The 65929-nt window shown below is 42.8% G+C and overlaps 4 protein-coding genes, 1 long non-coding RNA gene and 1 pseudogene across 5 annotated transcripts; 3 read left to right on the top strand and 3 right to left on the bottom strand.

Moving 5' to 3' along the window:
• Nucleotides 1-20210: 20210 nt before the first annotated feature.
• On the bottom strand, nucleotides 20211-21542 carry LOC102717528 (serine/threonine-protein kinase STY13-like). Its single transcript, XM_006655075.2, has one exon. The coding sequence runs from the start codon at nucleotides 21492-21494 to the stop codon at nucleotides 20385-20387; it is 1110 nt and encodes a 369-aa protein (XP_006655138.2). The 5' UTR covers nucleotides 21495-21542; the 3' UTR covers nucleotides 20211-20384.
• A 5707-nt stretch (nucleotides 21543-27249) lies between these two features.
• Nucleotides 27250-28331, bottom strand: LOC102717253 (serine/threonine-protein kinase STY13-like). Its single transcript, XM_006655074.2, has one exon. The coding sequence runs from the start codon at nucleotides 28310-28312 to the stop codon at nucleotides 27377-27379; it is 936 nt and encodes a 311-aa protein (XP_006655137.1). The 5' UTR covers nucleotides 28313-28331; the 3' UTR covers nucleotides 27250-27376.
• Nucleotides 28332-29996: 1665 nt separating this feature from the next.
• On the bottom strand, nucleotides 29997-31232 carry LOC102716973 (serine/threonine-protein kinase STY13-like). Its single transcript, XM_006655073.2, has one exon. It carries the CDS (start codon nucleotides 31183-31185, stop codon nucleotides 30196-30198), a length of 990 nt encoding a protein of 329 aa, XP_006655136.2. The 5' UTR covers nucleotides 31186-31232; the 3' UTR covers nucleotides 29997-30195.
• A 2881-nt stretch (nucleotides 31233-34113) lies between these two features.
• Nucleotides 34114-34805, top strand: LOC107304261. Its single transcript, XR_001550289.1, has 2 exons — nucleotides 34114-34267; nucleotides 34436-34805. It is a non-coding gene; the product is annotated as an uncharacterized LOC107304261 (long non-coding RNA).
• A 14534-nt stretch (nucleotides 34806-49339) lies between these two features.
• Nucleotides 49340-56557, top strand: LOC102712724 (nuclear poly(A) polymerase 1-like). The gene is made up of 13 exons (XM_006654129.3): nucleotides 49340-49805; nucleotides 49942-50328; nucleotides 50416-50493; nucleotides 50578-50685; nucleotides 51033-51095; nucleotides 51174-51335; nucleotides 51539-51652; nucleotides 51741-51803; nucleotides 51981-52310; nucleotides 53415-53579; nucleotides 53661-54593; nucleotides 56038-56108; nucleotides 56254-56557. Exons 2-13 carry the CDS (start codon nucleotides 50224-50226, stop codon nucleotides 56303-56305), a joined length of 2244 nt encoding a protein of 747 aa, XP_006654192.1. The 5' UTR covers nucleotides 49340-49805; nucleotides 49942-50223; the 3' UTR covers nucleotides 56306-56557.
• Nucleotides 56558-62510: 5953 nt separating this feature from the next.
• Nucleotides 62511-65929, top strand: part of LOC102716693 — a 4726-nt pseudogene continuing 1307 nt past the window's right edge.

Here is a 65929-nt window from a genome sequence, read left to right as displayed (position 1 = left end):
TGTAGTACTTACCGCTCCGCCGGAGTTTGAAGCAATGTAGCCCTGCGTCAGGTGTCAAGTTCCGTCGGTGATGAAACCTCAGTGAGGAGGATGGCGATGTACTGAAATTTATATGTGATCTGTGTATGTAGATGTAGATGATTACAATGACCCTGGGTGTACATATTTAAACCCATGGGTGAATCCTAGTACGTATTGGACACAACACACATTTTATAATATATAAAACGAAATAACAAATCTCAATCGGACTCTAACTCTAATCTCTATAGATATGATATATGTTTCCTAATAGATAAAAGAAAATAACAAGTCCTGATCGGACTCTAACTTTAATCCCTTTTAAATACGATACGTGTTTCCTAATAGATAAAAGAAAATAACAAATCATATTTAGACTCTATCTCTAATCCTAAACCCAAATGGAAACAAAGTCCTAATTGGACATGAGACTTTCCTAGAGATAAAATAAAATTGCTAAACTTAGGCCTAATTAATATATAAAATTAAACTGCCATGTCGTGGTCTTCACGATTCCTTCTTGAATTCGGACTCTTCCAGATAAGATTTCCATCGGCTGATTGCACATTTTCTTAACCAAATCCACTATGAAATTTTACCAAATTTTGGTGTTAACACTATGTCTTATGATGGAATAGGTGTCTAGGTCTCCAATACAATGTTGTTTGTCCCACGGGAAACCACTATGGTTGCTCCTCTAGCGTTAGGCAAGCCCGCAACCTAACAACGTCAAGGCAAGTCCTCGATGTGGAGTCATGTATAATGTGTTGGTGCAAGGCTAGATGTTGAGTAATATGAAGGCTATGTCCTGTCCTCTTACTATACTCACTATGTAGAGTGTAGAGTACTGGTGAGTATTGTACTAACTAGAGCGTGTGGTTATTTTAGCTCTTATCGTATCATCTGGGTAACGGTATACATGCTCTGTAAAGTTAGAACCAGTCGATGTTTATGGTGATGAGCTTCATGGTTGTGTTTATTGAGTATAGTTTATGGTTTGAAATGATTTGAGAAATGAGATTGGGCGATTAAGTATTTATAATGATTTGTGTTTATAATAGATTAGATGGAAATGGAGTGGTGATGAGATATTTGAGTTGTATTATTGATTTGCAAAATTACTTGATAATACCATCTTATGATCTCTATGTTGTCATCTTACCATGTTTTTTATTTAAACATGAAAATAATGTGAAATAAATCTAGCTTTGTGCAAAATTAATCCACTCATATTACCAACCCTTGAAGATAGCTATTAGTAAGAATTACTTAAGATTGCTCAGTGTAATTGCTAGTAAATTAGATACCAAGTCTTGTTTATTTTTTGTGTATGTTTCTTTGTACATACACCCAGGTGATGGTAATGTATATTGGAGATGGCTAAGACTTCCAGGAAGGTCTTATATGATGTTCTTGTGGAAGTGGGTAGCCAAAGCTTCCGAAGGACCAAATACCTCTAATTCTGTGTAAGCATCTATATTTGTACTTTATAGTGTTTAGTTCATTCCACGACTTTGGTTCAATATTACTCACTAAGATGAAAGCGCAAATTATTCTCTTTCCGAGGGACTAACAAATCACAAGTATGAGTGATGTATAATCGAGATGATTAAAGTTGGCCAATTGGGTCAAGTTAACGTATACACACCTTAGTCACCACAATTAAGTGGTTGACAAACGTATGTCAGATGACTGTCAAGTGTCAAGTCTTCTTGGAATTGTCTCCTTTATACTCCTCTCAGCGTCCCAGATATTATATTGAACAATGTTAATCGAGATGAATTGAATGTGGGTGACAAATAACTATTATACATATATGGGTCCCTTGTCTCAACTTATGTGGTGTTCATAAGGGGCATCTGACAGTATACTTCTGGGTGTCCACAGCTACCGTATGTCCGTATATGTTTTGTAAACCTTAAACAAAGGAAAACAAGTATTTTTCAATTTTGGAATTTTTACGTTTTAATTTCATCAGGGTATAAAGCAATAATTAAAATTTTGCCAAGCGGTGATAATAAATTTGCCACTGAACCCACATGTCATAGAAACATAAGGGCTCACAACAGGCTCACAACAGATTTATTATCATCCAATTTTAAGAGTGACAAAAAGTTAAATGCCCTATCTATAAAGTCCCCTCGGGGCAAAAACTAGTGGCGGAAGAGATGACTCTGTTTCATCAATTGGAAAAGGAAAAAATGTACTCGATCCCTTTTTTTTGGTTTTGTATATAATTTGATTGTATTTCTGTCCACTAAAACAATGTAATTCGTGTCGGGCTGCCATTAAAACAGTCTTCCACCCAAAAGCATGCATCCTGGTCATTGTCAAACAGGGGGAGCAGTGGAGGAAATTTAAGTGAGAAGAAACATTGATGCGACGAGGTCCATGCAAAATTGGCGATATAGGGTGGGGAGTTCAAATTTGCTGAAGTGGAAAAACAGTACAGGTCGAAATTTACTTTTCTTTCGTCCTGCCTTGGTTTTTCATTTCAGATTTTCTAGAGAAATACGATAATATATGACGCATTAAAAAACCGTAGCTTCACACCAGTTTCATGTGTACATTTGCAGATGAGAACTAGTTACACAACTAGTATGTTGAATACAAGTATTTCTAGATTATATGCAGATTAAATTCAAGAAGAAAAAACTATACATAGTGTCTTTATAAATGAGCAATAGTTGGTGAGACAGTAATTTGAGATAAAATACGAGTAATTTTGAATAAGAAGTGTTGATAAGAGTAGTAGTATATATAAATAATTAGAAATTAACATGTTTAACTGGTGATAGACAACTCAAACTCTACGACAGTTTATTTTAGAAATTGATGGAGTAGATATTTTCTTACGGTTGGCTATCTATCCAAGGAAGAAAATACACACACGTTATAAAATTGGTTGAGCTAGTAGTATCAGCGGGAATACAAAGTATTCCCGCCGTATTTAATTATATATTTTAATATGTGTTAGGAAAATTGGCCAGATAACCGAGAAAACAGATTTAACGTGGAAACCCTTGCGGGAAAAAACCACGGGCGCCAACCGGTAATAACCACTATGAGGTAATGATTACAATAACAGGGGAATACACCGGGTCGTCGCACCCTTCCCGTGCAGCTCACAAGAGATATATATAAGGGGAAATCTGGGAGTCCTAATAGGAAAAGGTTGACAGAATCCTATTAGGAAACTAATCCTACTCCTACTCCAAGTAGGAAACGGTTACAAGAAACCTAGCAGGAAACTAGTAATATAATCCAAATACATTACAGATAATAATTCGGATCATATCTCTAACAATCTCCACCTTGAGATGAATTCCCTTGTAGCATAAAAATTGAAATCACCAGAAACCTCATATAGCTAAAATCACCTTGCGGTAAAAATAGTCTTTTGGACTATAATAAGCACGAACCAAACTCGAGGACAACGAGAATCTCGCTTGTTTTGAACAGGAGCAGTGATCTATACTTCAAACTCGCAATGGGAATAAAACCCTAAACCTATTCGTATAAATTGGTGGAACCCAACAGAGATGCGAACAAAAACGAAGTACTTGAATCTCCTGATAAACCTCATGAAAAATTGGTCATGTGCTCATAACAGTTTCTCTGAAATCACGCGATCAAAACAAGAGCATTGAGTAATACTTCAAAACTTGTCATAGGATCAAATCCTAAAGTTGTTGGTATAAATTGGGGAACCCAACAGAATAGCGAAACGAAGTATTGAAATCTTCCGGGAAATTTGATCAAAGTGATAAACAGGAACCAAATCTCCTCGGTGAATTGTTTTTCCCTTCCAAACACTGGCTTGTAAAAGAAAAGTCAGTAGATCAAAGGGTGCCAATGTTGACGTCAGAAATCGATCTGGTTTGACGAACCAGCCGGCGATGGCGGATTGCAAATCGGAACTCGGTTGTTTTTGGTCTCGTGAACACCAGCTTGTACAAGAAAACTCTCATAAGAACCTGCCATATGCTGAAACTGATCTTGCCATCAAACTTCTCAATGTCTAATTTGGTGAAAGACTTTGAGAAAAATTGCAGATAAAAAATATATGGTAGATCTGAAGAAAGAGAGAAAAAAAATTCCTTGATAGACTTGGTGTGTGCAAGCCGCAAATTCACCAATTTTTCTTTCTGATGAATGATGCGATGATGGATGCCCCTAGGCCCTAGCTGTGCTTGGTAGAGATAGATGCCTTGATTTCCGCTTTGCTGTTTACGCGAAGGAAAACCAACAAAGGACACATCCACCAGAATCACCTTGCTTCTCTGCTGCTGTACTACTACACGTGCACGGGGAGAGGCGATGGTGGCTGTTGCTGCTGCGGCGTGCGTGAGGAAACGCGGATGCGGACGACGCCGCGCCGTGACAGGAGATGCACGTCGATGATGCAGCCAGTCGAAACGCACGACGACCAACACGACCGAGTAGATTGGATCTTTGCTCTGATACCACTTGTTAGGGAAATTGGCCAGATAACCGAGAAAACAGATTTAACGTGGAAACCCTTGCGGGAAAAAACCACGGCCGTCAACCGGCAATAACCACTATGTAATGATTACAATAACAGGGGAATACACCGGGCCGTCGCACCCTTCCCGTGCAGCTCACAAGAGATATATATATAAGGGGAAATCAAGAAGTCCTAATAGGAAAAGGTTGACAGAATCCTATTAGGAAACAAATCCTACTCCTACTCCAAGTAGGAAACGGTTACAAGAAATCTAGTAGGAAACTGGTAATATAATCCAAATACATTACAGATAATAATTCGGATCATATCTCTAACAATATGTAATGTCTGTTTGGTATGTATTTAATTATTTTTAAAATTTTAGTAAATATGAAAACTGCAAGTTATAATCAATATATAATATATATTGAGTAATAAACCTAATCAAACCTAAATAAATAATAATTACGTAATTTTTTAACATAAAACCGATGATTGAACTTAACGTGGGGTAAAATGTATATGAAGGACGTTATCTCTATCGGCGGAGGTTAATTAATTAATTAATGCGGAACGAAAGTTTAGATGCCGAAATAACAGGATCTTACCACGTGCGGAGAGATCCGAGAAATAAGGTCAGTTGGTCCGGTCGACCAAATAGCGCTTTGTCTTATCCGAGACAAACCATTTGCTTTGCTGCCTGCCTACTAGCTAGATCGTTGTATACATATATACTCCGTATATATGATATATATCTAGACAAATATTCGGACACAATCAATCAATAATTAAGCCAGGGAACAATGGAAGCTCGTAAGAAGCAGCATATACACTGTATATATATACTATATATATAAAGATTTGATACGAACACGTAGCTAGCTTGCATTGCATGAGACATGATTAATTCTTCGCTAGCGACACGACACATGTTTGGTTGATCAGTTGCAGCTAGCAGGAGAGATGCATATATGCATACATTGTCATTAAAAACCTGAATTAATTATAGATCAGATACATACATACATGCATGCATGTATATACATCATTCATGCGTGCATGTAAACAGACAAACTGATCATCGGAATAAACAAATGGATTAAATAAATTAATAAAGTAACGTGGAACGGCGGACAGGTGTGCGTGGCGCCGAAGGCCGCAAGTCGACACACACCCACGTTGCAGATTCCTTCGGTTTCGTTGCTATCGTAGGCCTGCAATCTATCGGTACGTAAACTATACGCGCGCGAGTGTACGTGTTTCTGCCGTTTTGTATACTTCTGTGCGCATGTACCATGGATGTAGCCACGGTAGCTACAGCTATGTTACGTTGGGCTCAATTAATTTAAACATAAGCAAAATAAACATATTAATAATTAGAAAATATGGTAAAACTTTTATACATCTATTTTAGTATTAAAATAAAAAATAAACTACGATGAAAATACTAAAATAAATTCAAAATCCTGAGTTTTAAAATTTAAATTTAGCTTACTACACTCACGAGCACACAACTGTTACAAGCGTGAAAAATGGGATAACGCGCGGCGCGGGTGACTTATCATTGGCGCGGCGCGCACATGCGTGTGGATATGTGGAGGTCGAAGGATCTGCGAGCTAGCTAGGTATGCAGTGTAGTATTATACGGTATTTAATCAGTGAGGGATCCGATCAGCGCCGCTCGCTGCGTCTAAATTAAGTATTTCCTCCATAAAAAAATGTTTTTAGTTTCTTCACCATCCGTTTTATTATAAATTTTGTAGAAAAAATATTAAAACTAGTCATACTTATGTTTCATCATCTAATATAATCCTAAGAAAATATTCATTATATTTATAAATAAAATAAAAAGTTAAACACCGTACATAAAAACTAAAAAATAAATTTATTTTAAAATGTACAGAGTACGTGTCGATGGCTGCTTGTTCTTGTTTGTATATGTACTACGTGTCGGCCTTAACGTGCGTGCGCATGCGTGCATCTGTGTAGCGCCGGTGATCGATCAGTTAGGTCGGCGCCGCGCGTCCAGGTCCACGCGCAGCTAACGTGCGCGCGACCGGGGCATAATCGAATCGGGGCGTGGTATTGAAAATTTTCTTGTGAATGCAATGCAATGGATAGGGTTGAAGCACGATGAGTTTTATTTTTCCAGAGCGCGCGGAGTCTATTTCACGTTTCTTTTATAACTGCGTATACGTTGTCCTGCGATGCCGGAGGTCTTTTAACTCTAAACTCTCACTTCAGTAAGAGCTATGCTGAGGAGCAACTTAAAATTATTTGGCTAATTGGAAGTCATGAAATTGATTTTTTTAATAATTCAATACTGATTATTTTTCTTTAAAATTAGAACATAATTATATGGTTATTTTGTTCGTCGTAAAAAAGATCGTATAGAGAGAGAAAAAGAATAGATTATGGGCAGGTTGGTAACAATTTCACGTAATTATATCTGAAAATTTGATGTTACTGGGTCTTTTGGTATGGAGTGAATCAGCAAAACAAAACTCCACCCTAAGTTAAGTCCTAAAAAAACATGTCATGTTGGGAAAATTTATCTTGCCATGTTTGATTAGAAGATTAATCCCATTTGACACGGCTCTAGCTCCCAACTCTCTCTGGAGTAGGAGTGTAGAGTTTGGAGCTAGAGTTCGAAGCCTTGCTAAATGTGCTTAAATCTTCCATTGAGTTTGGTATTTTTTTTTTCTGAAACACAGTCCAAATATATACGCTTATAAACATACACGTATAGTCGTCCATAAACAACACACATATTCTATATATCCCTTAAGCACCTGTAAACGCCTATATTGCTATGTTTTAAGATTAGCGCAGTCACCGTGTCGTCGACTATAGTGTGCATATATATATATATATATATATATATATATATATATATATATATATATATATATATATATATATATATATATATGAACGAATAATTCATCGAAAATGCTAGCACATGTATCGCTCTACGACTTAAATCCAGACGGGTAGGAGTTAAACTCCACAGACTGCAACCAGTTATTTTGATGCAAACAAACCATCCATAGAAAACAATTTTATCTAATACTGACCACATATTTTAACCTTTTTTAAAGTATCTAAAACCCACCAATGCTTTCTATATGCAAAAAATATCATTAAAATTCTTGTGTAAGGATAAAAATGTAAAGATGCTAAGGCCTGCCTAATGTAATACTAATTATATGTCCCACAAAGACTTCATTGTTACCCTCTTCATTTGTCTCACAAATACTTTAATCATCTTTTCAAACTAATCAAGTTTGAGAAAGTAAGGGATAAATATTTTAGAGTTTGAGAAAGTAGGAGACAATTATAATAGAGCTTGGGAGAGCGATGCAATTAACCTTCAGAAAGCGAGGAACATTATAATTTTTTTATGACTTTATATCTATATGTACAAGATGTGCTAAAAATAAAGTTGTTTTTTAAGATATAGCATTATGCCCGAGATGTAACCAACCACTATTGTGGTCACATAGGTTAATTTACGTCACAAACATTATGGTCAATCCCACCAGCTATAATCAAATTGTGAAAATTTTACACAAGGCACCAAAGGTCAAGACACCAGGTAAAAATTGGCAATTGGTTAAACAACATATTTAAAAACGAAAAATAGTTTATTAATAAAACTTTTACATACGTGTTTTTACTAAAACAGTAAAAAAATCTAAAATTGAAAATTTTAACATTTACTTATAAGGATAAGTAGGGAGAGATGCGGTGTAGATCAATAAGTAGTGCAGCTTGTCTTGGAAAATGGTAATGTTTACTGTTGAAATAAAATGTAAATGGGCCTGCACACAGCTGCAGTGTCAGCAGTTGAGAGTCATAGCCAAGGTCTCATCTTCGATTGGAATAATTTCACTTTTGGTCTCAAATGTTGTCACGAACAATCAAAATCGTCCTTGACCACAATACGAGAAATATTGGTCCTCGAAGTTACGAAAATCATTCAAATCAGGTCCCTTGGTAGTATTGGATGGTGGTTTTGCTGGCGTGACATCACAGTCAGCAAAAAATATATTAAAAAATTCATGGAACCTACATATCAGTTACCAAATCAGAAAAAAAATACTCAATAAAATATGAAGCCTACTTGTTAGCCTAATAAGAAAATAAAAAAAATCCCCCTCTCTCCCCTCCCATTGTGGCCGGTGGCTGGAGCGCAGGTGGCGGCAGCATGCGAGGGCGCGGGCGGCAATGACAAGCGCGGGCATGGGCGGCTTGGGTGCGGGACGGTGGCGGCGGCGGGCGCAGGCTCGAACAACGAGCGAAGCAGTATGCCGAGCACCCAACACTGGTCCTTACCGGCGCCTTTTTCCGCGCCCAACAAGTCGCTGAGGACATCGAGCACGAGGCGGGGCGGGTCGACCTCCACGGCGACGGCTGGGCCGACCTCCTTCCGAACGGTGGCGAGCTCCCGCCTGTGCGCCGCCATGAAGCGCCAGAGCGTGGCGGCGTCCATGTGGCCGTACATCCACATGTTTACACCAAAAATTGGTAAATTTTCTTAGTGAATTCGGTTGAGAAAAGACGTAACTAGCAGATGAAAATCTTATATAGAAGAGACCAAATTCGAGAAGGAATCATGAAGACCAAGGCTTGGCGGCGTAAATTTATCTATTAATTAGAGTTAGTTAGGATTTTTATTTTATCACTGAGATGGTTAGAGTTCGATCGGGACTTGTGTGTTAGGGATAGAGTCTAAATAATAGTTTGTTATTTCTTTTTATCTATTAGGAGTTATATGTCGTGTCCAACACGGATTAGCCTCTACCCAAGGGTATAAATATGTATGCTCGGGGTCATTGTAAATCATCTACACATCAATTAGATCAACTTTTTTCGGCGCATCGCCACGTACCCTCTTCCGAGGTTTTAACAACGGCGGAACTTGGCACCTGACGCGGGGTTGCATCGCTTCGATCTTCAGTGGAGGGGTAAGTCCTACGTTCCGCCGGACCACGGTAATCGCATCGGCTAAATTAGGACTGTCTCGGTTTGGTCGGATCTTCTAATCTAGTTGTGCGATTGCTAGTTATTGTATCAGTTTCAACTTAGATCACTTTCGTGTTTTGAGTTGATCGGGTCGAACACTTTGAGCGATCTACGTTGGTTTGTGTCGACGATTGGTGTCGGCAATAAACATAGAGTAGGTGTAGGCCCCAACTCTATGCTTAAATGCGCAACGATTAATCATAGAGTCATCTATGGACTGTTACCAAAAAGGCTTTCTCACTCGAGCTGCACTGTTAGTAGTGCCTCCGAACCCGAGTGGTTTGGAAATGATTTTGTGCCGTGTTTCTCCAGACATACAGCCTTCGGCTATGTTCTGCCCATGGGATAGGTTACGCTGACTAGCTCAACCGTTACAGCCGAGTAGTTAATACCAAGTATATTCAGGTTTACTCAAAGTTTAGGCATAGGCTAAAAAGCACAATTAAGTGCCATGGGCGATATCGCCGACGCCTGCCCGAGTGCGGCCATGGGCGCATAACATAGGCGTACAGTCGATTCCCGATTTGAAGGAAATTACGGATTTCATATCACCGTCTGGCACACCCATAAAACTCGTAATGTTCCTTAAAAATAGCATGGTATCCGTTATGCTAGCGCCGAAAATTTTGGCCCGGTCTGCCCGCGTGGGAACATAACGATACTTAGCCTAGTAACGTAATTTTTCTAGCTGTTAGGCCCATTAGCAGCCCATTTAAGCCTCCCGTTACTCTGCCCATTCATCTTCTTCCTCGCCACGCTAGTCACTGTAGCCCCAATTTGCTCCGGCGATCCCACGCTCACCGAACCCTAGCCTCCACGCCTAAAGCCCTAGCCTCTCCTCCGCTCACCGCACCCACGCTTCCCCTCCAGCCTACCGAAGAAAGCCCCCGATGGCTTCCCCGGCGGATTCAGGGAAAACGTTGCCGCTGCACGCATGGCAGTCCTCCATCATCTCCGACCAGAACCTCTCCGACCTGTCTAGAGCCGGCTTGATCCAGAGCAAGGAAGCAGGCGGGTACCGCGGCACTTACGGTGAGGAATTCCCTACCCCCCGACTCGCGGGAAGTAGTAGTATTCGAGCCATTCTTTGAGCGAGGTTTCGGGCTGCCGGTGTCTTCTTTTTTCTGGGGTTTATTGGACTTTTATGGAATCGAACTTCATCACTTGAATCCCAATTTCATTCTTCAGATCGCGGTGTTTGTATACACTTGCGAGACCTTCCTTGGAATCCCCCTCACTTCAACCTCTTCCGCCATCTCTTCACCGTTAAGCCCCAACTCAACCGGAATCACCCATCGGTGGTGGGCGGCGCTTGCGTTCAGCTTTGTGAGGGGAGTAAAAAAGCCTGGCTTTCCCTGCCAATGAAGACCTCCCTTAAGGGCTGGCATGCGGCGTGGTTTTATTGCTCCAACCTAGCCAACTCCCTTCCTCCCTTCGTTGGCCATGCTCCTGTAGCTCGGGAGGCTTGGTCGTCACTCCCGACGATCGAAGAAATGCCGCAGGTGAACTCGTTGCTCAACTTTATTGAGAACTTGAAGACCGCCGGCTTAACCGGCGTCTAGGTGACACGACACTTCATCCGGCGCCGAATCCAGCCTCTAAAGGACCGGGTCCAATTCGCCTTTGATTACACCGGGAGCGATGACCTGACTCAGGAGTCGGCGGAGGTGCTGCGGTGGGAGGCCATCCAGGCTAGAGCTCGGCGACTGTTCGCCCCAAACACCACTATTCCGGCTATCCCTTCCGACTTCCCATCGCCATTCCACACTGGGAATGCTCCCCCTCCGGTGAGTCCTTTGTCCCTTCTGGAAGGTTTACTTCCTGCTTCTCGAGTGTTTACCCTGATTCGTCATAATTCGACTTATGTAATCTTTGCAGGACCGCCACCAATTCTTGTCCTACCCCCCAAGCCGGGCCTCACCTGTGCTCAAAAGGGGGGCGGAAGCTTCGGCTAACGAGCCGGCTGCCAAGAAAATGGCGTTCGATCCCGATGCCGAGCTCGCCGGGGCGCCAGAGGATAACGACGCTCTGACCCCAACTCACTCTCCAAGCCCACCTCTAAGCCAGGACCAAGCTAACATGACTCAGTTTTTATGCCGTGATCCGATCAGGATTCTTATGTTTGCCAAAATCATATCACCTGGCTTCTTCAGGAGATCGAGCAACATTGATCCTGCCGCATCGGCCGGCTCTGGGAACATTTAGGCCCCGGGTCCACCAACGGGCATTGTTCCAGCCGCCCCGATCTCGGCCTGCGCTTCACCAGCTAACCCTGTTACAAGGCCAACCACCGAAGCGACCCTGGCGATCGTCCCGACCACAGCCCCATCGCCGATTGTGGAGCCGGACATCGTCGTAGTGCTCCGAACCACAGGCGCCACAGAGCCGAGTGCTGGGGTGTCCGTTTCACCGGTCGTGACAACGACCTAGGTGGCACTCCCAACGAGGGCTCGAGAGAGCCGCACCGAGCAGGTCAAGATTGACCTGTCAAACGACTCCAAGGACATCGCCAAGATCGAGAAGTCGGTCAAGCTCATGAAGGTATGCTCTTCAATCGTTACCCTAAGTGTGCGATCCCACTAGCTCACATCGCGCTGTATAGGGAATCGAGGCACGCTCTAAGGTGAAGTCGAAGGCCCTACGCTCGATATTCCCGCAGCTGGGGAATATAGACGCGATGTGACAAGACCGTGACGAGATCCTGGAACGCGCGAAGGCTTTCGAAAGCCACATGCAAGCTGAGATAGCTGACCTCCGCATGGAGCAAGTATCGAGTCATGCCCGGATCAAAGGTGCGACAATTTTACTTTGGTTGTTATCTTCACTATGTAACTGAAGGTTATCCTCTTTTGCCAGATCAAGACGCAGACTTGGGGGAGCTGAAGAAAGCGAACACTGGGCTGCAAGCCGAGTGCGCCAAGCTGCTGGCGGTGAAGACCGAGCTTGAAGCCGAGCGCTCCCAGCAGTCGGCCTCAAAGACTGTGCTGGAAGCTGAATGCACTCAGCTCAAGAAGGCTAAGGATACCGTCGTCGCCGAGCTCGTGGGTAAGTTCTTTTTACCCGTCCTTCATTCCTCCTCACCGTACGTTTACTGACTTGTACGCTACTAGCAGAGGCATAGTCCCGGGCGAAATCCGTGGTGGAGGCTGTCGAGGCCAGGGCTCAGGAAGCTGAGCTGGCTCGGGGCCGGCTTATCATGGTTGCCCTCAACGTACTCGGGGAGACGCCGCTGTTAGCGTAGGGCTCTTCATCGATCAGCATAGATGGTGTGGTCCAACAGCTTGAGAAGACGCCTACGGCTCACGGCGTCGAGTTACAGGAGACGGTAAAGTCGGCGTCTGGCCATGCCCTTGCCATCTGTGACGGGTTTGCCGTCAACTGCGACGAGGAGACGGCGATGAAGTACGTCAACGAAGTGCAGAAAGCCGTGGAGTCGGTCGCAGATGACCTTGGCAAGGAGTAGGAGAACTTGTAGTAGTTAACCGTGTTCAAGCCGAACAACTGTAATACGTTTTAGTTAATCTATTTGCTTTAGAGTCTTTCGCTGTGGTGTGTCTCGTTGTCATGTGAAGAGTAATTCTCTCAGCGTGTGCCTGTCCCAGCAGCCCCCGGACGGACTTAGCCAGCGTGGGGCTTAGCGTAGTATTACTCGGTTCGGTGGAGAGCGAGGTGTAGCCGAGCGAATCTACAACCGCATCCAGACTTTGATTTAACCGACAATTAAAGAGCTTGTTGGCAGCAGATTTTATTAAAAAGAACCTGGAGGTAGAGTACATTGTAGCCCTCGACTGGTCTTCCGAGTGGGGACCATTTGGCAAGGGCAGTCGAAGCTAAACGAGAAAAAATTACAAAAAATTGACTACGTGTGGAAGGGACGTAGCTGTTCGATGTTCCATGAGTTCTCTAGCTAGCAGCCTTCCATCTTCTATCCTTAGTCGGTATGAGCCGGGCCGAGTGATCTCGGCTATGATATAGGGCCCTTTCCAGATTGGAGAGAGCTTGTGTCGATCCCTTGTGGTCTATACTTTGCGTAAGACCAGGTCACCGACTAGGAACACCCGTCCCCGGACATTCCTGTTGTGGTATCGTCGCAGTCCTTGTAGGTAGCGTGCCGACTGGATAGTCGCGATATCCCTTGCTTCTTCCAGCCTATCGGGGTTGACTTCTTTGACGAAGCCAACCGCGAGCAGTTTGGTCAACTCCTCCTTAATCGCGTTTTTCCTGTCTTGTGCGAAGCGGCGAAGGTGCTACTTAACTAGCCTAGCATCGTCTTTTACATTCAAGGAGTGCTCAATCACTTCCCTAGGGACTCCCGACATAGCAGACGGTTTCCAAGCAAAAATATCATTATTATTCTGAAGGAAAGTGACAAGCGTGAGTTCCTATTTAGGTTCTAATTGAGTTCCTATGAATGTAAATTTAAACGAGTCGGCGAAGAGGATATTGAGGGCGCTTCCTCCATCATGAGCACGCGCTTCAACTTGACACTCTTGATGACTGGAGCTAGTACTAGTGTGTACCGCCCCGGGTGAGCCACTCGGTCAGGGTGATCCGAGCGGTCGAACTTGATCGGAACTTCCGACCATCGTAGGTACTGGGAGACGTCCACCGTTGTGGTGTTTATCTCCCTTAATGCGAGCTTTTGCTTCTGCCTGGACTCGTATGCGAGTGGACCACCAAAGATGTGGTTTAGCTTAGCTTGCGGGTCTTGGAAGTCGTCCTCTTTCTTGTCGACCGGCCTTTGGCTACTTGCTCTGCGTAGTGACGCATGACAAAGCAATCTTTAGCCAAGTGGGAGGACTTCAGGTGGTAGGGGCACTTGCTTTTCATGACTTTGTCATAATCAGACATCTTGGGACGCTAGATCGGTTGTCGATATGCGACGGTGACCAGCTCCTCGGGCTTGCATTTCTGTGAGTACGAGTCCTTGTGCTCCTTTTCCTTTCCTTTGCCAGACGACTATCCTTTCTCGTCATGCTTGTCTCCTCGTGAGGCGGACACCGCATCGGTGGCCGCTGCGTAGGAGTTAGCCATGTCGAAGAGATCTTTGACAGTAGTCAGCTCCTTCCTAGTAAATTTGGTGATGAATGGCTCATCGCGTACTCCTTTCCAAAACGCGGCGATGACCATGTCATCTTTTATGTCCGAGATGGAATTGTGGATCTCTGAGAACCATTTGATGTAGGCCCGCAAGGATTCGCTTTTCCTTTGTTGGACTTGGTACAGATCGTACTTCGTCCTTGGCCTTTCATATATGCCCTGGAAATTGGCGATGAACCGGTCACGAAGCTCTGCCCATGAGTCAATTGACCGTTTGGGGACCTAGACAACCAATGTCCAGCCGAATCGTCCAAGGCAACCAGCAGAATGCTGGCCATGGCTTTGGTGTCACCTCCTGCAGCTCGGATGGCCTTGGAGTATACTGTGAGCCATGCTTTTGGGTCAGTGGAGCCGTCATACTTCTTAATGCCAGTGGGCTTGAAACCAGTCAGCCAAGTCAACTGACTTAAGTTCTTGGTGAAGGCCGAGTCACCGTCTGTCATCTTAGTGTTAGAGCTCTCGGGTGACTGATGCCTAGACGCCTGGCTATGACTTTGGTGGTCCCGGTTACGGCGACGGTCCTCCCGGCGGGTGTGGCGCTGGTGTTCGAGCTTGCGGCGGAGGTCGGTGGAGTCCTCTTGATTGAGGCGCCGTTTCTTAGCACTGAGCTCTTGGTGTTGCCGATCCAGTCGGCGAATCTCGTCGTCGATGTGGTGTTGCCCTTCGACGGAGTCTCTCTTCCTTGCCGAGTCAAGGGAGTGCCGGCGTGATCTGCGTTCGCTATGCGGTCGAGACCTAGTCGGTTGCCGAGAGACGTTCGCCCGAGACCTAAGCGATCTAGACGACTGAGCCTCCGAATGAGAGGCTGGGGTACCTGTCGTGCGTTGGAGGGAGCGCTGGATCGCGTAGTAGTCACCATGGCCTTGACCTTGTTTATGGTTTCTACCGTAGGAAGATCTGGCTGTGGAAGCTGCTTGATGATGTCGTCGAGTAGATCGGCGGTCGCCGGACGTTCTTCTGGGGCGTCTTGAAGACATCATGCCCGTCGACTTGGGTTTGGAGCAGATCACGCTGCATCTTCTAAGATTGGAGTCGCAGCGCGGCGTGAAATTGCGTCGCATGTCGTTCCCTTTTCTTCCGCTCCTGGCGTTCTTTTTCCTCTTTGAGTCGGCACTCTTCTGCTAGTCAGGCCGCCTCCTCCTCTGTTTGTCGGCGGCGAAGACCTCTCGGGGCGGCACGAAGCTTCCGGTGCTGCTACGCGTCTTGGAAACATCGGCTAGAGGAGTCGGCGCCGCCTCAAGATTGATTTCAACCTTCATTGGAGTCGCGCTTTGACTTGCCTGTCGGTTCGACCCGGGGAAGAGCATCTCAGTGTTGTGTGACCCAAACTGGATCTGGGTTTGACCTTATGCCTTCTTGTCGGGCTCGAACCAACAAATCTCTCTGTCGGAGTCAGAGGAGCTCAAGTCGGTGTACGACAACGCACCGAACTGGTTGGTCTGAAGCCTGATACCACCGAACTTGAAAGTCGAGCCCGGCGGGAAATTCCTCTTCATGATGTCTGAGTTGAAGTCCATCGAACTTCGCTGAAAAGAGCTTTAGATCGAAAAAGAAAAGATAGCGCACCCCTGCCTGGTGCTCCTACTGTCGACGATTGGTGTCGGCAATAAACTTACATGGTGGCTATCAGGCTCGGAATTCGATGGTTAAGATGAAGAGGGAGACGATTTACCCAGGTTCAGGCTCTCGGCGTGGCGAGACAATACCTTTCTCCTGCTTGATGATTGTATTGCGTAGATGAATCTTTGTTGCCCTCAAGGGAGCACCCCGTACCACTTATATAGTGGGGGAAGGGTTATGGATATGATAGAGTCCTAATATAGTAAGACTAAGATCTATCCCAATTCGGTTATGGCTTGAGTCCAAAGTATACGACATGCAATGCGGTACGTACCAGACTCCTATCCGTCACCATACAGATATATTCTCCTTCCTATTCGGTACCCCATTGACCATACGTATTCGTGCAGTCTCCAGATACCCCTGGTATAGGTATCCCATAGTTTGATATTCGCTGTTTGATATATTCAATCTAGTATTGTCTTAGTTCGGTCTGATCTAGTAGATTATGTTTATCAGATAGTTTATATTAGATCAATGTATTTTGTTCATTGTTCTATCGGAGTACCAGCTGATAAGTTATCGGTCATCGGCTCGTTGGCTTGATAGCAATCTAGATATGTTTAATATCTAGCCTGACATTGCTAGGCGTAATCTTAAACTGTCTCGGTTAGGTCCAATCTTCTATAATTATTCTTAGCAATCTGGGCCAGATATTTTATAAAACTTGGTCGTTTATCAGTCGTTTATATCCGATGATCTTTGTCGATCTACATATTCACTATATCTATATCAATAGAACAACCGATTACCTTATCGCATTATTTTTATACCAATCAGCTTGATTTAGTTAGATCGGTATTTATTTATTTTGCATCGGCTTATGAGGATTACAGTTAATTGGTTTTGGCCGAACGCAACACATTATTCATTGTTTATTCCAAGTAATTCGTCGGTTTATTTATTAGCCTTATCGATCTTCATGTTAACTATAATTATATCTTGCTCAACTACATACTGTCTCGGTTAAGTCCAATCTATATACATTTGGTTCGATCTGGTCATAGGGGCATGTCCGATCGACTAGAATTAATAAGTAACTTGGCGGATTACGTTGGTCTAATATTTAATTCAAGTCTGTTTCTATCAAGTTTCTAGCCAATCCAAGTTTTTATAGCTGATCCTTCATCCTATCGGCTAACCATTGCAGCATCAACATCTGATCGGCTAGATTAATAGTTACCTATCGGCTCGATAGCCGATTGGCTTGTTTTAGCGTTCATCTTGTCAGGTGCAGGATCAAACTGACTGGCACGCCCGCGCACCTTCTAAGACTTTAGGTCCTGCACTAGAGCTGTCTAAGATTGAACGACTCCCAGGCCTTCATGTGTGACACGTCAAATCGCATTTTTCACGTCAACACCGCTGGAGCGCACCTTGGACGTTGGCGGGCCGCGGCTCCATAGACTTAGCCTCAGCCACGGCTACGGCCAGCGCCCCAGCCCTCCTACGCCGGCCGCCACCTGCCAACGCTCACGCTGCCCGCCCGGCTGCCACCGCCCCCGCCCTCCCGCGTCGGCCGACGCCCGTCACCGCCGCACGACCGACATGCGCGTCGGCTGCCGCCTTCCTGCGCCGCAGCCCGACCGCTCCTGCCCCCACCCTCCAGCGCCAGCCGCTACCCGGCGCCACTGCCAGCCTGACCGGCCCCACCCCTGCCGACGCGCTTTGGAGGAGGAAGTTAGGAAGAAGAGAGGAGAGGAAGGGAGAGGGAGCAGAGGAAGGGAGAGAAGGTGAGAGTAAAAATAAAAAAATCTAACATGTGGGACCCACCGGCCACCACGTCAGCAAAACCGGTCAAAAAATTGGTCAATACTGCTGAGGGACGTTTTTTAAACGTATTCTGTAAGTTTAGGGGTACATATTTCTGGTATTACGATTAAGGGACGAAAAATAAACTTAAATTTAGAGACCTCTGGTGGACTTATTCCTCAACGATTTCCTCCCTGCGTCGCTGACTCGCAACAGGGCCCGCTCAGGCCTAAGCCGTCGACGGGCCGTTTGCCCTGCTGTGCGGTCTGCGTGCAGCTATGCAGCTTCTGGAGGAGTCACTACTACCACGGCGGCAAAAAGCCTTTTTGCAGCGGCTGGGATGGGTTTATGCAGGCGAGGATCGCACCCGCGTGCGAATGCGAAAATCCATGGTTTTCTTAGACTATGATCTAATCATATGCAAATATGTATTTTTAATGACAACCCATGCCATCCACCATCGAAAAAGTAAATTTTATATATGGTAGATAAAGAGCACCACCTATAATAATGATTTTCTGTGTATACAACCACCTAATTTCCCTATCTCGACGTCTGCTCTTGGTTCGGGTCGCTATCGATGCTGTCATCATGTCTTCTCTGCCTCTGCTAGATCCAGCCTCATAGCGATTGCCACAGTTAGATCCGGTTGTTGTCGTCGTCGTCAACGCCTCCGCTGGATACTCAGTGCCATCATCGTCGGCTGGATCCAGCCTCCCCACGGTTAGAGTCAACCACCATTGCCGTAGTTACCTCCGCAGGACCTCACACCCGTTGTCCTCATCGTCACCACAGCCAGATCTAGCCTCACTAGGGTCGCTATCGATGGATCCAACCCCCCGCCAGATCTCGCCATCGTTGTCCTAGCCACCTCCATGGATGCACTGAGCTACCATGTGTTGCTCGTCGCCATTGTTGTTGCTGGCTCTATTTGATCCCTACACCACTGTCTGTTAGAGATATAGATGTATATGGTTAGAGATAACAGAGTCTAATATAAAATGTAGAGATAAAGATAAAATCCTAGAAAGATACGATAGAATATTTATCTTGTACTCTAAATTTCTATCTCCTATATACGCTATAAATACACACGAGGATCAGTAGAATACAACACATCATAGTATTTCTCCCTATTCAATATTTTCCACACTATCATCTTCCTCACTCGATCCCGGCGTCACCAATCCTAGACATCGCACGCTGCTGTTGAGAGAGAGGGTGTGTGGAGGAGGGGTGAGAGAAGTATATCGAGAGTGGACAAGAGGATGGAGATCGATTTGATCTTATCTAACAGTCACTTAGATCATTTATTGTAGGCAGCCAACGAGTCGCCCGACCGTAATTTTCACATCCAGCCGGCTGCAAATATTATTTTTGTGTACTGTTATACTATCCGGTTTTGTAATGCATTTTGTTTTGGACCAAGGTTCATAATTTTGTCTTGAAATTTTAGAAATTTCAATAATTTCAAAACAGCTCGATATTAAATATGTTTCTTGATATTTTCAATGTTTGTATAAAATTTGCAAATTCCATTGAAATTTAACAAAAAATTGTTCAAATTTCATATAATTTTGGAACAATATATCCTTCTAAAATAATGACCGAGACCAATATATTGAACCCTATTTTGGGCAAGTGAACGGTCCACAAGAAATAACTTTGACCACTAATTTACAAATATCATCAAATATATGTTTTTATTGGAGTAACTTTAAAGATTAATATGTATATAGCCTCCATTCTTTTAAATAAATATTTTCAATATTATTTATAGTGAAACTATAAAAGTTTGATCTCATCATTGCTCAAGATGACATAGTATTATGGAAAAGAGGGAAGTATAACCTTTGCCTCCTATGTGTTATGGATCAGAACCTCACACAATGACACAAATCGTACGCAAGCATAAAAACGCAGTTGCTAGATTTCTGGTCTCACTCAATTGGGCAATGCCTGACCTCTACTGAATTTAAAGTCCCAATCATCGAAGTACTATTTCCTCCTGCATGATGTCTGCAGCGGCAATGGCGGTCGTTTGAATCGCAACCCATCAGCAGAGAATTTCCACGAGCGGCAGCAAGAGGCAGGGCAGGATCGACCGGATGGATTGGTGGCGGTGCTACTTGCTAGTAGCAGCGGTAGAACTTGCAACGCGTAGACGTCAATTTGTAGTAGAAATTCTCGTAGAGGCACATGCATATGGTGCACACCCAGATATATACATATATATGTTTAGAATATAGACTCATCTCTCGTAACACAATACCACCTTTGGTTGGTACAAGGAAAAGAACATGATCAAAACTAGCTAAGACTGACAATGACCAAGACACCTATATAATTACATGTACATGACAATTTAGCTATGACCACATGCATGTCAATTTAGCTATGAGCGATGGCGCCTAATAGAGAAACAGAAGCAACCGGAAGGTTGTCTCGCTGGCACCATGCCACGGCCTTTCCTGATGTTGAGCTTCTCTAGCATCTCCACAACCTCATGCATCTCCGGCCGCGACGTTGGCTCAGCGTCCCAGCACCTCCTCATGATACGTGCCATGTCCCGCGGGCAACACTTTGGGATCTCAGGCCGCAAGTGCTTGTGGAGGACCGCTGACGTGACGTCGGCGAAACTGATGTCCATGTACGGCATCTCACAGCAGTAGATTTCCCAGAGACAGATGCCAAAGCTGTATACGTCGCACTTGTGGTCGTAAGGTTTCCCGTCAAGCACCTCTGGCGCCATGTAGCGTGGCGTGCCCGTCAGCCCCGTCATGTCCTTTGGGTCAGACTCGATGCGGGCTACACCGAAGTCGGCGATCTTGAGGTTCTGCTTATCATCGAGAAGCATGTTGTCCGTCTTCACGTCGCGGTGCACAATTTTTCTCGAGTGCAGGCAGCTCAGCCCTCTGGCCATTGCCAGCGCCAAGTCGACGACATTCTTGTAGGACAGTTTGGATTCCATATGATTGATCAGGTAATTCTTCAGTGTTCCTCCGGTGAGGTACTCGACCACGACAAAGCACGCTGTGTCCGGCGGAGGCGAGGTACCAACGTGTGCGCCGACGAACTTGGCGATGTTCGGATGGTCGATCGGGTGCCAGGCGGCGGCCACGTCCCGCAGCGACGCTCGGAGGCGGTCAATCTGTTCGGGCGTCGAGTACCCGTCCCCTCCCCACTCGAGCAGCTTCACGGCGACGTCGCGGCCATCGTACTCTCCGCGGAACAGCGTGCCGTGGTACCCTTGCTTCACGAAATCGCCGATCTTGAGCCTGGAGAGATCGAGCACCCACGGCGCCATGGGCACCTCTCCACCGCCGCAGCTGACGCTGCTGCTGCGGTTGCCCAGTGCGGTGGCGACCATTTTCTCCTCGAGATGGATGTCCATGCTAGAGAGGTCGAGCAAATCGCCGCGCACGTATCCCTCCTGCTCGTCCTCCTCCAAGTTCTCGCATGGAGGCTCAACCTTCACGTCCGCTCCCGACGCCATGGCCGCCATCTCTCTCTGCCGCAAGTGCAACGTAAGACGGCGCCCTGGATCGATGAATTGAAGAGCTCGAGACGTTTGATTTGATGGGATTGGGGCGGCTTTCGTTCGTTGATATAGCGGAAAGTTTGTTGTCCGAATCGGAATGCAATCCGGTAACCGAAGCGGACGGGAGGAGGTTAACTCCGATTTGATCTCTCACCGAGCTTTGTGTTCGTAATTCGGTAGGGCACAGGTTGTTAAAATTGTATTAATTAGATTTAAAGCCGCAGAAGTAATTAGAGGCTATTTCAGGTGATTCAAATCATTGTAGTTTTCAGTCAAACTTATTGACCGTCTGATCTGTCTTGCGATCCGTGAGCTGCTTCGGATTGATTTACTTTTGTGATCAGTTTCGTCATTTTAGCCACCGGAAGTTTGCGTTCAATTTTCATCCTCATGTTTTCACTAGTGTTTATACTTATAAACTAAAATTTATTTTTTTAACCTTAAATTTAGATTTAATTTTAGAATTTATTTTATCATTGTTTATTTAGATAGCTAAGAATACATACACAAAAGTTCTATTCACATTTTTTTACAAATATACCAGTCAAACAATGACCCCTTTAAATTTTCTTTTTCTAGTTCCCGGCTTCTATTGTACTAGCTGTAGCTGGTGATTGCCGAATTTTTTAGAGATATATTATTTTTTATGGAAAATCATAAATTTAGAGGTCACATGCAAAAATTCGTAAAACTAGGGTCCTGTCGAACAGGTGTTCTTCGATAGGAGCCTGTCGAACAGGTGTTATTTGGCAGTTGGGCCTGTCGAACGGGGAAGGACAACGGGCCCACATCTTGCCACCGCTAGGCTTGTCGAATGGAGGAAGCGCAACAGCCCGCCAACCTACGCCACCGCCCCACTATCGATTTTCCATAAAAAAATAATATTACTCCAAAAAAATCAGCGATTGCCTGCATAGTGGATGTCACCGCGCGGTTGTGTACTATGTGCATATATTTGTACTGAGCAATTTTACAGTTCTTGACAAGGTAATAGGAGATACCAAAATTTTTGGTAACTAGGTACTGGAAGATACCAAATTTTACACTAAAATTTTGGAGTACCTACTAAAGGATTGTAAAATTGCTCATTTGTGCTGGACTGTTTCTTCTCTGGGACTATTTGTTGCATGAATATTTGTTCTCTGAAATAGAGTGGCAGGCGACATTAGTGTGTAGAGTGTCGTTTTAATTAGTTCTAGTGGTCTAGTGAAGATATATGAAATTGGTGCGTTTCCAGGCTCTAATTAAATGGGGCCCGCAATTTTTGCTCCCACACTCAGATTTCATTTTCATACTTAACATTTAGCTAGCGTGTCTGATGGAATAACACTTGCTGCCATGTATCGCTTATGTCTTTGTGTTTCTCCATTGAGGAGTCGCTGTGGCTCGGCATGTGGGACTTGTGTGATGGCACATGAGATGGACCGGCGTAATGCGTGAAGTGGCAAAGCATGTTTCTGTAATTTTCAACTAGTTAACATTCAATCAAAGCTAGAAAGGTATCCAAAATTTTAATGGGGAATTTTGGTATCTCAAAGTACATTTTATCTCAATATATTAAATTTTTACACTAAAAAAATATGGTATCTCGAGATATTTTTTCAAACATGATAAAAAGAGATTTACTCCAGTCCAACAACAAGTAACAAAAAAAATATCCAATGGTAAAAAATAATTTGGTACCTCGAGATACAGGTACGTTGAGGTATGACTTTTGTTGGACCGAAGAAAATTCCTAGTAAAAATAGCAATTTTACGGTCAAACGAAAAATGTGCAACAGCCTTTTACATTGAAAAAATGTGCTTGCTGATAGCTGCGCGATGCGGCCGGACGGAACGTGCCGATATCTACTGAGGGCGTGCAAAGGCTGTTGCATTAGCATGTAAAACTAGTGATTAGTAGTTGCATGCATGCATTTGATCGTGCAAAGGTGCCTGTACAGCAGTCATTCTAGTCAGAAGGCCACCAAGTGATTTCTTGGCTGAAGAATAGGTACTAGTTAGTGGATTAGTTGCATGGCATCTGCACGTTGCAGTATGACACAAGTCTTGGCCAGCTAAGTTGATTAGTAGTTAGTTATGCATGTACTTTGAGTCTATAAATGAAGCAGAAAACGATGTGAGCAGTGAGTTGCTGCATCACCAAAATTATTGCTTCTCGTGTACTTGTTATTTGTGTGCCTATTAAAACAAACAAGTGTTGTGTTAGTGATTAGCATTTGACAAAGAGAGGGAGTGATTCCTATCAGCGTGACTCCGGCTCATGTGGCAACTGAAACCACTTGCTCGATGCACGATACCTCTTCGTCAATGCATCGAGGCAGGTCGGCGGCAACGAGGAAGCAATCCAGGCAGGATGCATGATACCTCTTCCTTGATGCATAATGTGGGCCGCGGCTTAAGTGCAAAAACAAAAGTAAGTTGGGCCACTAGGCACGAGAGTGCAGGTCAAAACCAAAGAAGGCTTAGGCCTATTTGGCCCAAGAGGAGGAGGACGAGGCCACCCCTATCCAAGGTGACAATTTCGGGTGAAATCGTCATCAAATCGTTCCCCACCAGCCGTGGTGGCTTAACCCCATCGCGGGCTTACGGCCGCCACTGCAAGAACTTCCGCAGAAATTCTAGAGGGAGTTCTGTCAATAGAATTTTCTCGTGTTCGATACGGGCGCCACCAAACCTATGAGAGGGTCTTCCGAAGGCTCAATTTGGGCATCCGTGGCACGGTGCGATTTGCGGACGACTCTAGCATTTATCGAGGCCTCTATCACCATGCATCATCTTCATTGCTAAGAATGGCAACAAGGGCCCTTTCGACGGCGTCTACTTACATCCTCCATCTCACCACCAAGATACTCCCTACTAACTTTTTTATAAGACGTTGGCTAGTTAGTCAACATCTTATATTTATGCATAGAGAGAGTAGTAAGCATCGGACAATTGCATGGGCGGGCCCAGACTTCAGTCCAGTGAGACGCGGGCTGATGCGGAGCTGGGGTCCCGGCCGACGGCTATATGCAAAGATTTGCTTCAGATGGGACTATATGTTGGATCGTGATCTCCTTTTTTTCTATACCCATCTGAAGAAACAGAGGGGCAGCGGATATTAGTGGGTAGAGTATTGATTTAGTTCTAGTGGTCCAGTGAAGATATATGAAATTGATGTGTCGTTGTCAGGTCCTGAATTCCTGATTAAGCTGGTAAATGGGACAAGCAGTTGTTGCACCCACAGTCAGATTTACATGTTTGAGGCATCGTATCACAAATTAATGATTTATAGCACTTTTAGGACCTCGAGGTAAGAGGGTACATTACATTACATCTGAGCCGTTGATTATTCATATAATTTTCTTAATAAAATATATTTGCTTACTGCAATTAGTATCCGGCAGAAAAAATGGAAACGTGATCGAAGGTCATAAGTAGCTTTCCAACTTAATTTAATGTATGCATGCTAGAATTAGGGCTAATATGGCTGCCAGTTTAAATTTGCACGTAAATTTAAATTTGTGATATATGAAACAACTCAAAATATCTTCATCTTCAAACATAGTAACACAACAAATTTCTTTTGAGTCTTCAAATTAAAAACAAACGGTGTATATATAATGATGTTTTTTTAATTTATTTTAAATTTTTCGTTCATACTTTGGTATTAGATTTTAAAAACATTTTAAACTTGATCTAAAATTTTGCATTTTCTGTATAAAATATAATTGGTATCTCATATTTGAAATTCAACATAATTTTTTCCACTAGTCACTCCACATTTCTTATTAACGTCGTTACTTCTAATGCAAACCGCAAGAAAATCATTGCTTTTCTTACTATGAGGTCTTACCTGTAGCAAGGTAATATATTATACTGACCATCGGATGAAGGTCCAATGGACGGTTCAAATAATTTTGGAGCAGTTTAACAAACTCCAATGATTTAACATCTAGTAATTTATCACAACATATAGCTTTTGTAACTTTAAAAGATATAATGGCATGTATCTAAACTCTAAAATCTATATTTTCGGATAACCTCACTAGCAAATATGTAGTTTATCACAAAATTATACTTTTGCCATAATTTCATGTTAAAATTACACGTTGTGGAAATCGCACTCTAGGACTGAGATTGAAGTTCTGGTCCAGTAATGAATTTGCACACGTATATAAAATATATTGATTAATCTATCAACGAAATTATATAGAACCGCAATATCTTATGTTATAATATGGAACAAAGGCAATACATAATTAACATATTAATTATATTTGCTCCCATGGCAGCCGACTTGGTACCGGCCGGCCAATTCTACCACATCAATCAAAACAATAGTGACTCTCCCTCATACGTAATGATACCAGTGTATGCAAAACCGTTTTACTGGTTGAAAACGACGTGCCATAGTGATTTGGTGAAAATGACAGAGATTATCGTGACGGATTTGGGGTGTCAATGACAAAGACCTCATAAAGCAACAATGAGGGTGACCAAAAAGGCAAAAAGCTCATCGATCTGACACAAAGCTCGCGGTTCGGGCGGCCAGAGTCTGAGAGGCGGAGATGAAAGAAAAATAGAGAGATGAGTAAATGCTGACCCTCACGCAGTCACGCCGCCAGCGGGAGGCCGTTGTCGAGGGGTCGAGCAACGACGGTGACGAGGACAGATAGAACCAACGACAGCGTCGAGGGTTGGAACCTGGAGGCAGCCCGCTGATTGGCGGCGCCGGCAGCGGATTGACAGTCGACGACTGATGGATCAGACCAGAGATAGACGACGGCGTCGAAGGCTAGAGCAAGTAGGCGGCTGGCGGCGTGGTAACCGGTGGATGGGCGGCGGCTGGCGAATAACAGCCGACGCCCAACGGATGGGACGAGAGATGGAGACAGCGTGAGAGACGGATGATGGCGTTGAGGGCTGGAGCCTGGAGGCGGCCGACGGCGTGGCAGCCGGGGCCGGCAGAACGAGAGCCAACGCTCGACGGATCGGACAAGAGACAGAGAGAGCATGAGAGATGGAGAGGCGGCTAGGGTTATAGTTAGGGTTGTAGCAGTGGGAAGGAAAATGGGGAGAGCGGCTAGCGATCTGGCATATGTATGCCGACGAGGCGACAGGGGATTTGGGTTGTGCCTGCCAATGGGCTGTGCCGGACTATTTCGGGCCATGCGGTGTCGGCCCATCGTGCTGATGTTGCAGCCCAGACACGACCCAACTAACGTGTCGAGCCGGCCTCGCCACGACTCCTTTTGGGTCATGTCGTGTCTATGACAGGTCAATTTACCATGCCTTGGGTCGGGCTGTTGGACCATATGTCACATGGTCAAGTACATGAACGATTCCTGCCAAGCTTGATTGACTCTGGCCCACTTCCTTGCCATACTATCACCTTCTTCCCCACTGCCCGGTGACCATAATCGCCCCCACCACTCTCTCATGGTGACCACAAACACAAAGCACTTATGGGTAGTAAATAGTAATAGGACTAATCTCATGCCAAGTAACGGGATTCTAGACACCAGATCGATGATGGGACGGAGCGGGCATCTCCCGACATAGGGAAGAAGAGGGGAAATGAGGAGGATAACGACAAACTTGGTGGCGAGGGGTATGCATGAATCGTGAAGTAAATCAACAAATAGAAAATTCAATCAATGTCTTCAAAATTTAAAAGTTATTGACCGACATCAAAACTGTCTTTGTTAACATATAGAATCATCTCTCACTGTACACACCTATGTATATAGATACATAGACATATGATCAAACTAAGACTGACGACCAAAACACTTATATATAGATACATATATCTATATACACACACAATTCTAGGAAACCGTACCTACAATTAGACTCGTCTAGGAGAAATGATGTTTAATTGAGAAGCATGAGCAACCGGAAGGCTGCCCCGCTGGCACCATGCCGTGACCTTTCTTGGTGTTCAGCTTCTCTAGCATCCCTACCACCTCATGCATCTCTGGCCGCGAAGCCGGCTCGACGTCCCAGCACATCCTCATGATGCGCGCCATGTCCTGCGGGCAGCATTTCGGGATCTTCGGTCGTAGCTGGTTGTGGAGGGCTGCCGACGTGACATCGATGAAGTTGGCGCAGCAGTAGATTTCCCATAGGCAGATGCCAAAGCTATACACGTCGCACTTATGGTTGTATGGCTTCCCGTCGAGCACCTCCGGCGCCTTGTAGCACGACGTGCCTGTCCGCCCCGTCATGTCCTTCGGATCGGAATCGATGCAAGACACACCGAAGTCGGCGATCTTTATGTTGACATTGTCGTCAAGGAGCATGTTCTCAGTCCTGACGTTATGGTGCACAATCTGCCTCGAATGCAGATAGCTAAGCCCTCTAGCCATTCCCAGCGCCAAGTTGACGGCATTCTTGTAGTTCAGTTTGCACTTGGTATGCTTGTCCAGATATTCCCTCAATGTTCCTCCGTTGAGGCGCTCAGTCAGGACGAAGGACGTTGTGTCCGGCGGTGGTGATTTACCAATGAATGCGCCGATGAATTTGGCGATATTTGGATGGTCCATCTCGTCCCAAGCGGCAGCCAGCTCACGCAGCGACTCTCCTAGGCAGATGATCTGTTCTGGCGTGGAGTGCCCATCACGCCCCCACTCGAGCAGCTTCACGGCGACATCGCGCCCGTCGTACTTGCCACAGAACAGCGTGCCCTGCGACCCTTGTTTCACAAAATCGTTGATCTGCAGCCGGGAGAGATCAATCTCCCATGCTGCCGTCGGCACCTCACTGCCAGAATTCAAGCTGCTGCTGGCGGCCATCTTCTCCTCGGGACGTAGATCTGCACTTGCCGAATGCACTGGATCGATCAAGTGAGCTGGTGGAGACGTTTGATCGCAGACCAATGGGACACGGTATAAATAGCAGGGGGGCTTGTCCGAAGCGGACTGGATTCCGGTGCCGCAGAGGACTGGAGTTGATCTCCGATTCGAACTCTGACAGAAGGAATTAGCAGTAATTACCAATCTATTTCGGATTGATTCAAATCAAATCAAATCAAAATTTCTAGTGAAGGGAAGTGTTCCATCGTTCGTCGTAGATCTGCGTCATAGGCTAATCATACGCCGTCTCCGATTTCTTTTTACAAGTCGCGCTCGAGGGCACCTGGGGCGTCAGGCCGACCCCTTGTTGGACGGCCCGAGCCCTCTTAGAGGATGGTGTATTGTCTTTTTGATTTTCTTGGTCTAATAAATATATTTCTAACATGTTTGTGCGACCAAATTACAATCGAACGATTTTTCGGTCCGTCTCAGATGACTCATCCATGACGACTCACTAATTTCAGGCATATCAGAGGCTATTATGTATGGAAGGTTTTGTACCAGTGAAAGCAAATTATTGGTTGCACAAATACATAGCTGAAGTTGTAACAAATGTCTAACCATTGGCACCTATTTGAAAATAACAACTACAAGAACTACGGAGTCCAAACAAATTACATAGATCAAATTTAACTAAATTTTGGGCAATGATTGCAACTTGACCTTCCATAGAAAGACACAACTACTCGGCCGCATGTTCAGATGGCTGAAATAGAAATTTTTAGCCAAAAATTCATACTTAAAACAACTAATTAATAACGAAATTAGCTGTCAAAATTAAACAACAGAGATACCAAAATACACAGTACATAATTTATACTAGACTTGCCCAAGCCCCCAATATTTCAAAAGGGCACACAATATTAGCCAACTGCAACAAAAGAAACAAATCACAATATTGCCGCATAATGGTTATAAAAAGCAGAACAATTTTACAAAGCCTAAATCCTTCTCGTCACATGCATGATGCATCTATAGTATACTCCTAAAAGTTGCAGCCAAAGAAACAAATCACAAAATTGTAGCCATTAATCCCTACAACCACCTGCTGCTGCATCATACTCCCTCTGTCCCAAAATAAACCAATTTTTCACTTTTTACCTATAATTTTTAACTCTTTGTCTTATTCAATTTTTGTTGTGATTGATATTTTTGTTTTTATTAGATGATAAATCATGAATAGTACTTTACATGTGACTAATTTTTTTCTATTTTTTAAAAAAATTTTCAAATAAGACGGATGGTCAAATGTTGAACACGGAAACCGGAGAATTGGTTTTTTTATAGAGAAACTAAGTTTGTAACCTCAGGTACAGATCCGATGTGACTGAATGAATGATCTGTAAAAGAGGCCCGAGCAGGGTGCGTGTTTGCGGTGTTCATGCTGGCTTGATAAGCATGGGCCCCGATGTCCGACAACGATTGCTGCTTGCGGAGGCGACGAACAGCTGTCTAGATTAGGGGATGAAGAGGCAAAGCCGAGAGAAGAGAGACGGGGATTCTAGACACCAGATCGATGATGGGACGCAGCAGGCATCTTTGGACAGAGGGAAGAAGAGTTGCGATGAGGGGGATGATGGCAAACTTAGATTCACCGGCGATGAGGAGACGCATGAACCACGAAGTAAATCGAATTCCATTCATGTCTTCAAAATTTACAAATTATTGATCGACATCAAAACTGTCTTTATTAACATATAGAGTCATCTCTCACTGAACAACTTCACCTTTGGTTGGCACGATGATCAAACTAAGACCGACGATGACCGAGACACACATATATACACACAATTCTAGGAAACAATACCTACAATAAGACTTGTCTAGGAGCCACGACGTCTGATTGAGAAGCATAAGCAACCGAAAGGCTGCCCCGCTGGCACCATGCCACGACCTTTCTTGGTGTCCAACTTCTCTAGCATCACTACCACCTCCTGCATCTCTGGCCGCGAAGCCGGCTCGGCATCCCAGCACATTCTCATGATGTTCGCCATGTCCAACGGGCAACACTTCGGGATCTTCGGTCGCATGTGGTTGTGGAGGACTGCCGATGTGATATCGACAAAGTTGGCGTCCACGTAGGGTATCTCGCAGCAGTAGATTTCCCATAGACAGATGCCAAAGCTATACACATCGCACTTATGGTTGTATGGCTTCCCGTCGAGCACCTCCGGCGCCACGTAACATGATGTGCCCGTCCGCCCCGTCATGTCCTTCGGTTCAGAATCGATGCAAGTCACACCGAAGTCAGCGATCTTGAGGTTGAGGTTGTCGTCAAGGAGCATGTTCTCAGTGCTGATGTTATGGTGCACAATCTTCCTCGAGTGCAGATAGCTAAGTCCTCTCGCCATTCCCAGCGCCAAGTTGACGGCGTTCTTGTATGTCACTTTGGATTTGATATGCTTGTTCAGATATTCCCTCAACGTTCCTCCGTTGAGGTGCTCGGCCAGGACGAAGGACGTTGTGCCCGGCGGTGGTGATTTACCAATGAATGCGCCGACCAACTTGGCGATATTTGGATGGTCCATCTCGTCCCAAGCGGCGGCCAGCTCGCGCAGCGACTCTCCTAGGTGGATGATCTGTTCTGGCGTGGAGTGCCCATCCCGTCCCCACTCGAGCAGCTTCACGGCGACATCACGCCCGTGGTACTTGCCCCAGAACTGCGTGCCCTGCGACCCTTGTTTCACAAAATCGTTGATCTGCAGGCGGGAGAGATCGATCTCCCATGCCGCCGTCAGCACCTCACTGCCAGAATTCAAGCTGCTTTTGCGGTTACCCAATCCCCTGGCGTCCATCTTCTCCATGCTAGACATATCAAGTAGATCTGCACTTGCCGAATGCACTGGATCGATCGAGTGAACTGGTCGAGACGTTTGATCGCAGACCAATGGGACAGGGTATAAATAGCAGGGGGCCTTGTCCGAAGCGGACTGGATTCCGGTGCCGCAGAAGACTGAAGTTGATCTCCGATTCGAACTCTGACAGAAGGAATTAGCTCTAATTACCAATCTACTATTTCGGATTGAATCAAATCAAATCAAAATTTCTGGTGTGTTCCATCGTACGTCGTAGATCTGCGTCGTACCCTGTCTCTCGACTGGTCATACGCCGTCTCCGATTTCAGGTGACTAAAATCTTCCAAATTTTCAATCAAATTTATTGACCGCCCGATCAGTGTTGCGATCAGTGATTTCAGCCTCGCCAACCGATCAACGTTGATTGTTATCTATACATAGCTTTCGATTGGGTGTCGACTGTTACCTTTGTTTTATTTATATCTACATCAATATCTTTTACATCCTTCGTTTTTTTATTTAATACTGTTAACTTTTTCATAAATATTTGACCGCTCGTTTTATTAAAAATATATATAATAATTATGACTTAATAATTTAACTTATTATTGTGGAACCCTTAAGCATGAATTTTAATATTGCATATTTTGATAAAAAATTTAATAAAATGAATGGTCAAAATATTATCTTAAAAATAACTGCGTCAAATAAATAAATGGGAGGAAGTATATTCATAACTATTATAAAATTTCAATTGCGGAGCTCTCCAGGTGCGGTCCGTTGCGGAGTCCTCCATATGCGCGCCATCTGTTGCGGACTCCATCGCGCTAGGCAGTCCAATACCTTGAAGGGTGGTATTTCTAATTTTGCTGGTCTAATAAATAAATATGTTAATTTAATATGATTTCATGGTACATACGAGCATATTGCTGCTATTATAAAATGTTTTGTCATTCTCTGTATTCACATATGTGCTAATAAATTTATATCTATATTAAAACATATATATTTCTTCCTATATAAAATTAATTAGAGCTAAAATTTTATAATACGAAACGGTGGGAGCGGCAGACAGATTTTTACATACGTCGAAAGTTGTCGCTGTTGCGTTTAATTTTGATTCGGCCATCGTCTATTCTAGTTCTAGGCTTTCGTAGGCGGTGATTAGCTCGTTGAGTACTCTGGGCGGTGATTAATCGTTGGGTACTGTAAGCGTACATTAGTTTGGGGTTTTTTTGCGTTTGTGCTGGATTGCTTCATCGACATTTCCTTCTCTGAGCATATTTGTTGCGTGGCGACTGGTTACGATTCATGGCATATTCTTCCAAGATATCTAAGATATCTAGGGAACGCTAGTTGAGTGCTAATGACAGCTGGTATGTAGAATCGATGTACTTGGTCGATTACTAAGATGTCCTTGTGCCGTATGGAACCACATGTGGACATTTCTGTAACTGTACAACAGCATTCTACATATTTGAGTTCACCTTAAATAAGTGAGTCGTATTTACTCCAGTCACATATTCACTCGTGTTCGTAACTTTGGTTTACAACTTTCACCATGTATATATTTCTATTATATTTGTTTTACCATGAAAATGTTACTATGTGTGTTTTCCAATCGTATTGGTTAATGTTTCTGTTTTAGTTGTTTATGTAGTACAATATGGTCATTGGTAACAAAGTTTTGGAATTATTAATCATAGTTAAAAAAAATTAATTTGTATAAAATACAAAACACAACTGATATAGTTGACGATGATGGTCAAACTACATCACTTATCTATGTATGAAATATCATAAAAATTTTCTAACCGTATCAGCAATAATTTTTGTTGTATGTCAATTAATCATTCTACCCTAAGTCTACATTATACCAAAATTAAAAGAAATTTTTATAGAATTAACAAAGCAATTATAGTATAATGAGAACAGCGCATCAAAAATATAAACAAATTAACCGCAACCTTTATACGCATCAAATTAGTCATTCACTACTTTAAATCTTTACTAATATGTGGTATTTATTTTTAACATAAACATGACAGCAACATGTCTATCCTTGTGATACATTGTTTCTATTTAGCCAATATCATTTTTAATAATTTACCTACATTTTAATAGTACTAATATTGTTAGGTTTTATGGTCGTACTATTTTTATTTTTTATAGGAAAAAAAGCATATTTAGAAGAACTATATTCACTAGTTATATCAAATGCAGCAAGGATGTAGACTTGAGAAATTGTACGTAGCTATAACATGTTATGCTGGTTGTAGTGAGTCATCCATAAGTTGCTTTTATCTTCTTATATATATTTACTATTATTTTGAATGTAGTTTAACACTAATGATGTATTAGAATAAACTTACAATTGCAACATGTGTATGACAACATATTATTATTGTTTAAGACAATTTGCTCACAACAATTTTATGGTTCAAATGAATTATTTGTAACTTTATTCTTAGTTAAAGTTTTTTTTTTATAAAAAGTGTCATATGGTTATGTTTAGATTGTGTATTTATGACTTTCTTTTTAGGCCTTATTTATTTACGAATGCAACAAATGTATGACAACGTGTTATTATTCTTTAAGAATGTATGTATTTATTACTTTACTTTTCTGCCATAATAAATTAAAAACAACATCAAAAGGGACTATAAAAAGTCTACCCATGATCTAGACTTTGCAACCACACACTGTTATTGTTTGACTATAAAAGGTTGTAACGGCTGATCGTTATTTTATAAGATTGAATCACTCCTTTGAGCCCCTATCCTTCCAAACGAATAGGGAAAGCAGGTACACATAACTGTGTAACCTTTATCTACAAAACTTGACTCTTCATGCACCCATCTGCATGCGCGTGTAAATTGCATCACTCATGCATGACTTTTCCTATAAATAGAAGCATATAGAACTATGTGTAGAACAATTTTTTTGTGCACAGTGAAATATACATACAGGTGTCTCAGCATAGAAAGTAGAGAGTGTTATTCTTTCTCGCAACCTCGATTCAGAACTATGGATGGCAGAAAAGCTAATATTTGCTTCGTGTTATTGCTTTTGTTTCTTGGGAACCCTAGTTTTACAGCAGGTTACCTTTCATTGTAATTTCTTTACTAACGGATACATAAATCAAAATAATTTATTTTTTAAATTTCAACCATCTACTTCTTTTTTAAACTAATCTAGTTCTTCAGAGATTGACAAATAGTTGCAAATTATTAACTAGTGGATATACATGTGTGTACATTTTGTGCAGGTGAGTGTTGGGAAACTACTTCGAGTAGTCCTCTATGTATAGGTTTTTTGTGCAAGGCGACATGCTGGATTGGTGCCAAAGTATGGAAAGCCAAGGTCAAGGTTCACAAGTGCATGGGTTCTGCACTCAGTAGCAGTTGTTATTGTTACTATTGTGATAACAAGCCGACCTAAAGATATATATTGTCTACAACTATTAGCAATGGATAAATTAATGATTTACTGCTTGTTCAGCTAGGGAATGAATAAGTAAACTCTAAAATTTTATAAGATAATTAGATTTCTAAAGTTTATGTAATTCTTTCTTTGTTTGCATGTATTTTGCTAGGAATATTTAGTCCCTCGCTTAATAAATTTGTCAATTGTGCCTATGGATCCTCTGTACTATTTTGTCTGTAATTACTAAATAGTTTTTGGCATCTTATTCATGATGAAGGACAATCTCAATGCATACAGGGGCACCCTTATTCCTTGTTCAGTTAACTCAAAGAGCATTGAGTGAATCAACACCATCTCACTCAAACCCTATGGGGGATAAATCACATGCTTTCCATAAACCTTCTCTTCAAACTATGTTTTAGATTTAGCATACGGAAATCATCACCCAAACCCTATGTTCAACACAACCACTTGACGTCTGTAGCAACTTCAGCTCAAACACATCAAAATATAATTAATCACTATTACTAGGGAGTAGATTTGTTGGTGGAAGTGACTGAGCTGTAGTCAGTAGTTTAGTATAAATTTGGACAGATACTCAGCATGCTCATACTCATCAGGAAATTTTTGTGGGCATCAAGAAAACAAGACCTAAACAATAATAGTTGGAATACTTTTACCTGAAAAAATTGCATCCAAATGCATTGAAGTTACTGTCATAGGGTTGCTACATGACTCCAGCAGAGTATTTACTAGCAGAGTAGTTACATTATTTCCTCTAACTCTGCTAGTTCCATAACGCTTCAAATCTATCCAAACGTATAATGTAACGAGTGCATACAGACAATAGTCTTATTGTTCAACGCCGCATGAGTGATCCGATCTGTTTTGGTTGGTTTCACCATGTAACTCTTACGTGTTGACATAACTCACTTGTTTTATTTTAATCTGTTGCAGGGGCCATTAGCCACGCCATCAACCAATATAACAAGTGTGTTGGTTAATTAAATTTTCTTTATATATTATATTTGACAATACATACTTTTAGATTGTACATTATATTTATGATCTACTTGAACAATCATAATCCACACAAAATGTACAACAATATATGCCCAATATTAAATATATTTAAACTACATATTATTTCACAATTCTAAAAGTAATCTAGACAAATTATTATAGAAGTGATTTAACACAGAAATAGAAGTGATTCTTTGTTGTATTAGAAAAAACTTAGCAATATACAAAAGTAAGTCTTCGTATTAGAAGTAATTTTAGCAAATTATAGAAGTAACTTAGCACGGGAATAAAAGTAACCTTTTTTGTTACAAGAAGTAATTTGGATACTGAACACAAATAGAAGTAACTCTTAGTTGCATTGGATGTAATTTCGACTAATCATATTAGTAGCATTATGGGAAAAATGCAAGTAATTATTTGCTACATTAGACAAATTGTAGTATTAATAAAAAAATGTAAGTTATATATCATGTTCTTGGTTAAGCTCATTCATTTGTTCATGTAACTCTCATTTTTTCCTCTTTGTTGTCCATATATATATAGACACACGTACGTACGTACGTACGTACGTACGTACATACATACATACGTATCTATCCAACTATCGCAAATCGACTAACTGGATTTAACCTCAAATTGAAGAATTATAAAAATTGGCCAAAAAAATTAATTTAAAACTGGCAAAAGTGGGGCTTTCCTTTTTCCCCTCTTTTTTCCTTTCTTTTTCCCTTCCTTCCCGAATTGGGCCAAAGTCCAATTTTCCTCCTCTCTCTTTTTCTTTTTCCTTTTCATTTTTCCCCTCTCCCTTCCCGGGCCGGCCCAGCCAAGCCGGCCTACCTTCCCCGCTCGGCCGGCCCAGCCGACCGGCCGCCTCCTCCCGCGCGCGCACTCCCCTCCGCCTGCGCCGCTAGCCGCTCGGCCCAGCTGGCCGGCCCAGCGCGCCCGCGCCCGCCCGCGAAGTCCACCGCCACCTCCCTCCTCCCTTGCGCCGCTGATAGGCGGGCCCCGCCTGTCAGCGACCGCGCCTGCGCCCGCGCCGGCCGAGTCCGAGTCCGCCGCCGCCACCGCAACGGCCGCCGCCGAGTCTGTCGCGTCGCCGACTCGGTCTCCAACTACCGCCGCCCGCCCTAGCCGGCCATCCTCCCCTATAAAATCCCCGCCGCCTCGCGCCGCCGCTCACCCTTTTCCTCCACCCGCCCGAGCCGCCGCCGCGCTGCCCCGTCGTCGCCGCCGTACGATCTCGCTGCCGGACGCCCTTCGTCGCCGTCCAGCTGCGTCCCCACCTCCGCCTCGCCGTCGCCGACTTGCTGCCGCCCCTGCCGTCGCCGGCGTGCATCCCCAGCGCCCTTGCTCCCTCTCGCCACCCGTTCGCCGCTACCCCCGATCCCATCGCTCGGTCGTCGCCGTCCGCGCCTCGACGGACGTCGCCACCTGTCCCGCTACCTCGTCGACCCGTCGTCGTCGTTCCCATCATCAGTGAGCTGCCGCCACTCCCCTCTCCTCCTCTTCTCCTCTCCGCAAGATGTCGTTGAGGCCGCCGTCGCCGCCGCGCGCGTGCGCGCCTTGGGCGTCACCGTCGCCCCTCCGCCCGCCGTCTTCGTCGCCTCGCCGTGGTGGCCCCGCCACCGCCGCAGTGCCGCCGAGCCCGGTGCGTTGTCGCCACCTCCTCCCCGAGCCGGCGCCGTCCTCCGTTGCCGTCCTCTTGGTGCGGCCGCCATCTCCGTCGTCGCCGCCGGTTGCGCCATCGCCGCCGCGCTCGTCGCGTCATGGTCGTCGCCGAGCCGCGCCGTCGCCGCCCGCCACCGCCGCTCGCTCGTCGTCGGCGTCGCCTTCTCCTCTAGGCCGAGGCCGCCTCCCCCCTCCTCCTCTGCTCTGGGCCACTGACAAGTGGGTCCCACTCGTCAGCCGTCGATCGCCCCTTCCTTCCTCTCTCTCCTCCCCAGGCCCGCGTGTCAGCCCCTCCTTCCCCCTCTCCCTCACCGACAGGTGGTCTCCACCCGTCAGCACCTCCTCTCTCCTCGCTGACGTCAGCAGCCCCATTAATTGCGCAATAATTGATTTAGGACTTTTCTGTTTAGTTTAAAAACCCAGAAAACTTCTAAAATTCATAAGTAATTCATCTAGTCTCCGTTTAGGTTCATTCAAATTTCATTAAATTCATAAAATTGTCAACTAAAATATTGATAATGGTAGGCTGTGGGTGCATGGTTTTGAGAGTCGCACCCATGGCAATTAAGGACCGGTTCACGGGAAACCCTAGAAGTAATTAAGTGCTAACCACATGCCAAAATGGGTAAGGTGGGATTTAAAGCATGGCTTCGAACTATTTGACGTACCAAGGCAAGGGTAGGCGTGATGGAGTATGGACGGGCAATCGTGGTGTAACGAAAGCCTCTGCTGCTTCCAGATCTACCAAGGCACAAGAGGGGACTGCCCGACTTGGTGTAAAGGAGGGGGTGAAACCTGAAGTGCGGTGCGATTAAATAGGAAGGGTTATGTGACGGGTCCTATCACGACCTCCTTTCCGGTATACCATGGTGGTATGTCGGCGCACGTTCAAGTGTAGTGGAGTCGTGTCTTGTGGGTACAGTAGTACACCTCTGATCAGAGTATAACCTATTCGAATAGCCGTGCCCACGGTTACGGGCGAACTCCCAGCTTCACTGTGATTAGTGAACCTTTAATAACTTGGGCAAACTGGTTTTCACTCGGGACTACTACAACGTGGTGTAACGTTGAGTAGTGGTTGGGCCTGTTGCAACGTGGTGTAACGTTGGACAGTGTTGTGGTATTTTACAACTGTTATTTACTTATCTTTTAACGTATTTAATTGCCTTTATTCAATTTTAACCTCTGTTATTGATTTAAGTGCTGCTTTATTGCAACTAACCCTAAGCCTGTCCTTGATAGTCCTCTGCATCATTTATTACCCTCTTTTCCGTGTTACTTGTTGAGTACGGTTGTTTGTACTCAGCCTTGCTCAATTCCCCCCCTCCAGAGCTAGAAGTTGAGTCCAATGGAGGTGACTCTCAGGAGTAAGCTGGTCTGTCGTCGAAGCTTTGCCTGTGGACTGGAGCCGTACCCGCTGGAGCTAGTCTACTTTTCTTTCCGCTGCAGTTTCGTTAGAATAAGTGTTATTTTCAGTTGTTTCTAAGAACGATGGTTATGTAATCAACATTATCTTTTTGTGTACCCTGGCTGGTCCTGGACAGGGATTTTAATACACAATTAAGTTCAGAAATTCGTGTGAGGAATTTATGGGCGTGACATTTTCCTTTATGACTCGTACAGTATCCTAATAAGACTTGTAGTCTTATTCTATTAGAAACGGGCTATTGTTATTTCCCTGCATTATAATCATCTCCTCATATTGGTTATTACCGGTTGACGCATGTGGTTTTTTCTCATAAGAGTTTCTATGCTAATAATTTGTGTCTTGGTTGTGCCTCTATTTCCTAACAAGTGGTATCGTAGCTATCTGTTCTAAGATCTAATCTATCTGGCGACGGCATTAGTTGTCGTGCGTTTTGGCCAACCGCATTATGTCCACACACAATTGGTACCAAGAAGTTTATTGTTCTCGATTAAATTTACCATATTTTTTTATCTGCAACTTTTCTCCAATAAGTCTTTCACAAATTCGGCATTGAAATGTTTGATGGCAAGATCAGTTTTAGCATATGGCAGGTTCAGATGAAAGTTTTTTCTTGTATAAGTTGGTGTTCGCATGACTAAAAACAATTCACTGTGAAGATTTTGGTTGTTCGCATTTATCACTTTGATCAAATCTACTAGGAGATTTCAATACATCATTTCACATCTTTGCTAGTATTATACCAATTCGTTCTAGCAACTTCAAGATTTTATCCTATGGTAAGTTTGAAGTATGATCTACTACTCCTGTTATAATCATGTGATTCTAGAGGAACTGTTATAAGCGCTCGACCAATTTATCATGAGGTTTATCAAGAGATCTAAGTATTTAGGACTTTGTTTTGGTTTGGATCTCTATTGGGTTCACCAATTTATACCAATAGATTTAGTATTTTATTTCCATGGTGAGTTTTAAGTATTGCTAACTGCTCCTGTTCAAAACAACAGAGTTTCTCGTTGTCCTCAAGTTTAGTCCATGTTCATAATAGTCCAAAAACTATTTGTCATAAGGTAATTTTATCTACATGAGGTTTCTAGTGATTTAGAGTTTTTATGCTACAAGGGAATTCGTCTTAGTGTAAAGATTGTTAGAGATATGATCTGAATTATTATCTATAACATATTTGGATTATACTATTAGTTTCCTAATATGACTTCTAGTTTTTTTTTCCTTTATGACTCTTAGAGTTTTCTAATAAGACTAACAGTCTTTTCCTATTAAGACTCATAGATTTCCTCTTTACACATCTCCTGTAAGCTGTATGGAAGGGTGCGACGACCCGTTGTATTTTCCTGCATTATAATCATCTTCTCGTAGTGGTTATTGTCGGTCAGCGCCTATGGGTTCTTTTTCTCTCAAGGGTTTTCACGTTATATCTACTTCTCTGTTGTGTCTATTTTCCTAACACCTATATTACCAAGAAGTACTTGGCTCCTTTGTTACATAGGTGAATTATAGTTTTTTAAGACATAAACAATTCAATTTCTTAAAAATTATTGTGATTTTTTTACAAAGCAAACTGGCATTTAGTGCTTTGCAATAGCAAGAAGAGGCCAACTGAGTTTGATAGTCAGGTTGGAACTGACACATTAAAAATAGCTACATATTAGCATATGATTAATTATTAGCTATAAGAACACTTTAAAAAGTATATTGGTACAAAAAATTTAATATAGAATTTTCTATAAAACACACACTTGAGGAGAGCGTGGAAGCCAATTGAAGAAAGAGGTAGGGGACGCGGTTGCAACAAGAAGAACAGGAAAGCAAAATGGCCATACACTCCACTCCCTGTCTCTGGACCGAGACCAATAGACCAACCACGCCAGCTGCAAATTATATATATATAACCAAAAACTAATTTGTTTAAAAAATTACAAAACTAAACCCGCAACGCTTAACTAGTGGGCAATACATATGAAATGACTACTAGCTGAGCGATATATAGCGATATATTTGACGTAACAAACATTTCTAGGTTCCTATAACAATTGTAAGCTCTCAAAAGAGAGGAGGTTGTTGATTTTGTAGATAGCCCCCTTAAAGGCCTACAAGTGGACATGTTATTCACTCTTAGGGAGCCACCGGCAAAATTGTCCCTCCTCCCTTCTTCGTCATGAGTGGGAAAATTTTGTAGGCCACCCCCTTAAACACCTAGTTGGTGGATTTTAAGGGGGCAATATGTAAATGTAACATGCATCGTTAACCACCGTCTAATAGTCATCAACGAACGTTTGCCACATCGGATATATCACCCCAAGTAGTGGGAATTTTATATTTATCATCCACTAGATGGGCGTTGGGGTTTAGTTTTGTAATTTTCAAAGAAAAATACATTTTTGTTAATCTTTAATGAAAAAATATATAAATAAAAATTCCTCTGGCTGCTCCCAATCCGAGAAACCCACTCTCTCATCGAGACGATGCTTCTCCTACTCTACCACTTCTCCTTCTTAGGCCCTAGCTCTGTCCTCCGCTGCGCCCTCTCCATGACCGCACGGCACCCTTCGAGGCGATGATACAGTTCACCAAGATATGCGCTTTCTTGGCAGAGTGTGCGTCGGTCGACCTCAAGTAGGGCTTGGCTGCGTCCCACCTCGTCACCCAGATCTCGCCTCGCTCCTGCCCATGTGGTGGCTGAGCATAAACACACATCACGAGTTGTTGTCCTTCGCCGGAGGGATGTGGTGGGTTGATCGTTAAAAGCATTTTTGTCATTGCTATCATCCATAACACTTTTACTATGACTGTGGGAGGGAATAGAGGAGAGAAACAAGGGACAAAACAGAATGGGACATAGTCACCAAGGTGCACGATCGTCTATTAGAGATGTGATTGATGATGGTAGAAACACAAGATTTTAAATCCAGTCGCAATCGTTCACTTCGCTCCTGTTGTGACTGAGGGAGAATGTTAAAGATAAAATATCTACAACTAGAGATAACATAATCCAATAAAATCTCTAGAGATAAAGATATAATCCTAGAGAGATATGATATAATATTTACCTTCTACTCTAAGTTTCTATCTATTATATATGCTATATATACACCCCTTGAGAGTCAGTACACTACACAACAAATTAATAGGTTTTCTCACTATTCAATATTTTTCACAAATCATGGCTAGGACATGCTTTCCACCGACTTGTTTAGCAATCGACCAGAGGTCAGCTTCATCGAGCTACCGAGGGGCAACCTGCTGTGAGTGCCAACCATTGGGAGGAGTTTCTGGTTATAATGGTAGCAGAGGGGATGTACCGACGCATCGGGGTTAGCAAGGAGAGGCTACACTACGTTGACATGTCTCAAAAGTATCCTTTCGTGCTCAGCTCGTTTGCCCTTGATGAGGACTGCAGTTGCTCAATGCTAGAGCATTTGGTGGCACTTGGCCAACTGCTAGTGAATGCCCACCCATGGAAGGAGAAAATTATTTCTATTAGTGCCATCGACCCGAAGAATGCAAGCCCCATTTGTGACATCATCGGGTATCATGTTGTCACCATCGACATGTACAAGGGGGAGTGGTGCGATGTTCCTATTTGTGCGGATGTGAATTCCATCAACAAGCCCTTCTCACTGGGACATTTTTTCCATGGATGCTCCCATCTTGGCTTGGGTCAAGTCGGATCCGTTCCACATGTGATGTTTAACTTATCCACATTATTTGCTAGTTATAATTTTTTTTGTTGGGTTATTCGTTAGTTTTTACATTCTACCATTGCCTTACATTTTAATTCTTTTGTAGATACATTTTGTACTGCGTTAATCTCGTTATCTTGGTCATGGAATGAGAGAATAACCTCACATGTTATGGAATTTAGTAGTTCAGCTATTGACCTATTCACATTTGTGTTGTTGTTCTATGGTATAATTGTTCAAACCCTTCCATTTTTGTTTGTGGATTTGTTGGAACTCATAATAATATGTTTTTTGCAAATTACAAATTTACACTACATGATCCACATCCTATTTCCATCTTTCTACAGTTTTGAGCTCATAGGCGTATACAACAGTCCATACAGATGATATGCCTATTTAAGCATTTCTTCATTCATCTGACTAGTCACGTATTTTATTAAACAATGTGTAACTTTGTACCAAAACTTAGCAAATGAAGCTATCCATTTCAGCATCCAATCTCTATCCTTCTTTATTTGTATCATTGAGTGTAACCCTGAACCAAATATTAGTAATCTAACTTATTTGTACATATATATTTGGTATGTCTATTGGTTGTAAATGCTCGCCGTGCCTCGCCTGGTGTGCGCTCGCTACATGTTCACCATGTTTCTCTTATTCAATCTATTCATGTTTTTATTAATGTTATTGTAGTGATCATTTCTGTTGCGGTGTGTTGCATATTGTGCCAACTTCAAAACAACCGAGGCTAACTCGATAGTGGGAGGTGCCCAAAATAGTGTTTCTTATTTATTTATTTATTTTATAATGCCGCTGGGGTTTGAATTAGGGTATCATTCTTCTGAAAGAGATTATATGTTTTATTCCTAGTTACTCTAGTTTCTTGGTCCTACTAGTATCATCCATTGTTTTCATGTTGCATCAAATATCAGGTTCATATCACTGAGATTTCTTATTACTTCTATTCTAGGATTTGCATTTCACCCATACGTACTACTATTTTTTGAGCCAGTAATCATGATTAAGTGTAAACTACAAGAATACAAGTTTTGTTAGTAAACATAATATTTAAGAATATATTTTTTCATTGTTCTCGAGTAACTACCATACCAAATCGTGACCTATATCTGATGACATCCAATGGATGAAAAAGGTCCATACGCATGGTGCTGTAGATCCTCATTGATGCAGTACCATGGCTGAGAGGGTAGTTTGTACTTTCACGTTATCTGTTCCGCATCATGCACATGTCTCATCTCTTTCGCTCTCATCTCTTTTGTTCTCTTTCTTTTCTAATCAGTACAGTCATGACGCATGGTCGTGAATGATAGCACATGTCAGCAATGGGTGGTGGTCATCGTCGAGAGGCCAACGACGAGAGCTCGGTGACCCAAATCCAGTCGATGTTTGGTGGTCAAGGGAGGGAACTCGGTGATGGTTGTGGTAGATGTTCATCGGGAGCTTGGTGATGGTTCTAGCTACTATTCATCGAGAGCTCGATGAGCCAAAGTTGGAGGTTGGTGGTCACCGCCTGCGCTACATAAATCAGTGTCCCAAATCTGGTGGTTGGTGGTCAATGGTGCGCTGATGCATAAGATTTTTGTTTATTTGTTACAATTTGCGTGTTATTGCAATGTGTGGCTAGTATTTATTTCTCCCAATACATGATTGATAATGGATTGAAATTAGAAAACGATTCATACAATTTGGACAATCAGAAATGAAAAGTTCAGACATGTTTTGAAACAAAGGTTTCAATACATTTAAATGTAGATATAGTGTTGCATATATGTCCTTAAGTTAACTTGAGATGTAGACATTGCATGAAGTTCGAAATATTCAGACTCTAGACATCCTATGTCTTCATGGACTGATAGCAATACTTTTAAAGTAAATTGGTGTTATAACGTTGGGTTTCTATGTCTTCAAGAGGTTGGCAACCATCAAAAGAAAATCAGTGTTCTATGCAGTAAAATTGAAGTGTTAATGTAGGTCAGTAGTTTCAAAATATACCATAGTGAAGTATCCATTGGATAACTCTTTTTCATTCCAAGTTACCATGAACTTCAAAGCATATAATCCACGTGGCCAACTAACATAAGAAAATAGGATTATCATTTAACAATTAAGTAAACAATGTGAAATATGGTTGATGATGTTGCACTTGTCTTTTGTTGAGGTACATTCTTTGTGCACCCGTGGCCAATTAGCAACATTTGTGTTAGTCCAAGATGTGGAGGTACCATTTTCTTTCAGCGTGTAATCAATATACTTGGACACACCATTAACATCAAAACTATTATGTTAGGGATGATTCAATTATTATAGGAATCAAAATAACTAAGATGTGCTAGTGTGATTTGCCTCTATTAATTCGTAGGAACACCTGAAAGAAAACATCAAATGTTAGAGCTGGTTTTTTCATAGCTAGAAAAAACCTAATTTTCTTGTTGTACCATGTCATGCTTTAAGTATACTTGTGCAAACTTTGATCTTGATTCATTTTATCTTTTTTTTTACTTTGCTCTTGTTTGACCAATGGAGCACTATATTTGGACTTGCATTTCTCTTTCTATAAATGCCAAACCATGTTCCCTTGTTTGGCCCTGTTGCTTGTTGTTTGTCACTGCGGTGTAAGCTTCAATGAGCTCCCCCACCCTATAAAAGGACTCCTCGAGCTCCCCGCTTCCGTTTCCACACTCACCCAAGCTCGTCATCGCCTTTACTATGATCGCGTTACTTGGTAAGTGTTGCTGCCACCTTTGGATTTCGCCGACCACCTATTCCTCCTATTTTGGCCCTGGCTGAGCGCCGCTTACCCTCCCTCCTTCCTCTGCAGGTCCTCGCGCACCTCGTCCCATTTTTGATTCCGTTGTCCACTGTCGGGATAGCTGCCTCCTTCGCCAACCCTAGTTGTCGTTCCTGCGCTGGCATCCTCCCTCACCCTGTTTCATCACTGTTTTCTCCTCGGTGAGCCCCTCTTTGATTCTCCTCCCTCTTTGCCATGTTTGCCTCTTGCTGCTGCGTTAGATGGTTGTTGTTGCTGACCTTTGGTCTACATGCATTGCCCATGGCCGGTTGCATCTCCACCTGTGTGCGCTGTCATTCGATCGGGCAGAGGGCCACTCTAGACCATTTGTCTCCCTACCGTTTCCCGTGTTGCGTGACATCCTCATGTTGGCGCATGTGCCCATGTGGCTCCCACGTGGCCACCATGTGGCTAGCCACATGATCCACCACCATGTCGCATGCGCTGTGGACTTTAATCTACGTGCTCACACCCTTTTGCTCATGTCAACCTTTTAAGAAATTGTACAATAATTTCTTAAATCATTTTATGTTTAATTAGAAAAAATCAGTTTACTTCAAAAATTCATAACTAATTCATACGACTTCCTTATAAAAATGCTAACAACGTAATAAAAATAGTTTCTTTTGTTGTCCCTCGTATTGTTTTGAGTGATTTTCCATGCATGTTTTAGATTTTGGCGATTCTAACGTCCCGATTTATTACAATGGTGTAGCATAGGCCAGTGCAGAGCCTCAAGGCAAGTCAAAGCTTTAATCTTTGATCATATTGTACTCGATTTTTGAATTATTTTCGCATTTTGCAAATTAATTATGAATTATTTCGCTATTACATGCTATATAGTTGTTTCATATGCTTATGCTATTACACCATGTTATTGTATTATCTTTACCTTTGTCACCTTTGGTTAATTTATATGTTTATAAATAAATGCTTAGCCATGCTCAATTCATTTAGTTCATTTAATTGGACTGGGGCACTATTTCATTCGCTCGTGACATGTCAAGCCCCAAGCTCTTAATGAAAGTAGTTGATGACATAATATTTACTAAAACAACTAAAATATTATTAATAGCGCGTTGTGGGTGTTTGGTTTTAATAGTTGAACCTATAATAGTTAAGAACTGATTCTTAAAAACCCTTGTGAGAAAAACCGTACTTATAGGAAGCCAGCGTGGATAAAAGTATAGTTTTGGAAGCCAGCATGGATAGAAGGCAGACGGGATGAAATTAAGTCGGTGTAATTACGAGTATTACATCCATGCTAACGCTAAGGCTCAATTAATAATATAAATAAGATATTATAATTTTTTAAATATAATCATATATAAACTAAATATTCAAAGTTGTTTGTTAATTAAACTTACTTTAGTCCGTCTATGGCCCCCATGCCCCACGAGGCCAGACCAGTTTTTAGAAACGGAAATTATCAGTTAGACTTTTTTTGGAATTTATCGAAAGTGGAAACGAATTCGGAATTTTTTTTCTCAAAAAAACAGAAACGGATACGGTAAGGGCACTATCCGTCGGAAATCGGAACCGGTCGAAAACTTTTTGGAATTTTTTTGCAGGACTATATAACACAAATCCACAATATCAACACAAAGAGCCCAACCAACATCATCAAGTTAGCTTTAAGTTCTTAATCAAAACATATATATAAGAGTGAAGTGCACCGGTGGTCCCTAAACTTGTATGATGTGTCATCTAGGTCCCTGAACTCTCAAAATGCATTTTTGGGTCCCCGAACTTGTTTAGGAGTGTCATATAGGTCCAAACGAGCTCTAACCTGCTCCATCCGCTGACGTGGCATGCCACGGTGGCGCTTACGTGTTGGTGGTGCCATGTGGGTCCCACATATCAGTTTCTCTCTCCTCCTTATTCTTTTCTCTCCATTCTCGTAGGCGCCACCGTGGCATGCTACATCAGCGGATGGAGCGGGTCGGAGCCCATTTGGACCTATATGACACCACCGGACAAGTTCGGGGACCCAAAAATGTATTTTGAGAGTTCAGGGACCTAGATGACACATGTATACAAGTTTATGAACCGCTGGTGTACTTCACTCTATATACAACATTTTACTTTAACTAGAACAAATGCCCGTGCATTGCACCGGGTCAAGTTAATTTTTATTATGTAAATTAAAATAAATTTTGAAAACAAATTACACGTTCAGTTAGAAAAAGTAAAGTGTATCAAAATTATACTGGCAAGTAAAATATAAAAATAAATAAATTTGGCACATCTAGATTAGTGACCAATGCCTTAACTATCAGACTATAAAGCCTTTATCTAGGTTAGAACCAACACCATAACCATAGGGCTACAAAATTTTTATTTACTAAGATCGAGTGCAAATTATGTTGAAACAACGGTTTCGGATGGACGACTACTCAAAAAGAAAAATACACAAAGCACGATCTCATGTGAGGATTGAACTCAGTTTACAAAGCAAACACTATGCTATATGCCGGGATCCACTCAAGGGAGATCACTCGGGTAGACAAAAGGCCCTAGTTGATGCGGCCTGACTGATCCACTCAAGCAAGACGGACGACTGACTCATGACAAAAACACTATCAATTTTTATAATAGTTCAAATTTAGATTATAAAGCATACATGAATAAGTTAAATATTAAATGCATGTGCTTTGCACCGGGTTAAGTTGATGTTAGTTTTGTAAAATAAGTTTTAAAAATAAATTATATGTTGATTCAAAGGTAGTAACATCCAATTGATTTGGGAAACGTACGTTACATCGGAATGAGATAGTAGATTGTATTCAATATTATAAATAAATTAAATAAGGTGGGTAGTCATTCGACAACGAAGGAAAATAGTTTCTTAGATTAAGTTTATTTTAATAAAAGTGAAATTAAAATTTTGACCTTCTACTTGAAATTATGTGAAAAATAATTTTCATTGGTAAAATTTCTACTCATACAAAATATTTCGATTCATAAACATGCTACATAAATAAAATACTTCTATTTATAAAGATTTTACATAAATTTTATATGTAGATAAAATATTTCTTGTTATAAACTTTATGCATAAGTATTCATAAAATTTAAATACAAATAAAATATTTTTATTCAGAAACTTTATATGTAGAAATATATTTGCTCACAACAATCAAAACAATATACCCTAAATTCATAATAATAATGACTTGATTTAAGAATTTATTTAAGTGTCAAAATTTTGGTGTTAAATTTGCAATCTATTGTCTAATATATATATATATATATATATATATATATATGATAATAAAAACAACACTTTAAATTAAGAATCAAATCTAAATTTTAATTAATTAGTTAACCGCTAATCAGGCTAGCTAGCGGTAATCAAATATGTAATCAGGCTTGCTAGGGTTATCAAATCTAAATTTTAAGTAATTAGTTAGCCGCTAATCAGGCTAGCTACTGCATGCTGCAGCGCGATACCGGTGCCAAAAAAGAAAATAAGGATACCGCTGCCCAAAAAGAAAAACATACGCTCAACTTTTCTTTCCTTTTGAGGAGTCGAACTGTAAGGTTAGAGGTGGAGAGCCGTATCCACTGTGCCAGGAAGCTATATTTTGTTGAAATTGAGCGTAGTCGAATTGTACTTGTAAGCTATCAGGACTAACAGCCAGCGGAAGCGCCTACTCGGGCAAGCACGCAGTGCGGGCCATCGGTGTGGCGCACGCCCACGACAAACTGAAAAATCCCAGTAGAATCGTTACCGCTTTTTATATTTTACTTTAATTTATAACAATATGTACTATGCACACTTTATTTTATAACATAATATGTAAACTTTTATACTTTACTATAATAATTTATAAATTATAGCCTTTATTTGGTATTTAGACAACCCTATGAACTTGGTTATTAGTTGTAATAATAAAAAGTGGTATTATTAGTTGCTAATGTTTGAAATTTTTTATCTACTGTCTTAAAAAAATTAAAACCTCGGTTTGAGAGTTTTTATATTGTGATAAATTTTCGTTACCGTATTCGCTCTGATTCGAGTTGACTCTATTTTCGTATTCGATAATATGGTTTCAATTTTGATTTCACCGAGCCGTTTTCCTCCCAGTCGTAGAGTCGACGACCCTTCTTCCCCTTCCCCAAACACGCGCCCGGCCACGTCCGTCACGCACTTTCCTCTTCCCCTCCAACCCTAATTTCATCCCCTCTTCCATCTCCGCCACCGCCCTCGGCGTGCCCCGCGCCATCGATCCGCCGCCGCGCTCGCCGAACGATGGCCCCAATCCCCTTCGCGCCCTCCCCGTCGCCGCTCGTCGATCGGTGAGCGCGGTTCCGTCGCTGCATCGAAGCGCGAACAGTCACTCCCTGACCTCGCCTTAACGCCGCCAGCCGCGAGGATCCCTACGTCACTCTCTCCCCCGCCGCCTCTTCTCCCCTCTCCGAACCGCAGGGTCAGGGTCGGCGAGCGGCCGCGGCTGTGGACGGCTTCCTTGGCCTTCCCTCCCGACTCCGCGGGCACGGCGGCGCCGGCGAGCGGGTTTGGAGGGGCGACGCGGCCGACCTCGTTCCATCCGATTACATCTCGATTTGAATCACACTGAAGGTATTCTAGTTCTCTGGCGGCCTTCCCTCCTGTGGAATTGATTGATTTTTTTGCCCTGCAAATTACCCATCCGGTTTCTTTGATGCCTGATGTCGTACTAACGGCAGTTTTTTTTTCCAAAAATATTGGGGTTCAGCTGAGCCCCCATGTTAGGTCGGCCCTTGCTTGGAATCGGTGGATGCTAGCAGCTGCCGTGCTCTAGGGTTAGGAATTAGTTGATGGTTCATGTAATTCTCGCATTCCTTCTGTAATGTTTGGAACAGTTTAACATAGTAGCAAATAAAAGAATTTGTATGATAGACTGGAAAAAGCATCAAATTTTGCGCTGTAAAGAAGGTTAAAAGAAAGAGAAATAATAATTTTTTTGAGATAGCTAGTAAGAGGAAGCAGAATTCCTGAGACTGATTGTACACCATCTATGGCGAAGAGTAACAATGGTAATGGCTACCTTGGTGTGACTGAGCCAATCTCATTGAGCGGCCCAACAGAGAAGGACATTGTCCGCACGCAGGAGGTTGAGAAGGTACGAGTCAGGATGGCTAATGGATGAGTTAACATTTTCTTGTTTCATCACTACATTCCTAATGGTGTTGTGATGTTGATCCTTCAGTGTCTTGCTGACGCGGGCCTGTATGAAAGCCAAGAGGAGGCTGTCTCACGTGAAGAGGTTTTAGGCAAACTGGACCAGGTTGAGCAGTTATCCTCGGTGTGCTTTTCTGATTTTACTTTGTGTAGGAGATGTACACTTTTTAACGATTCTTGTCTTTGGCAGATTGTGAAGGCTTGGATTAAGAAGGCAACTCGAGCTGGTGGTTTTGGCGAGCAATTTGTGCAAGAAGCAAATGCAAAGATTTTTACTTTTGGTTCATACCGACTAGGGGTACTCTGCACCTGTTGTTCCTTGCATATTTAATTCAGCTTGTAAAAAATCTTGTTCAGTTGGCATACCCATTACTTTCTGCATTAACCCTAATATTGTTTGGCTTTTATTAGAAGACTACCCTACATCAAAATATAAGACAATTATCCTTTAACTTGTTTTCTCCGACATTGCCATTAGATATAAGTATGATGGATGCACAAGGTCTTTTTTATTGTTTTGTTCTTCATGGATTGGATGATTCTAATTAGCGAAACCTAAGACATTCTTGCTTGTTGGCAGTTTCATTGCTTTGGTATCCATCTATGCAAAGGGTTGTGAATATTGCTTCTTAATATTTTCCCCAGGTTCATGGCCCTGGTGCAGATATTGATACGCTTTGTGTTGGTCCAAGACATGCAACTCGAACTGTAAGAGGAATGACGATGGCATTAGTGGAATTTTAAATACTTTGCATAGTTTACTTTATGAAATGCACCTTTTTGCAGGAGTACTTCTTCCAAGCTCTTTATGAAATGCTAGTTGATATGCCAGAGGTCACAGAGTTACATCCAGTGCCAGATGCTCATGTTCCTGTTTTGAAATTCAAACTTAATGGGGTTTCTATTGACCTTTTGTATGCTAATCTTACACATGTTGTGATTCCTGAGGTAAGTTTTGTTTTTGTTTCCTTGCATGCTACATAGCTAGGTTGACTGTATGGAAGTGCCCATTTCTCATTTTTATCCATTTTATACCTTACCACGTAATAAAACTTACTTTTATGGATGTTTATTTATGCCCTTGCTTTCCATTGGCTGCTCTATCATTTTCTCGTAATCATCAGTAACAATGTTACACCATTGCGTTGCAGGACCTTGATCTTTCACATGACTCTATATTGTATAATGTTGATGAACAAACTGTCCGAAGTTTGAATGGGTGCCGAGTTACTGACCAAATTCTACGATTGGTTCCAAATATTCTGGTTTGCACCTCTAGCATTGTATATTTTTCAAATTCTATTATTCATTTCAGTAAATAACTTTGCATGGACCATTTTTTCTGAAATGCAGACCTTCCGGACAACCTTGAGATTCATGAGATTTTGGGCAAAATGCCGTGGAGTCTACTCAAATGTATGTTCTGAGATTTGTTCTTTTCATGCAATTTTACATCCATGATATGCATGTAATTGGATCAACATTTGTTATTTGTGGGTATGCCATATATAATGTGCTCATTATCCTATTACTCCATTTGACCATAGTAAGTCTAATTTTTTCTGTAATGGTGGTATTTATGATTTTTTCCAGGTTATAGGGTTTCTTGGTGGTATAAACTGGGCACTTCTTGTTGCTCGTATATGCCAATTATACCCAAATGCATCACCCAGCATGTTGATATCTCGTTTTTTCAAAGTCTACAGCAAGTGGAAGTGGCCCAATCCTGTTATGCTTTGCCATATTCAAGAGAGTTCTCTTGGTCTTCCTGTGTGGGATCCAAGGAGAAATTTTAGAGACAGGGGCCATCATATGCCTATAATTACACCTGCTTATCCTTGTATGAATTCTAGCTATAATGTATCTATCAGTACTAGACATGTGATGGTCCAAGAATTCACACGAGCTTCTGATATCTGTCAGGTACATCTCATTGCAGAGTTGTTTTTTTTTATTTTGGAAGTAGGAATTGCTGGTAACTGGAGTAGAACTTTACTGCTGGTCAACCATTTTGATTTGTTGTATAACCCAATGTGCATTAGCATCAAAATTTTTGTGATGCATCCATCCTGAATTCATAATTCTAAAGGGCAAACTGGCAAGTCTATAGGATTCAATGCACATTACTTTTATTTTATATAGTGAAAGCATTTAACCATGTATTTGGAAAACACAAGAACCATCTAAAATACTCCTGGTTAAGAAAACATTTCATTTTAACGTCAAGACCTTCAAGATAGATACAACTTGAACCACTAATTTCTCCTACATATATTTGTAAAACCTGACAAACCTATGATATTGTGAACGTACAAATCTACTCAAGATTTTCATAAAACCAACTCTAAATATTAAGAAACATATTGATGTTCAAAGTTTTAAAAGCTTGTACACGTCTTGATCAACATGTTTTCTTAACCAGAGGGAGTACTCTGAGAATTCACATTCTAATTTGTTCAGAAAAAAAGGGAGGGGGGAGGGGGGCTATAGTATGTTTTGCAAATCCTCATATGGGGCTAAAAAATCATTGGCCGTGCCATTGACATATGGGTGATCTATTTTGGCTTGTTATTATAATTATATATTGGTATTTTCAATGTTATTAAGTAACCCATTTCATATCATGCGCATGCAACAGAATTGCACACTGAAAAACTGAAAATATGTACTAATTAAAAAAATGCTTTACAGTTAGTTGTCTTAGCATGGTGGCTAAATAGTAGCTTGGGTTCTCCTGATTCACATTGAATATCTTGCACTACATGTGTTGTGGCCTCGTCTTTGTTGTGATGGGATTAAATAAGTGCTGCACTGGTGCATTAATATGGACAGCCAGTAATTACAGATAGAGCATATTGATTAGTGGTAAGCAGGTCTGAAGTAACAGAATTAATTATCGTTGTCTCTATGTTTGGGCCCAAAATGACATCTAATTCTGAATGGAGATAGGTGTAAAAGACAATAATGTTCATCATTGCAAATATATTTCATGTCTGCATCTAATGTCCATAGGATTGCTTATTGTAGGCAATAGATGAAAACAAAGCAGACTGGGATGCTTTATTTGAGCCATATCCATTTTTTGAACTATATAGAAATTATTTAAAGATTGAGATCACAGCAAGAAATGAAGATGACCTCAGGAATTGGAAAGGTTGGGTAGAATCCCGGCTTCGTACACTTGTATTAAAGGTGATGGCCACACTGAAACATTTCTTTCTTTTAAGAAAGTAAGCCATATTGTAATGTACATTTCTTTTGGTGCTGATTCAGATTGAGCGATTTACACGTGAGATGCTCCTCTCACATCCTAATCCTAGAGATTTCTTAGACAGCACCAGGCCATTGCATTGTTTTTACTTTATGGGTCTTTGGAAAAAACAAACCAACCAAGCTCAAGAAGCTGAGCAGTATGACATTAGAGCAATAGTGAATGAATTTAAAAGTAATATTCATGCATATCAACACTGGAGCGAAGGAATGGATATTGAAGTTTCCCATGTAAAAAGAAAAGATATCCCATCATTTGTTTTTCCTGGTGGAATTCGTCCTTCTCGCTTGTCAAGAACAATTGGCAAGGAAGCTCGTACTGTTTCAACAAGTAAGATTTCAGCTGTTCAAGAAAGAAATGTTCGAAGTACTGCCCAGCCTGCACCCTATAAGAGCAGTGAGGTAAACAGAATTCCTTCAGATCCTCGTGGTAACTATCACTCTCAGGAAAGAACTAATACGGTGTCCTCAAGTTTGCTCTGTGAAGAAACTGGCCATATGTTAAATGGCTCTACAAATATCCCTACAGAATCTGTTGAGCTGGAACACCTGGGAAGCTACAAGGAAAGTACATCTGTTCCTGAGAATCATGTTGCACATGATTTAGTCAAGCCACCAGATAGCACACCTCCTAACTCAACCAATGTTTATCAAAGTCCAACAAATGGATTGGGCCATATTTTAGATAGTTCTTGTAAAAAACCAGCAGACAACAATGTCAATAAAACCACAAATTTCTCTTCAGCAGTCCTACAAGTGCCTGATGAACTTGATGAACTGGATTCTCATCAAGTGAAGGTAAATCAGAAAGATTTAGTTGCAGTAGATCAAGGATTATCTTGGGAGCATGAAACTGGAAGTGATGGGAGCAAAACAGGAACCACAAGTTCCCCTGGCAATAATTGTGTGAAGCGCAAAGCTGTGGAAGAGCTTGAGGTATCATTTCCTTCCTATCTGAACACTTTTTAGTTCTTTAAGCTACAACTTCTTTAAGCTACAGTCCATCAGTTTAATGTAGTAACCTATTATTTAACCTTTATATTTTATTCTGACCTCACCTTAATACATTTTTTAGAAATACACCATATATACCTGGTGAATGATGATTGCCTTTTATGTTTTTGAATATTATTTTCAAAGTTGAGTTTCAAATGTTGCCCTAATAGAATTGATTGCTCTGTATCTTTTGCCTACAGCATCCTATTCCAAGGAAATTTTTTTTTACCTTGTTTGCTTTATCTTCATAGTGCATCGTGGTTGCAAACTATTCAGCCTGTATGGTTGTCTACGTTTTCTACACGACATTTGACATGATCTCCAATGTACACCTTTGACTATTACCTTTTATAGTTAAATGTAAGGAAAAGGTATTTAAAATAATGATATAAGCCATTCCATGTAGTGGATTACTGGATTATTCTAAAATATAATGGCAACCATTTCAGAGCTATACTCCCAGGACAGACCTTAATAGTTTCAACATTATTTTGGTTGAAATTTTTAATGTTAAGTTGCATGTACTCAAAACAACATATCTTTGTATGGTGCATGCAAGTGTTTTTCTTTTCTCAAAATGCTAATGTATATTGTTTTTTCTAATAGAACTGTTGTGTAAGTCCCTTTTTGCATGGTAGCACTTGTTTAGTTTTAGTTAAGACCTATTCGAGTCTCAAAACTTCTGCAGCGCCATTTTTTAATGGGACTAGATTATAATGCATTTTTATTTATTTTTTTTATAATTATGTTTACATCTGTCTGGTCCTACTTAAACAAAGAGAGGTTAGCTCTGTACTCTGTAGCACAGATATGTATAGATAGAAAAATACTATCCATATGAAGATGGCATATGGTTCCTGGTCAACATATCACTCGCGCATAAGTTGGATGTTATCTTCGCATCTATACCTCTTTGAGAAGCTAGTGAGCAATACTGGTTTAGTGGGCTTAAATGAATTGTACTAAAATAATTTAATCATATATCATCAAAAAAATATATGGCTGTATAGCGTATCCACAGTAAGTTGTAGGTTTTCGTGAAAATGGGTGTTAAAAATTTAGTAATTTGCAGCTTTGCACTCTTCCTCTCTTCTGTCTCTAAGAAAACAGTGTGTTTGATCCATTACTTACCAGGTGGTTGTAGACAGGCTATTTATCTAAGTAGAAGAAAGGCATGTGTTTTCTATGGCATATTGGCTTGTATTTGCTGCTTACACCAGAAAATAGCTGTTGTGTTTATGGAAGTGTTTTGGGATCATAAATGTCAAAGATTCATTCTTCTTGCACTAAACTTCTCTTGATTTTTTTCATGCTGATCAAACTGCTATTATTTTACACATTTGAATATTAATGCTGATTTTGTTAATTTGTTTTGGGAAAATAGATACTTGAGCTTGCTGCCCCACTAGTTCGCCCTCCTGCCCCAACATCCACAGCCCAGAGGAGGCCCCTTAGGTACATCCTACTGCACATTTAATATTTCTAATTTATTTAAATGCAGCGCAATTTCTAACCTATCTGTACGTTTAATGTTTGTTCTGTTTTTTTTTTCAATTCCTACTTGTAATATACTGTTCTGAGAACAAATTGTTTTTTCAAGACTGAGACTGTCAACTGTGGTGCAACCAAAACCTGCTGAAGGAACTTCATGAATTAAGTTGCTTGGAGACATGGAGATCTTCTCTCTCCAACAGAAGGGAGTCCACCTCTGGCTATACAATCCTGTAGAACTGTATAACGATAGGGGGGAAAGGCACTAAAGTGTTGCATAGAGTAATATGTAAAGTTGTAACTACGAGTAAAATTTGATGTAAAAACATCCCCAGAATTTCGAGTTCTAATAAAGTTGTGTTTTGCTATATTTTCTTGTGTGCTGATGTGGAACTACGGAAGGCATGTGAACGAGTTGATTTATTCTTGCTGTTGAAATATGATTCTGTTCAGCTATCCGAAATTGATCAGTGTACGAGTCAGACTCAGGACCTGTTTGTAAGGTCGAAGGAAGTGATGTACACCTGCTCAATATGGGTTTGCCAGTCTACTTTGAATATTCATGCCTGACTTGTTTCTTTTGTTAAAATCTTTTAGTGAAATTTCAAGTATTTTGAATGAGCATCATCTCTTGTGTCGTAGGCAACCCCCACCCCCCCAAAAATAGTGTTAGGGTATGGGTTGTACTACATTTCTTTTGGTTCTTTAAAAACTCGATACCGAGAAAAGCAAACGGCGAAAAAAAGTCAGGAATAATTTGTAAACAAGTTTATCTTTTGGCGTTTGCTTATGTTTAAATAGAGTTGGCAGTTTTCCTCGTGGGACTGGGTGCTCGTTGGGGACCTGCACCGCCAGGGCTAGGGAAGATTTTTTTCGGTAATTACCAGGGTGGGAATGGGGTGTAGAATTTAGTTGCGGGGACCTTCCTGAAGTCTATATAACTCCTTAAAAAACAACTCATTTAAAAAAAGTCCCAAAACGATCATATCAAATACTTACATTGTTTTAGGGTATAAGACTTTCTAGGTTTACTTAAATTCATCCATATGTCTATGTATATGTTTTGTATGGGGTTGAAACTGGTTCGGATATTTTCCGTCCGACCGGAACAATTTTTGGATACGGATTGAATCGGTCGGATATTTTCGGATACGGAAACGGATTCGGATTATTTTTTTGGATACGGAAACGAATACGATATCAGTGACATCCGTTGGAATCGGATAACGGTCGAAAAATATCCGAAATTTTATACGGATATCCGGATAGTGCTTCAGTCCAACCCAACCCATATTTTACGGCCCAAGAACTAACGCCAAAATTTTTTTCCAAAAATATCACATCAAATTTTGGACATCTAAAGAAAGCATTAAACATAGATGAACCAAAAAACTAATTTCATAGTTATGAAAGAAATCTTGAGACGAATCTTTTGAGCCTAATTAATCCATAATTAGCCATAAGTGCTACAGTAACCAACATATGCTAATGACGGATTAATTAGGCTCAAAAGATTCGTCTCGCGGTTTCTAAGCTAGCCGTAAAATTTGTTTTTTCATTCGTGTCCGAAAACCTCTTTTAGCATCCGGTCCAACATTTGACGTGACACTTCTTCTAAAAATTTTCTCAATCTAAAGATGCCTTGCCCAACTTAACAACTAACCCTAGCAGTCATGACTCTTCGTCTCTCGGTCTCACGCTCACGCCGCACGCAGCCACGCCCCACGCAGCGCCGCGCGTGTAGGCGCAGGGCACCGCAGCCCCAGCCGCCGGTACGCCGCTGCACCGGCCATCGCTACGCCGCCGCCGCTACGTCTCCGTCGACAACGACTGCGCCTCGCCCGGTTGCGCCTCCGCTTCCGCCGCAGCTGACGACGTGCCCGGTCGCGCCTCCGCCGCTGCCACAGCCAACGACGACGACGGTGCTTCGCCAGGCCGCCGCCCCTCGCCGATTTGTTCCGTCCCTCACCGATTTGTGTTGGTGCTGCGCCTCGCCAAGTCGGCCCTTGGCCGGTCACACAGGTTAGCCTCACCGACTCGGTCAGTGTCGACGCCGTCGCCGTGGCAGCAGTACATTACCTCCTCCTAGCCGTCTCACTGATTTCTGTTGCTCATAATTTACTAACAAATTGATTCCTCCAATGACAGTAGCAGTAGCTTCACTGACTTGTGCATCTGTCATGTGATCGCCGATTTGTTCACTATAACATTGTGTCTGATCGTAAAAGTTTGTGGATGGTTTATTGTTATGCTATTATTAATTGCTTATATTTAGAAATGTCGATGAGTTATATTAGAAAATATAATAAGTTATATTTATTCTATGATTTGAGAATCATAGTTTAAGGGGTTTTTATGTTCTGATTAATATTTCGTTTCAATTCGTATTCGCTCCGTATTTGTATTCGATAATATTTTATTCCGTTTCCGTAGCCGGGTTTCTCCGATTTTGATTCCGAAAAAAATATGAAAACGAATATGATAGAGCTAGTTTTTGACCATATTCGATCTGTTTTCAATCCTAGTTTTGTATGTGTCTAAATTCATTAGCACAAATAAATATAAACAAAACCAAAAAGTCTTATAATGTGAAACGAAGGAAATATTGATATATACTATCCTTTACGAACACTACCACTAACCAACAGCTCAGCCTCCTCGAAATCGTCTCCCTATACCGCCACCATGTTGGCTGGCCACCCGACCAATCTCGTCGTCGGCTCCGCTTGGCCGATCTTGCCGTCGACTCCACTCGACCTCCGTCGACTCCACTCGACCTCCGTCGACTCTACTCGGATGCCGCACCGAAGACCTATTGTCATCGCTGCGCTCCTCGCCACCTGTCGCCATCATCTCCTTGCGGGGCCCTGGTCAAGATTGGGCCCCCAGGGTCAGGGTCAGGGATGGGGGATGATTTGGCCCCAACATCGACTTCGGGGTCATGCAGGGAGAGGAAGTCGGGGGGACAGGGACAAGGACGGGGGCATTCTTGGCCAACCCGGCCTTAACCCGTCACGTTGCTGACTCAATGCTTAAAACCAAATTTTTATTATTTTTAACCTTAAATTTAAAGTTGATTTTGAGGTTTTTTATTATAGTTTATTTTAGTCTTGGCTCTTAGATAGTTATGAATAACTATAAAAAAGTCTTTTTCATAAATTATTTTCCGTTTATAAATATGTAATTTTTTCTCTAAAAAAGCCAAAAGATGACCATGTGTGTAAGATTCACTTTTTGTTACGTGGGCCTCAACTGCTAAATGTGACCCGATACTCCGTACATAATCCCTAGACAAATAAGAATTTTTTATTAAATAAATATTTTTAGCAAGTAATTTTATTACTAAACCACTATGCAAAGTTTTTTTAAAACTAAACCTTTTGGCCACGCCAGCATTGATGGTGTGGCAAGACTAACTCTACCACGCAGCTTGGTCAGCGTGGCATGGCGTGGCAATCTTGCCATGCTAATGTCAGTGGTGTGACTAGACAATACTGCCACCGACCATAACATGGCAAGCCATTTCGTCACATCAATATTGGTGGTGTGGTCAAAAGGTTTATACGGAGAAAATATTTTCCCCAGAAATTTAGTAATAAAATTATTTATTAAAAATGTTTAAAAAATAAAAAAAATTCGCCAAATAACGACGACGTTATCCAACAAGTGCCCTTCTCATTCCTAATAGCACTATCTACCGCCAATCTTCTAGTCTTGACAACGTCTTTGTTTGTGTCCTTATGGATGGATGAATCGATTATTCGTGGCTTCATGCCCGATTTGATCTAGTAGCCGGTCTATGCGTGTTGGATGATGTTTTTACCATGTTTTAGCCTGCATTTACGATCACGATGAACCCTAAAATTATTGCTCTGTTGGTTGGTAAGAACGATGGGAAACTAAGTACAGTTAGGTACAGCGTCGATTTCGCTCGTCGTTACACATGTTTCTTGGAGTGCTAATATGTGTTCCATTAAGATGGTTACATTGATCGGGTTTGATGCCCTATGTGGGTCCATGCTTTCCAATTTTTTTGCCTGATCTTGGGATTCACCTTTAGGGTGTTTAGGGCCATGTCATAGATTTGTGTCGTTGTTTGCTTTTTTGGTGGCATGGTTGTCATTTTGATGCCTGTTCGCCACTTGGATTAATCTTGTGCAGTTATAACCATCACATCTTCTAGTGACGACGCATGTTCACCACTGCTTTGAAGTTACGGTTACTAGAAACAACACGTCTATTTATTAGTCAATGAATTCTGATCAAATATTATGAGCCAGTTAAGCTTAAATATTGATTACTTGATACTCATTATTGGAACAGAATATAATCTACAATGAATTAAAAAAATCAAAATATATGTAGTTTGTGAAATTTAATAAGAAGATTATATAAATTCTACAAGTATTAATTATTTTAGGAAAGTTAATGGATGTGTATTTCAAAAATATTTTTACGGTGGGGGGGGGGGGGGGGGGCGGCAAGTGACCTTAATTAGGGCATTTACGGTGGGGGCCCCTCTCCCAGCCTCCAGCAAGGGCCGGACCAAAAGTAGACCACTCGGCCCACAGTGATGGCTGCTTGAAGAAGGCCCGAGGAACCGAATTGAAGACATAAGGTTCACAGTGATGGCTGCTTGAAGATCGGTGGCCCGAGATGGCAACTGTCCGAAATAACTTGGTGAACCTAGAAAGGCAAGCGGAGGGCGGCCGACGCCGGACCGTGGCGGTGTCGAGGCGCACTAGAGGGCTAGAGCTTGCGAGGAGGATGGTGACGGCGCAGAGCTCGCAAGGACGATGATGGTTCGGAGCTCCCGCGAGAACGGTGGCGATGTGGAGCTCGCAAGGACGATGGCGACGCGGGAGGGCGATTTGGGAAGACCAGCGCCCAGAGAACATGGCTGGGCCACGAGCTCTCCCAGTGCATCGCTCTAGATGGTTCAGGCACACGTTCCTTCACGTGGGCACGCAAAACTTTGCAGGCTGCGTGAAAAGGAACGAGCAACTCTCTCTACCGTGGTAGGCCAAGGCTGCATACCACATAAGTCCAATATGAATGGTCTTAGGAGTTGTGAGAATCTATTTATCGATTAATTTTTCTAGCTTTCTATTTTTTTTCTCTTTCTTGTTAGTCTCTTAGATTTCTTTTTTCTTCTATTCTCAACGTTTTTCTTGTTTCGGTAAGATAAGATAGAGCAAGAGGGGAGGGAGGAGGTCACCCATAGTGTTTCCTCTCTTGCAACTCTTGGCGCGATATGATAGAAGAGGTGGGCAGTGGTGGGGATGGTATGTAAAGTGGGTGGTTCATCCACTGTAGTTGCGGAGGTGGTTGTCGTAGGAGCGTCGGCCCATTTTGGCGGGAAAACCACTTTGCAGCTGGCAACGGAACGGATACGTGTAGAAGTAGAACAGCGGAACACCAAGCGTGCATCGAGTCTACGTACACCAGGTCTAAATAGCTGGCGAAACAGTAGCCGTGTGGACGGTGGACCAAGCCCACGACCGAACGACTCCCTGGCCCCCTCCCTGCGCGCGTCAGGGCTCCAGCTCTTCCGTGAACCTCACCCACCATGAGCCCATTGTGGTTTCGCTACAATGGTTTTGGAACCGTGAGTTTTTCTAAAATAGCCTCATTCGGTGCTACACCATTAAAATAGCATTTCTACTTAACTTATTTACTAAATTAATTAATTAACTTCGGTGCTACACCATTAAAATAGCATTTCTACTTAACTTATTTACTAAATTAATTAATTAACTACTTAATCAAATATGTGACAGAAATGCCTCCGAAAAAACAATGGAAATGCGCCGCGAAGAAAAATTCGAAATTACAACCACCAAAGAACTCGAGCTAACTATGCAGAATAGAAATAACAAAAGAAAAACAAAATCTCCAAGTACTATTTTTTTTTCCGAATTGGCAGCTCGACAACAACTAGTCAGTCACCTTGGACGGAAGAGAGGCGGCTAAGCTCAACATGGACGATGCCGGAGAGGTTGTTGACGCCGAGGTAGAGCTCGGCAAGCATGGGGAGGTTGCCGAGCTGACGAGGTACAACCGCACTTAGCTTGTTGTAGTGCATGTACAACCTAGTGAGCCCCGGCAGCATGGCCACTGCTGGTGAGATGCTGCCCGCGAGTCCCTTCCCCTGCAGCGAGACCATCGCCACCCTGTCGCGGGCGTCGCAGGAGACACCCTCGAAGTAGTCGCTGCACTCGCCCATGACAGCAGCGACCTGACTGGCCCGATGGGTCTAGCACTCCAGCGGCGCCTTCAACTCCATCAGCGCGGAGGGGCGGCGGTAGCGTGTGGGCGTGTGGCGGTGCTGCTCCGCGGGCGCCAGGACGTGGGGTGGCGGGGCTCATGATCTCGCCGGCCGGGGAGGTGGTTGTCGGCGCGCTGACGACGGCGGCCATGGCGGAGGCAGAGAGAGTTCGCCCAGATTTTTCGGGGGCATTTCTATCACATATTTGATTAACTGGTTAACTAATTAGTTTAGTAAATAAGTTAAGTGGAAATGGCTATTTTAAAGGTGTGGCACCGGATACAAGGCTATTTTAGAGAAGCCCATGGTTCCGAGGCCATTTTAGCGAAGCCACTCGGTTTCATGGTCTAAATAGCAAATTCCTCCGCCGAGCCTCGGCTTCTTCATGACGCGCTCGATGTACGTCTCTGCCCAAAATGCGGCTCCCGTCCCGCTCCGGCGAGCCGCTTGCCGCGTCTTCCAAGATGCAGCCTTACATGAAAAGTATAGAGTATGATATTTTAAATACTATAACTGGATAGTTGTGTGAGAAAATTGAGGTTGTGCAGGAAGATGAGAAAACGGATAATATGTTACTCAGTTTGCGTGGCTTCGATGAAATACCACTCCTATAATAGAATCGGATAAAATACCACTCTATACATTGTTAGTAGGATATTTTGTCACTCCAACTAGTTTAAACCATTTTATTTACTATTTTGTTGTTTTCTTCTCTCTATCATACGGGAAATGACGTTATTATCCCTGAGGTATTATTCATGGGCAAGCAGAGGTCTCCATTACTTCCAATCTTATCTTTGTCTCGTGTTCGTGATTCTAAACCAAAATTTGAATTTTTCGCTTGAAATATATAGTTGGTTTTAAGGATTGTTTTATCACAGTTTATTTTTTTAGTCTTAACTTTTAAATCACTAAGAGTATATATATATATATATATATATATATATAAGTTTTATTCACAAATAATTTTTTATTTTGATTTGTTTTCAGAAAAAACCAAGCAGTCACCACTTTGCTCTAGTTGTTGGGTAGGATCAAGAAATTTTTTTATTAAATAAACCTTTTTAACAAGTAATTTTATTACTAAGCCATTAAACAATTTTTTTCAAAACTAAACTTTTTGATCACGTCAATAGTTATTGGAAAACCGATCTTCCAAAAGTGTAAGCATTTTTCATGGATTGAGATCATGGACCTGTTTGGAGAGCTTTAGATTCTGAGAAGCAGCTGTTTGGTAGCCAGCTTCTGATAATTTGGAAAAACTTCTAAACCCAGCTTCTCTAGATTCTGGATTCTTAGTCTATTTTCCAAAATCTGTAACTACAGATTCTCAGAAGCCGTCGACCGTTCGGGGCAGCTTCTGGCAGAAGCAATTTTTGGGAGAAAATGCAACTGGAATAATCTCCCCCAAACAGGCCCCACGTGGGACTGCAACCAATCTGAGCTATCCATATTTTGATCAAACGGTCATATACACGGTCACAATATATATAAAAAATATTTGTTGGTACAGTAAAATCTGGTGCTATAGTAAATTATTCATCTGAACCGTTGATTTTTTATCTGATGAGCAACTGCACCGGATCTTCATCCATTTTTCGTTCCGGGTATCACAATACGATCTTTCGCCTGACAAGTCGACCCCAAAAGAAGAGGGAAAACGAAAACGGCAACCAGAGAAGCTAATAATCTGTGCACCTTGTCCACGTTCACCGCGTGTCCACGACTCACGTGGGACCCAACGCAGAAGAGCAGGCGCACGGTGGACTGCGCCCACGTGCGCGAGGCTCCCCTCTGGTGCTGTCAGAGCTCTACTACCTCCTTGAACCTGGTCCACCGTGAACCAGCAACCCCTCGGCCTCTCTCTCCTCATCGCCGGCCTCCTCCTCGCAACAAATGCATCTCCCGCTCCGGCGTGCTCTCTCCGCCGCGGCGTCCACGCCCGTCCGGCGAGCCCTCTCCATGGCCGCCGCCGCCGCCTCGCGCCCTCCGCTGTGGGCAATGATCCGCTGCGCGGGCGCCGTCGAATCTCCGTCGCAGCGCGTGTTCTCGCTGCTCGCGGAGCCCCCCGTGCGCCTCCTACCTCCTCTTCCCGCACCACCTCGTCGGCCGGCGTCCCAGCCCCGACCCCGACAGCGACATCGTGGGGATGCTAGGCGGCTTGGTCTGCGCCACGAGCGGCGGTGCCGGCCTCCTCCTCGTCGAGTTCATGGACAGCCACGCCCCGGCGCCCGTCGTCTCCAGGATCGTCTCCGGCGACGTGCCGTCTGGGGCGAGCGAGCTCAACGGCCTCGACCTGAACGACCCAGACTTCACGCGCTTCGTCTGCAACCCCGTCAGCGGCGAGGTGTTCCGCCTCCCGGACATCGACGGCACCAAGAAGACCATGTTCCGCGGCTGCCAGAACACCGGCCTCCTCACCCGGTCCGCCGCGGCGCACGGGCCGGCTGACAGCTACGCCGTCGCCATGCTCCACGCGGACCGCAGCGGCGGGACCTTCACCATGCGGCGGTTCCTCTCGCAAACCGTGGAGTGGGAGAAGCTAACGGGCTTGCCGTCGCCGCTCCCGATACGGCGGCCGATGGACATATACCCCGAGGCGGTGGCGTTCGCCGGACGGCTGTGGTGGGCCGATCTGACCTGGGGCGTCATCTCCGCGGACCCGTTCAGCGACCTGCCGGAGCTCCACTTCGTCGAGCTACCGGGGGGCAGTGGATGGCCAGTGGCCAGCAGCACAGATACACACGTGCAGGGTATGCACCGGCGAGTGGGGGTCAGCGAGGGGAGGCTGTGCTACGTCGAGGTGTCCCAGAAGGATCCCTTCGTTCTCAGCTCGTTTGCGCTTGACGACGACGGCGTCGGCTGGACGCCGGAGCACCGGGTGGCGCTCGGGCGACTCTGCACGGTGAACGGACGAGGGCCCAAGGACACCCCGCGGATCGCCGTCATCGATCCACTCGACGCAAGTGTCATCTTTGTCATCGTCGGCGAACATCTTCTTGCCGTAGACATGGATATGGAGAAAGTGCTAAGGTGTTCGCCCGCTGATGAAACTGACAGCGTACCATATGCCATCACCTCTGTCCTTAAACCATGCGTCCTCCCGCCATGGCTTGCATCAGCCAAAATCCCTGCTACAGGTAATCATCGTCCTCACATTATTCTTGTTTTGTTCAAGATGAGGTTTGCTTCTGGTTTATAATTAAGGATGCTAGCTAGAATTGTTAGGTCTGCAGTTCCTTTTATTCCTTATGTTATCTAAAATTAAATCGTATGATTAGAGGTAGCTTGTGCATATATATAGAAGTTGCCAAGTAGGATCACCTCTTATGATTATTGCTTAGAAACCAAAAACTCTTAATGGCTGGATGATTTATTAAGAATGAAAGTGTGGTGTTATGGTCTTGATAAGGAATTCCATTTTATCTTTTTTTTTTCAAGTTTATTTCATATGAGGATGCCAGTTTTTGGCAATTCATCTATTATATGAAATGTATAAAAATGTGCGCTTCTTGTC

The sequence above is a fragment of the Oryza brachyantha genome, chromosome 5, assembly GCF_000231095.2.
Source record: "Oryza brachyantha chromosome 5, ObraRS2, whole genome shotgun sequence".
Taxonomy (NCBI): Eukaryota; Viridiplantae; Streptophyta; class Magnoliopsida; order Poales; family Poaceae; genus Oryza; species Oryza brachyantha.
This window is presented reverse-complemented; position numbering and strand designations above follow the sequence as displayed.

Excerpts from the sequence above, each read along its gene's own strand:
- LOC102717528 (XM_006655075.2), bottom strand. The coding sequence starts at position 21,494 with ATGGCGGCCATGGCGTCGGGAGCGGACGTGAAGGTTGAGCCTCCATGC.
- LOC102717253 (XM_006655074.2), bottom strand. The coding sequence starts at position 28,312 with ATGGCCGCCAGCAGCAGCTTGAATTCTGGCAGTGAGGTGCCGACGGCA.
- LOC102716973 (XM_006655073.2), bottom strand. The coding sequence starts at position 31,185 with ATGTCTAGCATGGAGAAGATGGACGCCAGGGGATTGGGTAACCGCAAA.
- LOC102712724 (XM_006654129.3), top strand. The coding sequence starts at position 50,224 with ATGGCGAAGAGTAACAATGGTAATGGCTACCTTGGTGTGACTGAGCCA. Across the intron at positions 53,580-53,660 it reads TTCGTACACTTGTATTAAAG|ATTGAGCGATTTACACGTGA; the intron begins GTGATGGCCACA and ends GTGCTGATTCAG. Across the intron at positions 56,109-56,253 it reads GCCCAGAGGAGGCCCCTTAG|ACTGAGACTGTCAACTGTGG; the intron begins GTACATCCTACT and ends TGTTTTTTCAAG.